The sequence below is a fragment of the Hordeum vulgare genome, chromosome 1H (genome assembly GCF_904849725.1).
Source record: "Hordeum vulgare subsp. vulgare chromosome 1H, MorexV3_pseudomolecules_assembly, whole genome shotgun sequence".
NCBI classification, from domain to species: Eukaryota; Viridiplantae; Streptophyta; class Magnoliopsida; order Poales; family Poaceae; genus Hordeum; species Hordeum vulgare.
Window position 1 is genome coordinate 25,377,646 of NC_058518.1, and position 72,089 is coordinate 25,449,734.

The following is a 72,089-nucleotide window of genomic DNA, read 5'->3' on the forward strand; positions in this document are numbered from 1 at the left end:
TCTTCCTATTAGACCTTATGATCGTACCCCCGAGGAAAACGCAAGGATAGCAAAGGAACAACATGATGCGTAGATGAAAAAGAAGGAACCCGAGCCCCGCCCGGAATACATCGAGAAGCAAATAGCATGGGCAAAAGACTTCATAACCCTTCCATCACAGTATGACTTACACTATAAGCGTGATGACTATACACGCACATTGCAGAAGGAAGTGAAAAAGATCAGCTCACGTGCAAGTGCAAGTGGGAGCAAATCAAGTTCAACTACAAGCAAGAAAAAATCAGACGTTCCTCAGCTTGGACAACAGGCCAAACAGTCGATCCCACCCCTTAAGGTGTTAACCGAGAATGTTCCCCCTCCGGTGCAGGGGGAAGCTTTTGAAAGAGCAAAGGAGTTGGCGGCTGGATGTGGTATCTTGGTTGAAGATTTATTGGCTTCCCAAGATAACAGGATACCCAAGGTTGTGGTAGCCCCTAAGCCACAGTTTGTCATGGGAGAGCCTTTGGTCAGCAAAGATGATCTCCCAACAAATATGTGTTACTTGCATAAATGGTACTTAAGTGAATCAAAGAATGGGAGAACGATGATCGTGCTGAGTGTCCCACGGAAGTACTACGGCCGCTCCGAATAAATCCATATCGACTTTGATGAACTCTTCCCGATGTACAATGGCGACGCCCTCGACAAATCGCTTATGAGTTGCTATTGTCTGTAAGTTTTTCAATTCGTTGTCTACATATAACTTGTTTAGTTATTTCAATTCATTGTCTATATATAACTTGTACTCTATTATGCAGAATGAAGATTCTGGATTGTAAAAGTAAGAGCATCCTAAATATTGGGTTTATTGACCCAGATAAAATACATATCGCGACGCTAACTGATAAACCCAAGGAGACGGAGGAAAACCTTCTAAGGTTTCTAATAGATCAAAATTTCTGTGACCACATACTGTTTCCATACAACTTCAGGTGAGGGTCTTTACTCTGTTGCGTCCATTCACTTATAAGTGTAATTGATAAGTTACTGACACACACACACACATATATATATATACATGTGCAGCTTCCATTGGATTATGTTGGACATTAAAATTGATAAGGGAAGAGTTGATGCCTTCGACCCATTATCGAGACCCTTGGAACAGTTCCAAAGCCTGCAGGACATGCTCCAAGGGTAATTTTAATCATTCTTGCACTCTATCGGTCTCTTTCGATGATTTTCTGATATATCAATTAATGAAAAGCTTAGCAAATCATTATCCTTGTCGGGCAGGGTTTGGAAGCGGTTCAAGTGCGTGACTCCCGGTGATCGGGTTATAGTCCTAGGGTAGGGTCATAGGCCTGCCTTGTAGGTCCTACCCAAGGACTACCCCTCGCAAAGGACAAGACCCTTAGTCAACTCCGACTGAATTAAGGAATCCCTGTCATCCAGTCGGTAACATACCCTCGGTCCTCCAGTCGGTGACTAACATTCGGAAGATATCGAGCTAGCCGACTGTATATCACTCGGTACATCGTAACCCCCCTGGAGGGAAACGGTCGTACGTTTCCAGGTGCATTTATTAGCATTTAGGGCGTGCGTTACCTGTAACGTACACATTCAATTGCCACTACTCCACCCCTGTACCAGAACCGTTGTGGAGGGCAGCGCACTCTATATAAGCCACCCTCCCCCATTGGTAAAGGGGTTAGCATTTTCATTGTATTCTAATTTCCACTCGACAACAAAGCTCCTTGAGCACTGAGACGTAGGGCTATTACCTCTACCACAGAGGGGCCTGAACTCATACATCCTCGCCGTAGCTACGACTCTGCCCATCCTTTTCGTACCCTACACATCTACTCTCAGGCTTATACCCACGACAGTTGGCGCCCACCATGGGGCAGGTGTTGGGGAACGTCGCATGGGAAACAAAAAATTTCCTACGCGCACGAAGACCTATCATGGTGATGTCCATCTACGAGAGGGGATGAGTGATCTACTTACCCTCGTAGACCGTACAGCAGAAGCGTTAGAGAACGCGGTTGATGTAGTGGAACGTCCTCACGTCCCTCGATCTGCCCCGCGAACAATCCCGCGATCAGTCCCACGATCTAGTACCGAACGGACGGCACCTCCGCGTTCAGCACACGTACAGCTCGACGATGATCTCGGCCTTCTTGATCCAGCAAGAGAGACAGAGAGGTAGAAGAGTTCTCCGGCAGCGTGACGGCGCTCCGGAGGTTGGTGACGATCTTGTCTCAGCAGGGCTCCGCCCAAGCTCCGCAGAAACGCGATCTAGAGGAAAAACTATGGAGGTATGTGGTCGGGCAGCCGTGAGAAAGTCGTCTCAAATCTGCCCTAAAAGCCCCATATATATAGGAGGAGGGAGGGGGACCTTGCCTTGGGGTCCAAGGGACTCCCAAGGGGTCGGCCGAGCCAAGGGGGGGAGGACTCCCCCCCCCAAACCGAGTTGGACTTGGTTTGGTGGGAGGAGTCCCCCTCCCTTCCCACTTCCTCCCTCTTTTTTTTTCTTTTCCTTTGATTTCCTTCTCTTGGCGCATAGGCCTCTTTGGGGTTGTCCCACCAGCCCACTAAGAGCTGGTGTGTCTCCCCAAAGCCTATGGGCTTCCCCGGGGTGGGTTGTGTTGGAATTATGCCCTAGAGGCAATAATAAATGTATAGTTATTATTATAATTCCTGTATCAAGATAATAGTTTATTATCCATGCTATAATTGTATTGAATGAAGACTCATTTACATGTGTGGATACATAGACAAAACACCGTCCCTAGCATGCCTCTAGTTGGCTAGCCAGTTGATCGATGATAGTCAGTGTCTTCTGATTATGAACAAGGTGTTGTTGCTTGATAACTGGATCACGTCATTAGGAGAATCACGTGATGGACTAGACCCAAACTAATAGACGTAGCATGTTGATCGTGTCATTTTGTTGCTACTGTTTTCTGCGTGTCAAGTATTTATTCCTATGACCATGAGATCATATAACTCACTGACACCGGAGGAATGCTTTGTGTGTATCAAACGTCGCAACGTAACTGGGTGACTATAAAGATGCTCTACAGGTATCTCCGAAGGTGTTAGTTGAGTTAGTATGGATCAAGACTGGGATTTGTCACTCCGTGTGACGGAGAGGTATCTCGGGGCCCACTCGGTAATACAACATCACACACAAGCCTTGCAAGCAATGTAACTTAATGTAAGTTGCGGGATCTTGTATTACGGAACGAGTAAAGAGACTTGCCGGTAAACGAGATTGAAATAGGTATGCGGATACTGACGATCGAATCTCGGGCAAGCAACATACCGAAGGACAAAGGGAATGACATACGGGATTATACGAATCCTTGGCACTGAGGTTCAAACGATAAGATCTTCGTAGAATATGTAGGATCCAATATGGGCATCCAGGTCCCGCTATTGGATATTGACCGAGGAGTCTCTCGGGTCATGTCTACATAGTTCTTGAACCCGCAGGGTCTGCACACTTAAGGTTCGACGTTGTTTTATGCGTATTTGAGTTATATGGTTGGTTACCGAATGTTGTTCGGAGTCCCGGATGAGATAACGGACGTCACGAGGGTTTCCGGAATGGTCCGGAAATGAAGATTGATATATAGGATGACCTCATTTGATTACCGGAAGGTTTTCGGAGTTACCGGGAATGTACCGGGAATGACGAATGGGTTCCGGGAGTTCACCGGAGGGGGGCAACCCACTCCGGGGAAGCCCATAGGCATTTGGGGGGTCACACCAGCCCTTAGTGGGCTGGTGGGACAGCCCACCAACCCCCTATGCGCCAAGAGAGAAAAATCAAAGGAAAGGAAAAAAAAAGGAGGAAGAGGTGGGAAAGGGGAAGGACTCCCTCCCACCAAACCAAGTAGGACTCGGTTTGGGGGGGGGAGAGTCCTCCCCCCTGGCTCGGCCGACCCCTTGGGGATCCCTTGGACCCCAAGGCAAGGTCCCCCTCCCTCCTCCTATATATATGGGGCTTTTAGGGCAGATTTGAGACGACTTTCTCACGGCTGCCCGACCACATACCTCCATAGTTTTTCCTCTAGATCGTGTTTCTGCGGAGCTCGGGCGGAGCCGTGCTGATACAAGATCATCACCAACCTCCGGAGCGCCGTCACGCTGCCGGAGAACTCTTCTACCTCTCCGTCTCTCTTGCTGGATCAAGAAGGCCGAGATCATCGTCGAGCTGTACGTGTGCTGAACGCGGAGGTGCCGTCCGTTCGGTACTAGATCGTGGGACTGATCGCGGGATTGTTCGCGGGGCGGATCGAGGGACGTGAGGACGTTCCACTACATCAACCGCGTTCTCTAACGCTTCTGCTGTACGATCTACAAGGGTACGTAGATCACTCATCCCCTCTCGTAGATGGACATCACCATGATAGGTCTTCGTGCGCGTAGGAAAATTTTTGTTTCCCATGCGACGTTACCCAACAGTGGCATCATGAGCTAGGTTCATGCGTAGATGTCTTCTCGAGTAGAACACAAAAGGTTTTGTGGGCGGTGATGTGAGTTTTGCTGCCCTCCTTAGTCTTTTCTTGATTCCGCGGTATTGTTGGATTGAAGCAGCTTGGACCGACATTACTCGTACGCTTACGAGAGACTGGTTTCATCGTTACGAGTAACCCCCTTTGCTCAAAGATGACTGGCAAGTGACGGTTTCTCCAACTTTAGTTGAATCGGATTTGACCAAGGAGGTCCTTGGATGAGGTTAAATAGCAACTCATATATCTCCGTTGTGGTGTTTGCGTAAGTAAGATGCGATCCTACTAGATACCCTTGGTCACCACGTAAAACACGCAACAACAAAATTAGAGGACGTCTAACTTGTTTTTGCAGGGTATGATTGTGATGTGATATGGCCAATGATGTGATGTGATATATTGGATGTATGAGATGATCATGTTGTAATAGAAATATCGACTTGCACGTCGATGGTACGGCAACCGGCAGGAGCCATAGGGTTGTCTTTATACTAACATATTTGTGCTTGCAGATGCGTTTACTATTTTGCTAGGATGTAGCTTTAGTAGTAATAGCATAAGTAGCACAACAACCCCGATGGCAACACGTTGATGGATGATCATGGTGTGGCGCCGGTGACAAGAAGATCGTGCCGGTGCTTTGGTGATGGAGATCAAGAAGCACGTGATGATGGCCATATCATGTCACTTATGAATTGCATGTGATGTTAATCCTTTTATGCACCTTATTTTGCTTAGAACGACGGTAGCATTATGAGGTGATCTCTCACTAAAATTTCAAGACGAAATTGTGTTCTCCCCGACTGTGCACCGTTGCTACAGTTCGTCGTTTCGAGACACCACGTGATGATCGGGTGTGATAGACTCAACGTTCACATACAACGGGTGCAAAACAGTTGCGCACGCGGAACACTCGGGTTAAGCTTGACGAGCCTAGCATGTGCAGACATGGCCTCGGAACACATGAGACCGAAAGGTCGATCATGAATCATATAGTTGATATGATTAGCATAGGGATGCTTACCACTGAAACTACTCTCGACTCACGTGATGATCGGACTTGGGATAGTGTAAGTGGATCATGAACCACTCAAATGACTAGAGAGATGTACTTTTTGAGTGGGAGTTTAGCATATAATTTGATTAAGTTGAACTCTAATTATCTTGAACATAGTCTAAGTCCACTTTGAATATATTTGTGTTGTAGATCATGGCTCACGCAAGTGTCATCCTGAATTTTAATACGTTCCTAGAGAAAGCTAAGTTGAAAGATGATGGAAGCAACTTTGTAGACTGGGCTCGTAATCTTAAGCTAATCTTACAAGCTGGGAAGAAGGATTATGTCCTTAATGCTGCGCTAGGAGATGAACCACCCGCTACGGCTGATCAGGATGTTAAGAACGCTTGGTTAGCGCGTAAGGAGGACTACTCAATAGTTCAATGTGCAGTCTTGTATGGCTTAGAACCGGGACTTCAACGTCGCTTTGAGCGTCATGGAGCATTTGAGATGTTCCAGGAGTTGAAGTTTATCTTTCAGAAGAACGCCCGGATCGAGAGGTATGAGACCTCCGATAAATTCTATGCTTGCAAGATGGAGGAAAACTCGTCTGTCAGTGAACATGTGCTCAAAATGTCTGGGTACTCAAACCGTCTAGCTGAACTGGGGATTGAACTCCCGCAAGAAGCTATCACTGACAGAATCCTTCAATCACTGCCGCCAAGCTATAAAGTCTTTGTGTTGAACTACAACATGCAAGGGATGAACAAGTCTCCCGGCGAGTTGTTTGCGATGCTGAAAGTCGCAGAGTCTGAACTCCGTAAAGAGCATCAAGTGTTGATGGTAAGCAAGACCACTAGTTTCAAGAGAAACGGCAAAGGCAAGAAGGGCAATTCGAAGAAGAGCGGCAAGCCTGTTGCCAATCCGCCGAAGAAACCCAAGGCTGGACCTAAGCCTGAAACAGAGTGCTTCTATTGCAAGGGTATGGGTCATTGGAAGCGCAATTGCCCCAAGTATCTGGCAGATAAGAAGGCGGGCAAAGAAAAATCAGGTATATTTGATATACATGTTATTGATGTGTACTTAACCAGCTCTCGTAGTAGTGCCTGGGTATTTGATACCGGTTCTGTTGCTCACATTTGCAACTCGAAGCAGGAACTGCGGAATAGACGAAGGCTGGCGAAAGACGAAGTGACGATGCGCGTAGGAAATGGTTCCAAGGTTGATGCAATCGCCGTCGGCACAGTGTCACTTCAGCTACCATCGGGATTAGTGATGAACTTAAATCATTGTTATTTAGTGCCTGCGTTGAGCATGAACATTATATCTGGATCTTGTTTATTGCAAGACGGTTACTCTTTTAAGTCTGAGAATAATGGTTGTTCTATTTCTATGAGTAACATATTTTATGGTCATGCACCGAAAGTGAGAGGATTGTTCATATTGAATCTTGATAGCGATACACATATACATAACATTGAGACCAAAAGAGTTAGAGTAAACAATGATAGCACCATATTTTTATGGCACTGCCGTTTGGGTCATATTGGTGTAAAGCGCATGAAGAAACTCCATGCTGATGGACTTTTGGAGTCACTTGACTTTGATTCACTTGACACGTGCGAACCATGCCTCATGGGCAAGATGACTAAGACTCCGTTCTCCGGAACAATGGAGCGTGCAAGTGACTTGTTGGAAATCATACATACCGATGTGTGTGGTCCAATGAGCGTGGAGGCACGCGGCGGATATCGTTATTTCCTCACCTTCACTGACGATTTAAGTAGATATGGTTATGTCTACTTAATGAAGCACAAGTCTGCAACATTTGAAAAGTTCAAGCAATTTCAGAGTGAAGTAGAAAATCATCGTAACAAGAAGATCAAGTTCCTACGGTCTGATCGTGGGGGCGAATATCTGAGTTTCGAGTTTGGTACTCACTTAAGACAATGTGGAATTGTTTCGCAGTTAACACCGCCTGGAACACCACAGCGTAATGGTGTGTCCGAACGTCGTAATCGTACTTTGTTAGAGATGGTGCGATCTATGATGTCTCTTACTGATTTGCCGTTATCATTTTGGGGTTATGCATTAGAAACAGCTGCATTCACTTTAAATAGGGCACCATCAAAATCCGTTGAGACGACACCATACGAACTGTGGTATGGCAAAAGACCAAAGTTGTCGTTTCTTAAAGTTTGGGGATGTGATGCTTATGTCAAAAAGCTTCAGCCTGAAAAGCTGGAACCCAAAGCGGAAAAGTGCGTTTTCATAGGTTACCCAAAGGAGACAGTTGGGTACACCTTCTATCTCAAATCCGAGGGCAAAGTGTTTGTTGCTAAAAACGGAACTTTTCTCGAGAAGGAGTTTCTCTCGAGAGAATTGAGTGGGAGGAAGATAGAACTTGACGAGGTTGTCGAACCTCTCATCCCTCTGGATGGTGGCACAGGGCAAGGGGAAACCTCTGTCGTTGCAACACCGGTTGAGGAGGAAGTTAATGATGATGATCATGAAACTCCAGTTCAAGTTTCTGTTGAACCACGCAGGTCGACGAGATCACGCACTGCTCCAGAGTGGTACGGTAATCCCGTCTTGTCAATCATGTTGTTAGACAACAATGAACCTGCGAATTATGAAGAAGCAATGGTGGGCCCAGATTCCAACAAATGGCTAGAAGCCATGAAATCCGAGATAGGATCCATGTATGAGAACAAAGTGTGGACTTTGGAGATACTACCTGAAGGCCGCAAGGCTATTCAGAACAAATGGATCTTTAAGAAGAAGACAGATGCTGACGGTAATGTGACCGTTTATAAAGCTCGACTTGTGGCAAAGGGTTTTTCACAAGTTCCAGGAGTTGACTACGATGAGACCTTCTCTCCCGTAGCGATGCTTAAGTCCGTCAGAATCATGTTAGCAATAGCTGCATTTTTCGATTATGAAATCTGGCAGATGGATGTCAAAACGGCGTTCCTTAACGGTTTCCTTAAGGAAGAGTTGTATATGATGCAACCCGAAGGTTTTGTCGATCCTAAAAATGCTGACAAAGTGTGCAAGCTCCAGCGATCCATTTATGGACTGGTGCAAGCATCTCGGAGTTGGAACAAACGCTTTGATGAGGTGATCAAAGCATTTGGGTTTATACAAGTGGTTGGAGAATCTTGTATTTACAAGAAAGTGAGTGGGAGCTCTGTGGCGTTTCTAATATTATATGTGGATGACATATTACTGATTGGAAACAACGTAGAGCTTTTGGAGAGCATAAAAGGTTACTTAAATAAAAGTTTCTCTATGAAGGACCTAGGAGAAGCTGCTTACATTCTAGGCATTAAGATCTATAGGGATAGATCAAAACGCCTGATAGGACTTTCACAAAGCACATACCTTGATAAAGTTTTGAAGAGGTTGAAAATGGAACAGTCCAAGAAAGGGTTCTTGCGAGTGTTACAAGGTGCGAGATTGAGTAAGACTCAGTGCCCAACAACTGATGAAGATAGAGAGCATATGCGCTCCGTCCCCTATGCTTCAGCCATAGGTTCTATCATGTATGCAATGCTGTGCACTAGACCGGATGTTAGCCTGGCCATAAGTATGGCAGGCAGGTTCCAGAGTAATCCAGGAGTGGATCACTGGACAGCGGTCAAGAATATCCTGAAGTACCTGAAAAGGACTAAGGAGATGTTTCTCGTGTATGGAGGTGACGAAGAGCTCGCCGTAAAAGGTTGCGTTGATGCAAGCTTTGACACAGATCCGGACGACTCTAAGTCGCAAACCGGATACGTATTTATTCTTAATGGGGGTGCAGTAAGCTGGTGCAGTTCCAAGCAAAGCGTCGTAGCAGATTCTACATGTGAAGCGGAGTACATGGCTGCCTCGGAGGCGGCTAAGGAGGGTGTCTGGATGAAGCAGTTCATGACAGATCTTGGAGTAGTGCCAAGTGCACTCGATCCAATAACCTTGTTCTGTGACAACACTGGTGCCATTGCCTTAGCAAAGGAACCAAGGTTTCACAAGAAGACCAGACACATCAAACGACGCTTCAACCTCATCCGCGACTACGTCGAGGAGGAGGACGTAAATATATGCAAAGTGCACACGGATCTGAATGTAGCAGACCCGCTGACTAAACCTCTTCCACGGCCAAAACATGATCGACACCAGAACTGTATGGGTGTTAGATTTATTACAATATAATTCACATGGTGATGTGAGGGCTAGATTATTGACTCTAGTGCAAGTGGGAGACTGTTGGAATTATGCCCTAGAGGCAATAATAAATGTATAGTTATTATTATAATTCCTGTATCAAGATAATAGTTTATTATCCATGCTATAATTGTATTGAATGAAGACTCATTTACATGTGTGGATACATAGACAAAACACCGTCCCTAGCATGCCTCTAGTTGGCTAGCCAGTTGATCGATGATAGTCAGTGTCTTCTGATTATGAACAAGGTGTTGTTGCTTGATAACTGGATCACGTCATTAGGAGAATCATGTGATGGACTAGACCCAAAATAATAGACGTAGCATGTTGATCGTGTCATTTTGTTGCTACTGTTTTCTGCGTGTCAAGTATTTATTCCTATGACCATGAGATCATATAACTCACTGACACCGGAGGAATGCTTTGTGTGTATCAAACGTCGCAACGTAACTGGGTGACTATAAAGATGCTCTACAGGTATCTCTGAAGGTGTTAGTTGAGTTAGTATGGATCAAGACTGGGATTTGTCACTCCGTGTGACGGAGAGGTATCTCGGGGCCCACTCGGTAATACAACATCACACACAAGCCTTGCAAGCAATGTAACTTAATGTAAGTTGCGGGATCTTGTATTACGGAACGAGTAAAGAGACTTGCCGGTAAACGAGATTGAAATAGGTATGCGGATACTGACGATCGAATCTCGGGCAAGCAACATACCGAAGGACAAAGGGAATGACATACGGGATTATACGAATCCTTGGCACTGAGGTTCAAACGATAAGATCTTCGTAGAATATGTAGGATCCAATATGGGCATCCAGGTCCCGCTATTGGATATTGACCGAGGAATCTCTCGGGTCATGTCTACATAGTTCTCGAACCCGCAGGGTCTGCACACTTAAGGTTCGACGTTGTTTTATGCGTATTTGAGTTATATGGTTGGTTACCGAATGTTGTTCGGAGTCCCGGATGAGATCACGGACGTCACGAGGGTTTCCGGAATGGTCCGGAAACGAAGATTGATATATAGGATGACCTCATTTGATTACCGGAAGGTTTTCGGAGTTACCGGGAATGTACCGGGAATGACGAATGGGTTCCGGGAGTTCACCGGAGGGGGGCAACCCACTCCGGGGAAGCCTATAGGCATTTGGGGGGTCACACCAGCCCTTAGTGGGCTGGTGGGACAGCCCACCAATCCCCTATGCGCCAAGAGAGAAAAATCAAAGGAAAGGAAAAAAAAGGAGGAAGAGGTGGGAAAGGGGAAGGACTCCCTCCCACCAAACCAAGTAGGACTCGGTTTGGGGGGGGGAGAGTCCTCCCCCCTGGCTCGGCCGACCCCTTGGGGATCCCTTGGACCCCAAGGCAAGGTCCCCCTCCCTCCTCCTATATATATGGGGCTTTTAGGGCAGATTTGAGACGACTTTCTCACGGCTGCCCGACCACATACCTCCATAGTTTTTCCTCTAGATCGTGTTTCTGCGGAGCTCGGGCGGAGCCCTGCTGAGACAAGATCATCACCAACCTCCGGAGCGCCGTCACGCTGCCGGAGAACTCTTTTATCTCTCCGTCTCTCTTGCTGGATCAAGAAGGCCGAGATCATCGTCGAGCTGTACGTGTGCTGAACGCGGAGGTGCCGTCCGTTCGGTACTAGATCGTGGGACTGATCGCGGGATTGTTCGCGGGGCGGATCGAGGGACGTGAGGACGTTCCACTACATCAACCGCGTTCTCTAACGCTTCTGCTGTACGATCTACAAGGGTACGTAGATCACTCATCCCCTCTCGTAGATGGACATCACCATGATAGGTCTTCGTGCGCGTAGGAAATTTTTTGTTTCCCATGCGACGTTACCCAACAGGTTGCCCCTCCCCGGTGAACTCCCGGAACCCATTCGTCATTCCCGGTACATTCCCGGTAACTCCGAAAACCTTCCGGTAATCAAATGAGGTCATCCTATATATCAATCTTCGTTTCCGGACCATTCCGGAAACCCTCGTGACGTTCGTGATCTCATCCGGGACTCCGAACAACATTCGGTAACCAACCATATAACTCAAATACGCATAAAACAACGTCGAACCTTAAGTGTGCAGACCCTGCGGGTTCGAGAACTATGTAGACATGACCCGAGAGACTCCTCGGTCAATATCCAATACCGGGACCTGGATGCCCATATTGGATCCTACATATTCTACGAAGATCTTATCGTTTGAACCTCAGTTCGAAGGATTCGTATAATCCCGTATGTCATTCCCTTTGTCCTTCGGTATGTTACTTGCCCGAGATTCGATCGTCAGTATCCGCATACCTATTTCAGTCTCGTTTACCGGCAAGTCTCTTTACTCGTTCCGTAATACAAGATCCCGCAACTTACACTAAGTCACATTGCTTGCAAGGCTTATGTGTGATGCTGTATTACCGAGTGGGCCCCGAGATACCTCTCCGTCACACGGAGCGACAAATCCCAGTTTTGATCCACACTAACTCAACTAACACCTTCGGAGATACCTGTAGAGCATCTTTATAGTCACCCAGTTACGTTGCGATGTTTGATACACACAAAGCATTCCTCCGGTGTCAGTGAGTTATATGATCTCATGGTCATAGGAACAAACACTTGACACGCAGAAAACAGTAGCAACAAAATGACACGATCAACATGCTACGTCTATTAGTTTGGGTCTAGTCCATCACATGATTCTCCTAATGATGTGATCCCGTTATCAAGTGAAAACACTTGCCTATGGTCAGGAAACCTTGACCATCTTTGATCAACGAGCTAGTCAACTAGAGGCTCACTAGGGACAGTGTTTTGTCTATGTATCCACACATGCACTGTGTTTCCAATCAATACAATTATAGCATGGATAATAAACGATTATCATGAACAAAGAAATATAATAATAACTAATTTATTATTGCCTCTAGGGCATATTTCCAACAGTCTCCCACTTGCACTAGAGTCAATAATCTAGTTCACATCACCATGTGATTCCAACGAATCCAACACCCATATAGTTATGGGGTCTGATCACGTCTTGCTCGTGAGAGAGGTTTTAGTCAACGGTTCTGAAACATTCAGATTCGTGCGTTCTTTACAAATCTTTATGTCATCTTATAGACGCTGCTACTACGTGCTATTCGGAAATGCTCCAAATATCTACTCTACTATACGAATCCGTTTCACTACTGATAGTTATTCGGATTAGTGTCAAAGCTTGCATCGACGTAACCCTTTACGTCGAACTCTTTAACCACCTCCATAATCGAGAAAAAATTCCTTAGTCCATTAGTTACTAAGGATAAATTTTGACCGCTGCTAGTGATTCAATCATGGATCACTCTCTGTACCTCTCAACATTCTTTGAGTCAAGGCACACATCAGGTGTGGTACACAGCATGGCATACTTCAGATTCTACGGCCAAGGCATAGAAGATGACCTTCGTCTATTCTCTTTATTCTGCCGGGCTCGGGTTTTGAGTCTTACTCAAATTCACACCTCACAACGCAACCAAGAACTCCTTCTTTGCTGATCTATTTTGAACTCCTTCAAAAACTTGTCAAGGCATGCATCTTGTTGAAACTTCCATTAAGCGCTTTCGATCTATCTCCATAGTTCTTTGATGCTCAATGTTCAAGTAGCTCAATCCAGGTATTCCTTTGAAAACTCCTTTCAAACAACCTTGTATGCTTTACAGAAATTCTACATTACTTCTGATCCACAATATGTCAACCACATATACTTATCAGAAATTCTATAGTGCTCCCACTCACTTCTTTGGAAATACAAGTTTCTCATAAACCTTGTACAAACCCAAAATCTTTGATCATCTCATCAAAGTGTATATTCCAACTCCGAGATGCTTGCACCAGTCCATTGAAGGATCACTGGAGCTTGCATATTTTCTAGTCTCTTTAGGATCGACAAAACCTTCTGGTTGTATCACATACAATGTTTGCTCAAGGAAACCGTCGAGAAAACAATGTTTTGACATCCTACGTGCAATATTTCATAAATAATGCATCAACAACTAACATAATTCTAACAGACCTTTAGCATCACTACGAGTGAGAAAGTCTCATCATAGTCAACTTTTGATCTTGTCGAAAACATCTTTGCGACAGGTCGAGCTTTTCTTAATAGTGACTTATCACCATCATCGTCTGTCTTCTTTTAAAGATCCATTTTACTCAATAGTCCTATGACCATCAAGTAGTTCTACCAAAGTCTACACTTTGTTTTTACACATGGATCCTCTCTCGGATTTCATGGCTTCCAGCCACTTGTCGGAATCTGGGCCCACCATCGCTTTCTCCATAACTCGTAGGTTCACTGTTGCTCAACAACATGACCTCCAAGACAGGGTTACCGTACTACTCTGCAGCAGTACGCGACCTTGTTGACCTACGAGGTTTGTAGTAACTTGATTCGAAGCTCAATGATCATCATCATCAGCTTCCACTTCAATTGGTGTAGGCGCCACATGAACAACTTCCTGCGCCCTGCTACACACTGGTTGAAGTGATGGTTCAGTAACCTCACCAAGTTCTACTACCCTCCCACTCAATTCTTTCGAGAGAAACCTTTCCTCGAGAAAGGATCCGTTTCTAGAAACAAACACTTTGCTTTCGGATCTGAGATAGGAGATGTACCCAACTGTTTTGGATATCCTATGAAGATGCATTTATCCGCTTTGGGTTCGAGCTTATCAGACTGAAACTTTTTCACATAAGTGTCGAAGCCCCAAACTTTCAAGAAACGACAGTTTAGATTTCTCTAAACCTCAGTCTATACTGTGTCATCTCAACGGAAATACGCGGTGCCCTGTTTAAAGTGAATGCGGTTGTCTTTAATGCATAACCCATAAACGATAGTGGTAATTCGATAAGAGACATCATAGCATGCACCATACCAAATAGTGCGTGGCTATGACGTTCAGACACATCATCACACTATGATGTTCCAGGTGGCATGAACTGCGAAACAATTTCCACATTGTCTTAACTGCGTACCAAAACTCGTAACTCAGATATTCATTTCAATGATCATATCGTAGACAGTTTATCCTCTTGTTACGACGAACTTCACTCCGAAACATAATTGAACTTTTCAATATTTCAGACTTGTGATTCATTAAGTAAATACTCTAGTACCTACTCAAATCGTCAGTGAAGTAAGAACATAATGATATCCACTGCGTGCCTCAGCACCCATTGGACTGCATACATCAAAATGTATCACTTCCAACAAGTTACTATCTTATTTCATCTTAATGAAAACAAGGCCTTGCTCATGTGGTATGATTTGCATGTCACTAGTGATTCGAAATCAGGTGAGTACAAAGATCCATCAGCATGGAGCCTCTTCATGCAATTTATACTAACATGACTCAAGCGGCAGTGCCACAAGTAAGTGGTACTATCATCATCAACTCGTATCTTTTGGCACCAATATCATGAACATGTGTAACACTATGATCGAGATTCAATAAACCATTGAAGGTGATTATTCAAGAAAATAGAGTAACCATTATTCTCTTTAAATGAATAATCGTATTGCAGTAAACACGATCCAATCATGTTCATGCTTAACGCAAGCACCAAATAACAATTATTTAGGTTTAACACCAATCCCGATGGTAGAGGGAGTGTGCGACGTTTGATCATATCAACCTTGGAAACACTTCCAACACGTATCGTCACCTCGCTTTTAGCTAGTCTCCATTTATGCCGTAGCTTACATTTCGTGTTACCAATCACTTAGCAACCGAACCGGTATCCAATACCCACATGCTACTAGGAGTACTAGTAAAGTACACATCAACATCATGTATATCAAATACACTTCTTTCGACTTTTGCCAGCCTTCTTATCTACCAAGTATCTAGAGTTGCTCCGCCTCAGTGACTGTTCCCCTTATTACAGAAGCACTTAGTCTCGGGTTTGGGTTTAATCTTGGGTTTCTTCATCAGTGCAGCAACTGTTTTGCCGTTTCACGAAGTATCCCTTCTAGCCCTTGCCCTTCTTGAAACTTAGTGGTTTTACTAACCATCAACTATTGATGCTCCTTCTTGATTTCTACTTTCGCAGTGTCAAACATCGCGAATCGCTCAAGGATCATTGTATGTATCCTTGATATGTTATAGTTCATCACGAAGCTCTCACAGCTTGGTGGCAGTGACTTTGGAGAACTATCACTATCTCATCTGGAAGATTAACTCCCACTTGATTCAAGTGATTGTCGTACTCAGACAATCCGAGCACATGCTCAACGATTGAGCCTTTCTCCTTTACTTTGTGGACAAAGAATCTTGTCGGAGGTCTCGTACCTCTCAACAAGGGCACAAGCATGAAATCACAATTTCATCTCTTTAGAAAATCACTTATGTTCCTTGACGTTTTACAACGTTTTCGGCGCCTTGCTTCTAAGCCATTAAGTATTTTTGTACTGAACTATCGTGTAGTCATCAGAAACGTGTATGTCGGATGTTCACAGCATCCACAGACGACGCTCGAGGTGCAGCACACCGAGTGGTGCATTAAGGACATAAGCCTTCTGTGCAGCAACGAGGACAATCCTCGGTTTTACAGACTCAGTCTGCAAAGTTTGCTACTATCAATTTTCAACTAAATTTTCTCTAGGAACATATAAAAACAGTAGAGCTATAGCACAAGCTACATCGTAATTCGCAAAGACCATTAGACTATGTTCATGACAATTAGTTCAATTAATCATATTACTTAAGAACTCCCACTCAAAAAGTACATCTCTCTAGTCATTTGAGTGGTACATGATCCAAATCCACTATCTCAAGTCCGATCATCACGTGAGTCGAGAATAGTTTCAGTGGTAAGCATCTCTATGCTAATCATATCAACTATACGATTCATGCTCGACCTTTCGGTCTCATGTGTTCCGAGGCCATGTCTGCACATGCTAGGCTCGTCAAGCTTAACCCGAGTGTTCCGCGTGCGCAACTGTTTTGCACCCGTTGTATGTGAACGTTGAGTCTATCACACCTGATCATCACGTGGTGTCTCAAAACGACGAACTGTAGCAACGGTGCACAGTCGGGGAGAACACAATTTCGTCTTGAAATTTTAGTGAGAGATCACCTCATAATGCTACCGTCGTTCTAAGCAAAATAAGGTGCATAAAAGGATTAACATCACATGCAATTCATAAGTGACATGATATGGCCATCATCACGTGCTTCTTGATCTCCATCACCAAAGCACCGGCACGATCTTCTTGTCACCGGCGCCACACCATGATCATCCTTCAACGTGTTGCCATCGGGGTTGTCGTGCTACTCATGCTATTACTACTAAAGCTACATCCTAGCAAAATAGTAAACGCATCTGCAAGCACAAACGTTAGTATAAAGACAACCCTATGGCTCCTGCCGGTTGCCGTACCATCGACGTGCAAGTCGATATTTCTATTACAACATGATCATCTCATACGTCCAATATATCACATCACATCGTTGGCCATATCACATCACAAGCATACCCTGCAAAAACAAGTTAGACGTCTTCTAATTTTGTTGTTGCATGTTTTACGTGGTGACCAAGGGTATCTAGTAGGATCGCATCTTACTTACGCAAACACCACAACGGAGATATATGAGTTGCTATTTAACCTCATCCAAGGACCTCCTCGGTCAAATCCGATTCAACTAAAGTTGGAGAAACCGTCACTTGCCAGTCATCTTTGAGCAAAGGGGGTTACTCGTAACGATGAAACCAGTCTCTCGTAAGCGTACGAGTAATGTCGGTCCAAGCCGCTTCAATCCAACAATACCGTGGAATCAAGAAAAGACTAAGGAGGGCAGCAAAACGCACATCACCGCCCACAAAAACTTTTGTGTTCTACTCGAGAAGACATCTACGCATGAACCTAGCTCTGATACCACTGTTGGGGAACGTCGCATGGGAAACAAAAATTTTCCTACGCGCACGAAGACCTATCATGGTGATGTCCATCTACGAGAGGGGATGAGTGATCTACTTACCCTCGTAGACCGTACAGCAGAAGCGTTAGAGAACGCGGTTGATGTAGTGGAACATCCTCACGTCCCTCGATCTACCCCGCGAACAATCCCGTGATCAGTCCCACGATCTAGTACCGAACGGACGGCACCTCCGCGTTCAGCACACGTACAGCTCGACGATGATCTCGGCCTTCTTGATCCAGCAAGAGAGACGGAGAGGTAGAAGAGTTCTCCGGCAGCGTGATGGCGCTCCGGAGGTTGGTGATGATCTTGTCTCAGCAGGGCTCCGCCCGAGCTCCGCAGAAACGCGATCTAGAGGAAAAACTATGGAGGTATGTGGTCGGGCAGCCGTGAGAAAGTCGTCTCAAATCTGCCCTAAAAGCCCCATATATATAGGAGGAGGGAGGGGGACCTTGCCTTGGGGTCCAAGGGACTCCCAAGGGGTCGGCCGAGCCAAGGGGGGGAGGACTCCCCCCCCCCCCCAAACCGAGTTGGACTTGGTTTGGTGGGAGGAGTCCCCCTCCCTTCCCACTTCCTCCCTCTTTTTTTTCTTTTCCTTTGATTTCCTTCTCTTGGCGCATAGGCCTCTTTGGGGCTGTCCCACCAGCCCACTAAGAGCTGGTGTGTCTCCCCAAAGCCTATGGGCTTCCCCGGGGTGGGTTGCCCCTCCCCGGTGAACTCCCGGAACCCATTCGTCATTCCCGGTACATTCCCGGTAACTCCGAAAACCTTCCGGTAATCAAATGAGGTCATCCTATATATCAATCTTCGTTTCCGGACCATTCCGGAAACCCTCGTGACGTCCGTGATCTCATCCGGGACTCCGAAAAACATTCGGTAACCAACCATATAACTCAAATACGCATAAAACAACGTCGAACCTTAAGTGTGCAGACCCTGCGGGTTCGAGAACTATGTAGACATGACCCGAGAGACTCCTCGGTCAATATCCAATAGCGGGACCTGGATGCCCATATTGGATCCTACATATTCTACGAAGATCTTATCGTTTGAACCTCAGTGCCAAGGATTCGTATAATCCCGTATGTCATTCCCTTTGTCCTTCGGTATGTTACTTGCCCGAGATTCGATCGTCAGTATCCGCATACCTATTTCAATCTCGTTTACCGGCAAGTCTGTTTACTCGTTCCGTAATACAAGATCCCGCAACTTACACTAAGTCACATTGCTTGCAAGGCTTATGTGTGATGTTGTATTACTAAGTGGGCCCCGAGATACCTCTCCGTCACACGGAGCGACAAATCCCAGTTTTGATCCACACTAACTCAACTAACACCTTCGGAGATACCTGTAGAGCATCTTTATAGTCACCCAGTTACGTTGCGACGTTTGATACACACAAAGCATTCCTCCGGTGTCAGTGAGTTATATGATCTCATGGTCATAGGAACAAACACTTGACACGCAGAAAACAGTAGCAACAAAATGACACGATCAACATGCTACGTCTATTAGTTTGGGTCTAGTCCATCACATGATTCTCCTAATGATGTGATCCCGTTATCAAGTGACAACACTTGCCTATGGTCAGGAAACCTTGACCATCTTTGATCAACGAGCTAGTCAACTAGAGGCTCACTAGGGACAGTGTTTTGTCTATGTATCCACACATGCACTGTGTTTCCAATCAATACAATTATAGCATGGATAATAAACGATTATCATGAACAAAGAAATATAATAATAACTAATTTATTATTGCCTCTAGGGCATATTTCCAACAGCAGGCGTCTAAGCGACTTCCGGCGAGTTTGCGACTACTTCCTTTCGTCATGTCGTCCGGTGGACGTTCGAGCATGGGTCGCCAGATCTTCTTCGGCGCTCTCTCCTTCATCGTCGACGATTCGGCGTGGCTTCGGGATGCTCCTCTCAACGTCGAGGTGCTTCCCCGTCGCGGGGCTACGCACTTCCCTGCCGGCGCTCGCGGCATCCTTCTTCTCCAACAGTCGGCTCCGGTGTCGACCTGCACCGTCGTCACGCGCCGCAGCAAGCGGTCCCGCTGTCCGCGTCTCCAGCGTTGGGTGCAGCATGCCCAGGCACGCCAGAACGCGTCTTCACAAGTGGCGGTTCTTGAGTCCGTTGTGGTTTCCCTACTGTCCCAGCACTCGGACTCGGTTCCGACTGAGTTTCCTTCCGAGTATGCGGGTCGCGGGCCCGCAGCAGAAGTACACATGGCCAACTCCCATGAAGATCCCCGTCAAGCTGGCCGAAGCGAGCGCGCGGTTGGTGAAGCATCCGGTGCGCGCCGTCCTCCTCGCCGTTCCGCCAGTCGACACACTCGACGGAGCAACGTGGAGTTATTCCGCACGCCCCTCCTCAACTTGGCCGCAGCTGCCAAGATAGCCGATTCCCTCCAGCCGACTGATTCAGAGGCAGGGAGAGGGATCGAGCAGATCCGAGCCCTGTTGCACACGGCGCAGCAGCAGAATTCGGCGGTCTTCCAGGTACACAACCGGATCTACAATAGTTCCGTTCATGCGAATACACATCGGTCGGTTCACAGCCCTGGTTCCCATCAGCACCACAGGGGAGGCAGTCGTTCCGTGATTCATGCAGATCGCCGCAGCTCACGCACCCCTCCACGGGGTGGGCCCTATGGGTCCCGACATCATGATGATCGGCGTTCAGTCGGCGATACTTACGACCCAAGACCCGACGCAAGAGGGCGTATCGCCCAGCGAAGAGTTGACAGAGGTCGAGCCCACCGGGATGGTCACGATATGGACCGTCCAAGTGGAAGCAGGACCATCGTGTCCGGTCCCGAGTGTTTTAGTCAAGCCATCCGCTCGGCTGACATCCCGCCCAACTTCCGATTGGCAGCGGGAATCAGTAAGTTTACAGGAGAGTCCAAGCCAGAAACATGGCTAGACGATTACCGAGTAGCAGTCCAGATCGGAGGAGGGGACGACCACGTCACCATGAAACACCTCCCTCTTATGCTTGACGGCTTGGCGCGAGCGTGGCTGAATCAGTTAGCCCCCTCGAGCATCTACAGTTGGGCGGATCTGGCCCGAGTGTTCATCCGGACCTTTGAAGGGACGTGCAAGCGCCCTGCGGGCCTCGTGGAGCTCCAGCACTGCGTCCAGAAGCCGAATGAGCCCCTGCGCGACTTCATCCGGCGTTGGACGACTCTCTACCACACGGTAGAGAACGTCACCGAGCATCAAGCAGTCTGCGCCTTCAAGGCAGGCGTGCGGTACAGGGAGCTGTACCTGAAGTTTGGCCGAACAGGCGACATCTCCATGAGCAAGATGATGGAGATAGTAGCTCGCTATGCAAATGGCGAAGAAGAGGACCGCATCCGAAGCGGCAAGCACAAGACAGTCGACGACGGGGAAGGAAGCAACACTCGGAAGTAGAAGCAAAAAGCTCCATCCACTCCGCAAGCAGAAGCTGCAGTCGTGACCAATGCCAAGTTCAAAGGCAAAGGAAAGGCACAGTATACCCCCAAGAAGAAGCCGTTCAATAATCCCATCCTGGACCAACCATGCCCGGTTCATACGAAGATGAACGAAGAGGGCAACCCCATATATCCCAAGCATACCACTCGGCAGTGCCGACTCCTGATCCAGGGATTCGGCGAAGGACAACTGAGTGAGAAGGTCAGTGAACAGGATGAGGAGGATAAGGAGGATCCGTTCCCCCAAGTCCATGTGACACTCATGATTTTTGCTGACGTCGAAAGCAAGAGTCGACTGAAGCTGGTGAACAGGGAGGTCAACATGGCCGTTCCGACCAGCCCCAAGTTCCTTAAGTGGTCTCAGACTGCGATCACCTTTGACCAGTCGGATCATCCAGCGCATGTTCCCACCCCAGGAAGACAGGCTCTGGTCGTCGACCCGGTGGTGGAAGGAGTCCGACTGCGCAAAGTCCTCATGGACGGCGGCAGCGGTTTGAACATCATGTACGCCGACACTCTCAAGGGAATGGGCATTCCGATGTCCAAACTCAGCGAGAGCAGCATGCAGTTCCACGGAGTCGTCCCTGGACGGAAGACCAAGTCACTCGGCCAGATCTCGTTGGACGTCGTTTTCGGCTCCGACAAAAAACTTTTGCAAGGCAAAGCTCACATTTGAGGTGGTGGATTTCCAGAGCACTTACCACGCAATCCTGGGCCGCCCAGCGTATGTGAGCTTCATGGCCCGTCCATGCTATGTATACTTGAAGCTGAAGATGCCAGGTCCAAAGGGCGTGATCACCATCACGGGCAATCGGCAGCGAGCCGAAGAGTGCTTGCAGCAAGGATCAAGAATCGCCGACCAGCAGATGGCCGTCCTCGAGCTTGACGAATACAAGAAAACAGTCGACCCCGCCGACCTGATGCGCTCAAAGAAACCAGCTTCAGAATCCGCATTCCAGTCGGCGGGAGAGACGAAGAAGGTCAACATCCACCCGACGGACGACACTGCTGCCCCGACGAACATCTCCACCACCCTCGATCCTAAATAGGAAGCCGAGCTCACCCAATTCCTCCGTGAGAACTGGGACATCTTCGCATGGAAACCTTCCGACATGCCAGGTGTACCCAGGGAGTTGGCTGAGCACCGACTACATGTAGATCCCGTCGCTCGGCCTGTCCGAGAACGCCTGCACCGGTCCACCGCGCACAAGAGGAAAGCAATCGGGGAAGAGGTGGCCAAGCTGTTGGCAGCCAACTTCATTCGCGAGGTTCACCACTCCGAGTGGCTTGCCAATGTTGTCATGGTGCCCAAGAAGGACAAGTCACTCCGGATGTGCATCGACTTCAAGCACCTCAATAAGGTCTGCCCGAAAGACCATTTTCCGCTCCCCCGCATAGATCAAATTGTCGATTCGACTGCGGGGTGCGAGCGTTTGTCATTTCTTGATGCTTACTCGGGCTATCATCAGATCCGTCTGTATGGTCCCGATGAATTACAGACAACCTTTATCACCCCATTCGGGTGCTTCTGCTACATCACTATGCCATTTGGTTTGAAGAACGCATGAGCTACCTTTATGCGCATGATCCAAAAATGCCTTCTCGACTAGATCGGTCGGAATGTGGAGGCATATATGGATGATATCGTAGTTAAGTCACACAAAGGTTCCGACCTGCTGACTGACTTGGCAGAAACGTTCGCCAACCTTCGTAGGTACCATATCAAGCTCAATCCCGCCAAATGTTCATTCGGCGTTCCCAGCGGGAAGTTACTCGGTTTCTTCGTTTCCGAACGAGGGATCGACGTCAACCCCGAAAAGATCGGGACCATCGTTCGAATGGAGAGACCGGTCAGAATACATGACGTTCAACGGCTCACAGGTTGCCTAGCGGCTTTGAGCAGGTTCATCAGTCGACTCGGCGAGAAAGCACTTCCTTTGTACCGACTCATGAAGAAAGCAGATACTTTCGAGTGGACAGACGAAGCACAAGTCGCATTCGACGACCTCAAAGTCCTACTTTCCACCCATCCGGTTCTAACTGCTCCGCTCAGTAAAGAGCCCCTTCTTCTGTACATCGCGGCTACAAATCAAGTCGTCAGTACTGTTCTTACAGTCGAACGAGAAGAAGAAGGCAAAGCATACAAAGTTCAGCGGCCAGTGTACTACGTCTCCGAGGTCCCGACTCCTTCCAAGCAGAGGTATCCCCACTATCAAAAACTTATCTACGGGATTTACATGACTGCAAAGAAGGTGGCACATTATTTCCAAGATCACTCGGTTTCTGTCGTTTCCGATGCTCCGTTGTCGGAAATTCTCCACAATCGAGATGCGTCAGGCCGAGTGGCGAAGTGGGCGATGGAGATGCTGTACTGCGATATCAAATTTGAGGCCAAGAAAGCTATTAAGTCTCAAGCCCTGGCTGACTTCATAGCAGAATGTGTAGAACAACAACAACCGACCCACATCTACTCGGCCCATTGGACAATGTTCTTTGATGGGTCCAAGATGTTGAATGGCTCCGGCGCTGGCGTTGTAATCATATCACCAAAGGGCGATAAACTCAAGTATGTTTTGCAGATACACTTCGATTCCTCCAACAACGAGGCAGAGTATGAAGCTCTGCTCTACGGGTTGCGTTTGTCCATCTCACTCGGCGTTCGTCGCCTGATGGTCTACGGTGACTCGGATTTGGTGGTCAATCAAGTGATGAAAGAGTGGGACGTCAGGAACCCCACCATGACCACATACTGCAATGCAGTAAGGAAGCTCGAGAAGAAGTTTGAAGGTCTAGAACTTCACCATGTTCCAAGACTGAAGAACCAAGCAGCTGATGAGTTGGCAAAACTCGGATCCACTCGGAGACCAGTCCCGAGTGATGTCTGCCTCGAGCACCTTCACCTCCCTTCAGTCAAAGAAGATCCTTTTACAGAAGAGCCAGTACAACCAAAGAGTTCCACAGATCTGACTGAAGTCGATGTACCAGCTGTGGTTGATCTCGTCATGGAGATTTTTGCCGTCATCCCCGATTGGACTGTGCCGATCATTGCATATATCCTGAGACAGGAACTGCCAGAAGACGAAGCCGAGGCCAGACAAATAGTCCGCAGGTCGAAGGCATTCACTATCATTGATGGCCAATTGTACAAGGAGAGTGTTTCAGGCGTTCTCCAACGTTGCATCTCCCCAGAGGAGGGGCAGTTGATCCTGGAAGAGATCCACTCGGGAACCTGCGGTCATCATGCCTCTTCAAGAGCAACCATCGCCAAGGCATTCAGGGCTGGTTTTTTCTGGCTGCAGGCGAATGAGATGGCGAAAGATATGGTCGACCGATGCGAGGGTTGTCAGTTCTACTCCAATAAGTCCCACAAGGCAACTTCTGCACTGAAGACAATCCCGCTTGTATGGGCATTTGCAGTTTGGGGATTAGATACAGTCGGACCATTCAAGACAGGTCAAGGAGGCTACACTCATCTGTTGGTGGCAGTCGACAAGTTCACAAAATGGATAGAAGCCAAGCCCATCAAGAAACTCGACGCCTCAACAGCCGTCAAGTTTGTCAGAGACATCATCTCCAGATTCGGTGTACCTCACAGCATAATCACGGACAATGGGACAAACTTCAACTCAGACAGATTCAAGGGTTTCTGTATAAGCCAAGGTATCCGAGTGGATTTTGCTTCCGTAGCACATCCTCAATCCAATGGAAAAGCGGAGCGGGCGAATGGGCTTATTCTTCAAGGTTTGAAGCCCCGACTTCTGCGAGAGGTGGGACACGCCGCTGGCGCATGGGTCACCGAGTTACCTTCTGTACTTTGGGGTCTTCGCACAACTCCGAACAGATCAACGGGGCGATCACCGTTCTTCCTCGTCTATGGAGCAGAAGCGGTCCTTCCGAGTGACTTGCTCCACAATGCTCCACGAGTCGAACTCTTCTCCGAAGCTGAAGCAGAACAAGCAAGGCAAGATGGAGTGGACCTTCTAGAGGAAGAGCGCGAGATGGCGCTAACTCATTCAACCATTTATCAGCAAGATCTGCGACGTTTTCATGCACGTCATGTCAGGAGTCGCACATTCCAAGCAGGCGACTTAGTGCTCCGAGTGGATCAGCAAAGACCTCACAAGTTGGCTGCGGCCTGGGAAGGTCCGTTTATCATCTCCAAGGTGCTGAACAACGGAGCATACAGACTCTACAACATCCAGAGGGAGACAGATGAGCCGCGTGCGTGGAAGGGAGACCTCCTGAAGCGTTTCTACACGTGATCATCAATTGAAGGAGCGTAAAGAACAAGTATTTATGAAATAATATAAAGCAGATTCAGTTTTTGCAGATTTAGAATTCTTCCGCAGTTCCTGACTCCGGTCACACACACACACACAAAAAAAACTTAGCTGTGATCAAGAATCACCTAAGTTCTAACTTTCTCCGAGTGTGCACTAAACGTCGCACTCGGGGACTTAGCTGTGATCAAGAATCACCTAAGTTCTAACTTTCTCCGAGTGTGCACTAAACGTCGCACTCGGGGACTTAGCTGTGATCAAGAATCACCTAAGTTTTAACTTTCTCCGAGTGTGCACTAAACGTCGCACTCGGGGACTTAGCTGTGATCAAGAATCACCTAAGTTCCAACTTTCTCCGAGTGTGCACTAAACGTCGCACTCGGGGACTTAGCTGTGATCAAACCTAAGTTCTACCTTTCTCCGAGTGTGCACTAAACGTCGCACTCGGGAACTTAGCTGTGATCAAGAATCACCTAAGTCCTAACTTCCTCCGAGTGTGCACTAAAGGTCGCACTCGGAGACTTAGCTGTGATCAAGAATCACCTAAGTTCTAACTTCCTCCAAGTGTGCACTAAAGGTCGCACTCGGAGACTTAGCTGTGATCAAGAATCACCTAAGTTCTAACTTCCTCCGAGTGTGCACTAAAGGTTGCACTCGGAGACTTAGCTGTGATCAAGAATCACCTAAGTTCTAACTTCCTCCGAGTGTGCACTAAAGGTCGCACTCGGGGACTTAGCTGTGATCAAGAATCACCTAAGTTCTAACTTTCTCCGAGTATACACTAAGCGTCTCACTCGGGGACTTAGCTGTGACCAAGAATCACCTAAGTCATAACTCCCTCCGAATGTGCACTAAACGTCACACTCGGGGATTTTGCTGTGATCCAGCGTCACCTAAGTAATCACTTTGTCCGAGTGTGCACTAAACGTCGCACTCGAAACAACATTCAAACACAAGAGTAAACGCTTTGATTCGGATTCCAAAGTTCTCGCAAAGATAGTTAACTCGGTGCGGATCAAGCTTACCCGCACCGATTTAAGAATGTGACGGCCAAGAGAAGTGGCCAAAGTACCTTACAGATAAACACTCGGCATACCGAGGATAAAGTTTTCTTACGCGTCAGCTGGGTCGGCGCTAGGACTGGAGGGCTCCACGAAGGTGGCCAAGTTGATTCCGTCGGCGATGCGGGTAGCACTCTCAAGGAACGTCTCCATGAAGTCTTCGAATCGAAGCTTCTTTGTGTTGGCGACCTTCAGTGTCTTCAGCTTCTCCTCACGCACCTCCTTGCAATGGACTCGGACCAAGGACAGAGCAACATCTGCACCGCAACGCGCTGCCGATTTCTTCCACGATTGCACTCGGTTCGGAATCTCCTCCAGTCACGCCATCAGGCTCTCCATCTCCTGCCGCGACTCATCTTCTGGCCAAAGTTCCTTGTCAATTCGGCCGACGACCTCTCTTAGTCGACCGATGAAAGGACCCACTTTGCCAACACGGATATGCGCCCGGAGCAGATCCCGATTGGCGTCCTCGCCGAGTGGCACGTTGTCGCGAATGGACCGCTCCACGTCCGCTGCTTCAGCTTCAGCATCAACGCAAAAATCTGCAACCAAAGGGCATGCGTACAATAAACGCCGAGTGTCACGCACACAGTACAAGCACTCGGCAAAACATAAGACTTACCAGCCAGACGCGTCATCATCTGCCTAGCCCAGTCGCTGACATACTTCTCCTGATCTATGCATCGTCTATTCAGGACGGCCATCTGATTCGTGAGAGCCGTCCTCTGTTTCTTCATTTTCTCCACTTCTTCAGTCAACACCTTGTTCGCTTCGCGAGCCTCCTCCAAGGGCTTCTCTCGTCCCTCCAGAGCATCCTTCATGCCAGCCATTGCAAGCATGGCTGCATCAAGCTCACCAGCGAACTGGTTCCTCTCCGCCCTGAGAGCCTCATAGGCCGTCCCCATTTCACGGGTTTTCTGCCAACAAACACCAGGGGACAATCAGAAAGTTCAACAACTAAAAGTCTAAGTTCTTCAGACTACTGCCGACGCAAGCAGTCGACAGTGGTCTCGGGGACTACACCCAGTGGGTTCACTGAGAGTGACCCCACTGGCATGTAACTCAAGCAGGCCTGCCCTATTGAGATGCATGTTATCACCTACGCCTACGAGGCCAATACTACCTGACCTGAGTACAACTTACTCTCGGGGACTCTTACAGTAAGCGCACTCCAAGTGCAACAACTGCTAGCAGTCGGTCCTATTGTTTACCGACACGACCAAAGTAAAGAAGATCTGTGTAAAGACAACTGTCGGTGCAAGCACTCGACAGAAGTCTCGGGGACTACACCCACTGGGTTCACTCAGAGTGAACCCATTGCAAACAACAGCTGCTATCCAAGAACACCCAGTGGGTTACAAGAGAACAGTAAATACTTACTAGACCACTTACTCGGATATCATCCCGCAGCTCCAAGCTCCGCTGGTACAAGGACACAACGGAGTCGTAGGCCCTCTTGGCTTCTCCAGCCATCAGCTCCGCCTGCACCATAGCTCCCTTGGCCGCTCCCACCTGCTCCTCCGGGAGACGCTGGATGTTGAATTCAGCATTCGACGAGCCTGGAATCGTCGGAAGTTCCTGAGGCATCCCAAGGGCTTCCCCAGTCGGCTCCTCATCCACCAGCACCGTTTCAATCTGTGGCAGCGCTTTAGTCGGCGGCACGTCAGCGGTGAGGGCAGCAGCAGGAGGAGCGGCCTCAAGAACAGGCTCCGCAACTGGTTTGGCTCCCCCTTGGTCGCCCTTGTCCAGGCAGATCGCCCCTGACAGGCCAAATGACACGAGGTCTCAGAAAAAGAAAGAAGCAGGACCTATGATAGAATTTGAGACGCGATAGTATAAAACACTCGACGTCCCTACAACGCACCTGGCTGGGACGAGATGACGTTGTCCGTGTCCATGGGATCATCTTCCTGGCGCGCCGGAGAGGTGGTAGAAGTAGCGACCCTGTCGAGTGAAATCCATTCGGCCAGTGAATAGAAGTTCACTCGGATATCAGAAAAGAATTGAAAGCTGAGTACAACAACCCTCATTCGAAGCAGGGCCTTCCGAGGCTTAGGCCCGCTCGGTTTGGCCGCCTTAGAAGACTGACCCGCAGGCTCAGCGGCGGCATCCCGGGTCCTCTTAGTGCTTCGAACACTCGGGACAACCGGAGCACTCGAAGACGCGGGAGGAGCCGAGGGGACGGCGGGCTCGTGTCGGCGCTTGGTCCGATGCTCTAGTTGCGGAGGTGGCGAGTCCTTCTCTTCGTCTTCTTCCTCCTCCTCGCTGGTCTCCTCCTCTGATTCCCCGCTGTCGGAGACGTACTCGGCGCTCTCCACGCTGCCCTCTTGGTTGCCTTCCTCCTATTCCTCGGTCGGATTCCCATTCGAGATGGGGGAGAACCAGTTGGTCCACGCCTGCATAAATTTCAGTCGGCAACATCAGACATCACACAGAGATACAAACAAACGACAGGAATTAAGACAATTCAATACACTCGACAAGTGTCACTCACCTGATTCGGTGGAGGATGATCCGCGCTGTAAGGCTTCACTCGCCGAGACCATTTGGGATTCTCGCAGGGGCCCGTGATTTGGAGCACCCACGAGGTCACCCTCTCCTCAGTCACGCCCGCCACATTAGTCCGAGTGGAGTCTTCGGGCCCCGTGTAATGCCGCATGGCATGGTCGCGAGCTTGCAGGGGCTGGATCCGCCGACCAAGGAAGACCTCCAGCAAGTCTATGCCGGTGACCCCCCTCCTGACGACATCCACGAGTGCCTCAACCAAAGGCTGGATGTCGTTCTTCTCTGCCTTCGAGAGCGCGAGCTGCTTAGGTGGGGCAGGCCGATCTAAACTAAAGGGAGGCAGCCCAGTCGACGCATTCGGACAGGCGATATCCTGGCAGTAGAACCACGTCAACTGCCAGTTCCTGACCGACTCACTTAACTGGAGAGCAGGATAACTACTCCGACTCTTTTTCTGGAAACGTAAGCCCCCGCAGAGCTGGAGGAGATGCGTCTTATCATCCGACTGGCTAAGTCGTTTTATGGTTTGGGATCGGGCGGAAAATATGTGTTTGGACAAACCCCAATGGGGAGGGCAGCCGATGAAACACTCGCACAAAACTATAAAGGCAGAAAGATGGGCGGTGGCATTCAGAGGAAAATGGTGAAGTTGGGCCCAGAAGTGATTCATGATGCCCTTGAAGAAAGGATGCGGGGGCAAAGAAAAACCTCGGTGGACGTGGCTGAGCAGCAGGACGCGCTCCCCCTCCCGTGGCGCTGGCTCGACCTCGTTCTCCGCCGACAGCCTCCAGGACTTGTGCACGATCATCCCGTGCTCCACCAGCTGCAGCAGATCCCCCTCCGTCACCGTGGAGGGGAGGAAGTCGCCCTGGATCCGTCCCGCCGGCAGCGGCCGCTGCCGCCGCTGAGCAGGCGTCGCCGTCTTCCCCTTCTTCTTCCTCGCATCCATCTTGCTGGTCTGGCCCTTGGTCATGGCGGCAGCTGCGAGCCCTCGGGAGGAAGGAGAAGGGAGGAGTATAGGAGCGCTCGAGGTTGCGAGAAGGGCGGAGCAGGCGAGAGCAAGGGATTCGGCGAACGTAACAGAGAAGCCTCACCACCGAGATTTAAATAGGGTACCGACTGGGTCGCTGGCAGGTGGCCCCGAAACCTTATCCCCCCGACCCACCGCGGCGATATTAGTGGAGAGGTTGAAGGCGCAAGAATCGAGGAGTCAGGCGCTACTCGAGCGCGCTGGCGTCATCCCCGCTGAGCGCGCGGAAACCGAAATTTGAGGATCCCGGAAAATCCGCCGCTGTTAGTTGACCGGTCGCGTCAGAAGATGCCGCCGAAGCACTCGGCTCCCGACAGTCTATTTCACGAGTACTTCCACTCGGATCGTCGATCAGAAAAGTCGAAATGGACCGAGGCAAGCAACGCCCAAGCCAAGTCCGTTCCAGTCGGATCCAACTTCAAACATCGCTTCGTCGTTCCAACCCCAATCCATTCGGGGACTAATGATGGGGTTATAGTCCTAGGGTAGGGTCATAGGCCTGCCCTGTAGGTCCTACCCAAGTACTACCCCTCGCAAAGGACAAGACCCTTAGTCAACTCCGACTGAATTAAGGAATCCCTGTCATCCAGTCGGTAACATACCCTCGGTCCTCCAGTCGGTGACTAACATTCGGAAGATATCGAGCTAGCCGACTGTATATCACTCGGTACATCCACTAGTGGAGAAAGGGGTATTAGAACCGGTTGGTAAGGGCCTTTGGACCCGGATACACATCCGGTGCTACGTATCCGGGACTAAAGGCCCCCCACTTTAGCACCGGTCTCTTACAAACCGGTGCTAAAGGCCTCCACGTGGGCGCCGAAAAGTGCGCGCAGGCGGAGGACCTTTAGGACCGGTTGGTAACACCAACCGGTCCTAATGCCATTTTTTTTTCTTTTTTTTTCCTTTTCTTTTCAGGGTTTCCGATTCCGTATTTCGGTGTTTCCGTGTTCTGTATTTTCAGGGTTTTCGTTTACGTGTTTCCGGTTCCGTATTTCCGTTTACGTCTTTCCGATTCCGTGTTTCCGATTCCGTGTGTCCGTGTTCCGTTTTTTACGAACACGTAATCGGAAACACGTATCCGAAAACACCGATTCCGTGTTTGCGGTTAAGTGTTTCTCCGATTCCGTGTTTGCGGTTAAATGTTGATGCACCAAATAAAAGTACATATATACATGTAACACGAAGTACTGGACCGATTATCATTACATAATTTGAAGTTCGTTTCCTATATATAGCTCTATACTTGCATAGAGAAGGGAGCTGGCTATTGGTTCATAGGATGGAAAAATTCTCCGCCTTCATCTATGACTTGCGTGAGGAGAAATCCTGCCAATTCCTCTGCAACTGCCTTGCAACGTTGGATTGGTCTTAGCATCGCCCGCTTTCGTTGCAGCTTTAAAAGAAGTAGATGAAAACAATTAAGTTATGAACAAAACTAACATAATTGATGGCAACATAAATAAAGTTATGAAGATTCGGTTACGTACCTCTAGATTTCTGGAAGTACGGGATTTCTCATTGATAATCCTGTGAATGTACTCGCAAACGCAGTATCCACAATAATCAGTGCCATGTGGTTGTTGCGGGACGCCCTATATACGAGAACATAATTCAGTCAAATTAATAATAATCAAGAGAATGGTAATGGTATTGAAACCAGGGTACGTAGTACTACTTACTTTGTTAATCTTAAAGTGGAGCTTGTCTGCCCATGTACCGGGTTCTTCCTTGATGAACATTTGTCAAACCCTGGCCGACAAAGAAAAATGAATACAAGAGTTAATTATTACTTACTTGATATCAGGAAATGAACGAAAAAGAGGCCGATGAACGAAAGAGGCCGATATATATATACCTTTGAAGCATCTGACGCGCGCTCTTCCATTTGTCAGCGTCCCAGGTTAACGGGTCCCAGACTTCAACCACTCCTTGATCGATTCTAATGATGAACAATATGAAGTGGGACCTGCGCACGTGTACACACGCAGTCATGCATACTCATCAATTACACTTAACATCAGGTAAGCAAAATGGAATGTGTACAAGACAGTAACACTCACTTGAATGCGTAGGGCCAAAGTATTTCTTTTTTGGTACTTTGTCGCTTCAAAAACCTTAGCAAATCATCCGGTGTATCCTTGTTGAACTTTTCTATTGTCTCTTGATGAAACGAATACGGGTCAATGAACCCAAAGTCCCAGATTCCTGCCAGCCTGCATTCACGAATCTTCATTCTGCATAGTACCGTACAAAAAGAATGTCTCGTGAGTGATAATTATACGGGCAATGAACGCGAGCTTAACTGAATAATTAAATTACACAAATAAATCACTTACAAACAGTAGCAGCTGACGATAGCTTTGTCGAGGGCACGTTGATTGTACATCTGGAAAAAATCATCGAACCCAATCTCCACACCGTACTCTCTGAAGTAGTGTTGATCCTGAACTGCCGCCATGATACAGTCTCTCTTTTGCCTTGCGGCCTCCAAGTACCAACCATGTAAATTCCATAGTTGGGTTGTTAGAGCACTAGGATTTTCGACCAGAGGCTGCTCGGGCTTATATTTATATACCACCTCAGCAATAGCGTAACCTACGTCGCCCATGCGTGGACCGGACACTGAAGCCTGGTCAGATAACACCTTGAGCGGGGCAATTGACTGTGCTTCTTGTTGTCCGAGCTGGGGAACTTGTTTCCCGCATTTCATCTGCTCCGCCTGCTTCATCTGCTCCGCCTGCTTCATCTGTGCGGTGTGCATCTTTTCAATGAACCGTTCATAGTCTGAAAGGGGCGGCGGTGGCGGCGGTTCAGGATAATATAAGTTGTCGATGGTGCGCTCAATTTTCCACTTTGGTACGTTCTTCAGAGTTTCCTTCCAGATGTCTGGAGGGGGCTTCAGGGGAAACCGTGCGAACCATGCTTTGTTTTTGGCTTTCACGGCCTCGTCTAGTTCCTCCGGAGTCATCAGGCCAGGTAAATTCGGGGGAGTCTTGACTTTATTGGGTTTCCTTTCTCTCTTCTTGGGAGGACTCCCGTTTCTTCTGAACTGCAGCTTCTGCTTTGCCGTACCCGTAGTGCGCGCATCCGTCGGCTCACTGGAGTGCACGGGCGATGGACACTCGGCCTCGGGCTCCCTATCTTCGTTGTGGGGTGGAATTGGAGGTGCGTTGGGGGGTGGACTTGGAGGTGCGTTGGGGGGTGGACTTGGAGGTCGTGCATTCTCTGTACGAAAGTGAAAAAACTATTAAAAATAGGCTTACATGTGGTGCAACATTCAGTAATTGTTGGAGGTGGTGCATAATTGTACCTGGAGGAGTCGGTGGCCTTGGCGCCGCGTTAGGAAACACGATGTGTTTCTTCTTCCACAAGATGATACCAAGCTCCATTTCTCCCAGTGTCTTCTCACCTTCACCTCCAGGAATATCAAGCTCAATTGACTGGCATCCCGGCGTAATTGTTGACAACCCGACACGAGCATGGGATGCTGGAATCTGACCACCATGGTAGGTTGCTCCAGGTTGATTCGGTAAAGCATAGCCTGACGCCACCATGAAGGATATGTTCCCCATTGGCATATGTATCTCACAGTTTGTCTTCTCCGTGACATCATCCACGGGGTAGTGAGGCGCCGACGGTTCGACTGCAGGACCGTCTTCCAGCTGCAGCTGCGTGGAACCCACGCTGCTTCTATGCTGAGATGGGACGGCATCTGCTATAGGATCGTCTTCTAATTGCTGCCTATCAGCGTCGGTGCAGGATCTTCTTCCTCCTCTTCAGTGTCAGGTACAGGGTGTCCCCCTTTCTTCAAGAGAAACGACACCTTTTCTTCTAATGTCGCTATCCGTTCCAGCGCCTTCCTCTTGCTTCTACCACGGCTTCTGTAAGTGCCAAGGTCCGCCGGAAACCCTTGGTTCCACGGGGTAGTGGCTCCAAAGCCTCGTGTTCGTCCCCACTTTTCGGGGTTCCCGAGTGCCTTCGTCAACTCGTCATTCTCTCTATCGGGAACAAAAGTTCCTTTTCGAACAGCTTCTATTGCCTTCTCTAGATCTGATATGACTTGTCTTATTTTTTCCGACCATGGTCCCTCCGCAACAATCATCCCAGTCTCAGCGTCCAACGTTGCCCCATGCGCGAACAACCAGAACTTGGACCTATCGGGCCAGTCATGTGTCTGTGGAATGATATTTCTTTTCAGAAGCGCATCTTTATAGCGTCGCCACCTAGGCAGGGCAGTCATGTAGCCACCTGACCCCAAAATATGGTGATATTTCTTCTTCTTCGCATTCTCCGTATTTGTCGCTGATCGGGATGTAAAGACACCCGATTTCTTGTACGCCTTAAAATCAGGCCAAGCGTCTCTTATCTTCACTAGGTGCCCAGTGAAAACTGGATCTTCGTCCTTATATTTCTTCCACAAGTCTTTCTTCCACCTCTGGAATTGTGTGGCCATCTTCTTCAAAGCCCACTCCTCGACTTTCTTCTTCTTATCTTCCGCTACGCTGAAATTTAGCCAGACCGTGTTGCAAAGCACTCTTTTCAATCTGTCATCGACATAAGTAGCTCCAACGTTGGCGCCGGTCTTCGGCTTATTCCATTCTATTAAGTTGATCGGGACCAGGTCTCTTACAACAACTCCGCACTGATTTACAAATTTGCGATAAGTTTCTGGGGGTTCCAGTGGTTTGCCATCAGCAGCAACTTTATCGATCGAGTACCTTGCAGTATCTTTCAACCTTGCGGCCGGGCCTCGTTTCGACTTTGTCTCAGTACTTGCGCTAGGTGTTCCGGAGGGCACCTAAACGGGAAAATAATGATTCGTTAGTAAGTGCAATACAAATTAATTGTTGCGTCAACAGTGACTTGAGATATACATTGGCAGAGTTTGTTCCGGAGGGCACTTCTTCATCTACTACATCTTCTATATTCTCAGCTCCGTCACCGGAGTCGTTCAAAAATTGATTGCTAAACGCATGCCCACCGTCGTCATCATGATATATGGCCGTTGCATCTTCAAAAATCATCTGGCACATGTATCTTTCCTTCTCCGCCTCACCCATTTCCGCGAGCTGATCGGCGTGCTGATCATGTGGTTCTTGGGGATCCATAGCTCAACACCTGCTAGTAACAAGAATTTAACTTAGCAAAATTATTTACGGAAAAGTTTTACGGAACCGGAAAGTTTACGGAAAAGTTTTACGGAATCGTCGGAGTCGTAATCATCGCAAAGTTTTACGGAATCGTCGGAAACTTTCCCCGCAGTTATGGAATTAATCAGCGGAATCGTAGGAAAGTTTTACAGAATTGTAATCGTCGGAAAGTTTTACGGAATCGTCGGAAACTTTCCCCGCAGTTATGGAATCGTCGGAATCGTAGGAAAATTTTACGGAATTGTAATCGTCGGAAAGTTTTACGAAATCGTCGGAATCGTCGGTTTAGGGTTTTACGGAATCGTCGGTTCAGGGTAAACTATGAATCATCGGAATCGTCGGTTTAGGGTTTTACGGAATCGTCGGAATCGTCGGTTTAGGGTAAACTATGAATCGTCGGAATCGTCGGAATCGTCGGTTTAGGGTTTTACGGAATCATCGGAATCGTCGGTTTAGGGTAAACTATGAATCGTCGGAATCGTCGGAATCGTTGGTTTAGGGTTTTACGGAATCGTCGGAATCGTCGGTTTAGGGTAAACTATGAATCGTCAGAATCGTCGGAATCGTCGGAATCGTCGGTTTAGGGTTTTACGGAATCATCGGAATATGATGAAGGCGGCTTCACGTAACTTTTTTTATAGGATGTCCTTACGTGAATATACGAAAATATGGATATACGAAAATATGGACGATATACCTTTGACGACGGCGCGGCGAAGAGGCGGCGAGGAGGCGACGTTGCGGCGAGGAGGCGGCGCGAGGATCGGTGAGGAGGTGGCGCGAGGAGGCCGCGCGCGAGGAGGCCGCGAGGATCGGCGAGGAGGCGGCGGCCGGCGCGGCGAGGAGGCGACGGCGCGGCGAGGAGGCGGCCGGCGAGGATCGTCGGCCGGCGAGGCGGCGCGAGGAGGCGGCCGGCGCGGCGAGGAGGCGGCGGCGCGGGCGAGGAGGCGGCGCCGCGCGCGAGGAGAGGCGGCGGCGGCACGAGGAGGCGGCGCCGCGCGAGGAGGCGGCGGCGGCGGCGCGGCGAGGCGGCGAGGAGGCGAGAGAAGGAGAGAAGGCACGCGCGGGAAGGCGAGAAGTTGGCGACCCCGGAGAGGTATAGGGCCTTTAGCACCGGTCTTTGTTAGCAACCGGTGCTAAAGATCCTTTAGCACCGGTTGCTAACAAAGACCGGTTCTAAAGGGTCCAAATTCGGGCGCGAACAGAACCCACCTTTAGGACCGGTTGTTGTTACAGACCGGTCCTAAAGGTCACCTTTAGGACCGGTTGTTGTTACAGACCGGTCCTAAAGGTTTTTTTCCTTTTTCTTTTTTCCTTTTTTCTGTTTCCTGTTTTCTTTTTTTTTGTTTCCTTTTTCTTTTTCCTGTTTCTTCTTTTATTTTTCTTTTTTCTGTTTCCTGTTTTCTTTTCATTTTTGTTTCCTTTTTCTTTTTCCTGTTTCTTTTTTTATTTTTCTTTTTTCCTTTTTCTGTTTTCTGTTTTCTTTTTCTTTTTGTTTCCTTTTTCTTTTTTCTGTTTCTTCTTTTATTTTATTTTTTTGTTTTCCTTTTCTGTTTTTTTACATTTATTTACAAATTGTCAAAATGTCATTTTTACACTTAAAAAATAAAAAATGATATTTATCAAAATGATCAAATTTAGTGGAAACTGGTCAAATTTAGTGGAAACTGGTTTAATACATTATTACACATCACCAACAACACCCCCTATCTATTTTTCTTCTTGCCTTTGTTCTGATTGCGCCGTAACCATGGACTATCTTCATCATTTAACGGGATGCTTGGATCATCTTTGACTTTGAAGGGAGGAATTTCATCAAATTTATTGTAATCTTCTGACATGTCTGTCTTGTCCTCGACTCCCACGATGTTTCTTTTCCCTGAAAGAACTATGTGGCGCCTTGGCTCATCGTCTGATGTATTCGTTTCCTTATCTTTTCTTTTTCTCGGTCTGCTAGACATGTCCTTCACATAGAAAACCTGAGCCACATCATTGGCTAGGTCGAATTGATCATTGCCGTACCCAAGATTCTTCTGATCCACTGTTGTCATTCCGTACTTCGGGTCTACCTTCACGCCTGACAGGTTGAACCATTTGCACCAGAACAAAGGGACCTTAAAGGAAGGTCCGTAGTCAAGTTCCCATATCTGCTCTATGTAACCATAGTATGTGACTCTTTGCCCGTTGTCGTCTTTTGCATCAAACCGGACGCCACTGTTTTGGTTGGTGCTCTTTTTATCTTGGTCTGCTGTGTAAAATGTGTTACCATTTATCTCGTACCCTTTAAAGGTCAATACAGTCGAAGATGGTTGCTTGGCCAACAAGTATAGCTCATCTTCAACAATGTTGTCATTAATGAGACGTCTTTGCAACCAACCGCCGAAAGTCTTCGCGTGTTCTTTAGCAATGAAATCTTCAGGTTGCTCCGGGTATTCCGAGCGTAAAATATCCTTGTGTTCCTGGATATATGGAGCCGCCAAGCTGGAATTAACTAGAACTGTGTAGTGTGCTTGAGTGAAAGATTGCTCGTCCATACATGTTGTTGATTTCTTTCCTAGCGTGCCTTTTCCACGCAGTCTCCCCTCATGGCGCGACTGAGGAACACCGATCGGGTTCAGGTCAGGAATAAAGTCAACACAAAACTCAATGACCTCCTCTGTTCCATAGCCCTTGACCATGCTTCCTTCTGGCCTAGCACGGTTTTTAACATAATTCTTCAAGACTCCCATGAACCTCTCAAAGGGGAACATATTGTGTAAGAATACAGGACCGAGAACGGAAATCTCTTGGACTAGGTGAACTATGAGGTGCGTCATAATATTGAAGAAGGTTGGTGGGAACACCAACTCGAAGCTGACAAGACATTGGACCACGTCCTTCTGTAAACTTGGTAGAGTTGCTGGATCGATTGACTTCTGAGAAATTGCGTTGAGGAATGCACATAGCTTCACAATGGGTACTCGCACGTTTTCTGGCAGAAGCCCCCTCAATGCAATCGGAAGTAACTGGGTCATGATCACGTGGCAGTCATGAGACTTTAGGTTTTGGAACTTTTTCTCTTCCAGGTTTAGTATTCCTTTTATGTTCGACGAGTAGCCAGACGGGACCTTGATACTGCTCAGGACTTGGAAAAAGATCTCCTTCTCTTCCTTGGTAAGAGCGTAGCTGGCAGGACCTTTGAAATTCTCTCGATTCATCAGGTCGTCTCGTTCGTGCATACGTTTGTGGTGCAGCCGTGCTTTTGGTGTATCTCTCGACTTCTTCCCATGCACGCCCAATAAGTTTAGCAGGTTCACGCAAATATTTTTCGTCACGTGCATCACGTCGATTGCAGAGCGAACCTCTAGGAATTTCCAATAGGGTAGTTCCCAGAATATAGATTTCTTCTTCCACATGGCTACGTGGTTGTCGGCGTCATTCGGAATAGATTGTGCGCCAGGACCCTTACCAAAGATTACTTTTATATCTTTGACCATGTCATATATATCAGTACCTTTAGGGAGGGTTGGCTTCCTCCGTGTATCTGCCTCGCCTTTGAAATGCTTTCCTTTCTTTCTTACGGGATGCCTGTCTGGAAGAAATCGACGATGCCCCGGGTACACATTCTTGCCTATATGTATACTTTCAGTCTCGCCTAAACAGTGTGTGCATGCGTTGTATCCCTTGTTTGACTGTCCTGAGATGTTACTAAGAGCGGGCCAATCATTGATGGTTACAAACAGCAACCCTCGTAGGTCAAATTCCTCCTGTTTGTACTCGTCCCACACACGTACACCTTCGTCAGCCCATAACTCTAAAAGTTCATCAACCAGTGGCCTCAGGTACACATCAATGTTGTTACCGGGTTGCGACGGGCCTGGGATAAGCACTGGCATCATAATGAACTTACGCTTCATGCATAACCAAGGAGGAAGGTTATAGATACATAGAGTCACGGGCCAGGTGCTATGACTGCTACTCTGCTCCCCAAACGGATTCAGGCCATCTGTACTTAGACCAAACCTTAAGTTTCTTGGGTCACGTGCAAAGTCCTCGTACTTATCGTCGATGTTTCTCCACTGCGACCCATCAGCGGGTTGTCTCAGCATATCGTCTTCCTTACGGTCTTCTTTGTGCCATCGCAGCAACTTGGCATGCTCTTTGTTTCGGAACAAACGTTTCAACCGTGGTATTATAGGAGCATGCCACATCACCTTGGCAGGAACCCTCTTCCTGGGGCGGTCGTCGTCCTCAACATCACCAGGGTCATCTCGCCTGATCTTATACCGAAATGCACCGCATACCGGGCAGGCATTTAAATTCTCGTGCTGACTGCGGTAGAGGATGCAGTCATTGATGCATGCATGTATCTTATGCACTTCCAATCCTAGAGGGCAGACAACCTTCTTTGCTTCGTACGTACTGCAGGGCAGCACGTTATCTCTTGGAAGCATCTTCTTCATTATTTTCAGCAGCTTTTCAAATCCCTTGTCAGATATTCCATTCTCTGCCTTCCATTGCAGCAATTCCAGGGTGGTGCCCAGCTTTTTCTGGCCATCTTCGCAATTTGGGTACAACAATTTTTTGTGATCTTCTAACATGCGCTCCAACTTCAACCTCTCGTTTTCACTTCCGCAGTTTATCTGTTCTTCACGAATGACCTGACGAAGATCATCATCAGACTCATCAACAATGTCCTCAAGTTCAGGCTCGTCTTCCCCCATTTCAGTATCACCGTGTTCACCGAACATAGGATAGTTATCATTATCCTCTTCTTCTTCATTGTCTTCCATTACAACCCCTCTTTCTCCGTGCTTGGTCCAACAAAAATAACTGGGCATGAAGCCTTCTTGCAACAGGTGGGTGTGTATGGTTCTTGAGTTAGGGAAATTCCTTTTATTCTGGCATTTTTTACATGGACAAAAAATAAATCCATTCTGCCTGTTTTTCTCAGCCACATTGAGAAAACTATGCATGCCATTAAGGAATTCGGGACGACGTCGATCACTGTACATCCATTGCCGGTTCATCTGCATTATATAAATTTATCAAAAACCATTATGCTAAATCATCATGACTAAATTAATTAATTAATACAAAAAGTTGATCACACGTTAAAACCAAAGTAGCGTAGTGACCATACATATATAGTTCTCACAAAAACACACACTGAAACGAACCATAAAAACTCTCTCTAATTAATGCATTTAAAAACAACAACAAATGCGATCAAAATCGCAACAAAGGTAACAATTGACCCGACGGCATAATGATACCAAGCCTCTTTACTAATTGCATATTTTCTAATCTTTCTAATCTTCAGACGCATTGCGTCCATCTCGCTCTTGTGACCTTCGACGACACCGGCAAGAACCTTTTCCAAGGTCATCTTCTCTCTTTCAGTTTTTTCCAACCTTTCTTCAGTTTTTTTCAATCTTTCTTTCAGGGCAACATTTTCTTGTTCAACTAAGTGTAACTTCTCACCAATAGGGTCGATTGGCATTTCCGGTTCCACTACCTCCTAGATAAAAATATCTATGTCAAGTTGGTCGGCGTAATTAATTGTCATATAATCAGGAAATGAAAATATGTAGTTATAAAAGATAATATACCACATCCGAATCATAGACTGGACGAGGGCCAACGGGGACGGATATCAAAACCATGACGCTATACATATAAAAAAAATCTTACACAATAAGAAAATTATATACAAGTAAATATGTAAATCATACAAATCAAAATTTGTTTTGGTAAATAAAAACAATAGGCTTACCAAGGTTGTGTCGGTGACGGGGCGATCGACGGCGGTGAGGAAGGGGACAAGGCGCGCGACACTAAAAAAACCACAAATCATAATTTAATTTGAGCTCAAATTGCATATGTATACATAACAAATGATGAACTCTCTCTAGCTTAGGCATTTCATCAAACACCTAGCTAGCACAACAAAAATGAAATGAGCAAGAAAACGAGCAAAACTTGCAATGCCGGAAGAGGGAATGTTGATGCTAACCGTAGGACCGATGGGTGCCAACAATCTTGACAAATGATGGAGAAAAATGGGGATGGATTAGAGCTCCCAAGAGGAAGGAGAGAGCAAAAATGGAGTTGAGCTCGAGCTAGAAAAAATGGGTGGAATATAGGGTGCTCAGGGAGGAAGGAGAGGAGGGCTTTAGGACCGGTTTGTGTCAAAAACCGGTTCTAAAGGGTCTGACAGCGGGGCCCTGCAGTTGCTGCAAAAATGAGAAAACCTTTAGAACCGGTTTGTGATACAAACCGGTTCTAAAGGGTCTGTCCACTGGGCCCCCCTCCCTGCAGCAAACGGTCCAAAAACCTTTAGGACCGGTTTGTGTTAGAAACCGGTCCTAAAGGCCTTCCGGCCATTTGCTGCAGGGAGGGGGCCCAGCGGACAGACCCTTTAGAACCGGTTTATATCCAATCCGGGTCAAATGTTGTTGGCTCAATGCCCTGTTTTCTACTAGTGATCGTAACCCCCTGGAGGGAAACGGTCGTACGTTTCCAGGTGCATTTATTAGCATTTAGGGCATGCGTTACCTGTAACGTACACATTCAATCGCCACTACTCCACCCGTGTACCAGAACCGTTGTGGAGGGCAGCACACTCTATATAAGCCACCCTCCTCCACTGGTAAAGGGGTTAGCATTTTCACTGTATTCTAATTTCCACTCGACAACAAAGCTCCTTGAGCACTGAGACGTAGGGCTATTACCTCTACCACAGAGGGGCCTGAACTCATACATCCTCACCGTAGCTAGGACTCTGCCCATCCTTTTCGTACCCTACACATCTAGTGTCAGGCTTATACCCACGACACCCAGTAACTTTCCTGAGAAGCTGACCTTTAGAGCGGCTCAGGTAAGTAGTAGTATGATATACTTCTATTAATTTTCAATACATTTATGATGCTAGATTATTATTTTGATTATATATATTCTATTCTCGTAAAGTGCGACCAGCAGCCACGTGGAACGCATCTTTGCGGATACTATGTTTGCGAGACCATTCGCACGTTTACCTCTGAGCTCAAGGATCACAGATTCGACGTAAGCAATGAACATTCACACCTCTATTTTTACCCGCCATTCTTTGTTATCATGATTGATATTCATATTCATCTCCTCTTCTTATATAGCACACGGCCATGAGGACGAAGGTCCTACCAGAGCAACGCGCGATTGCTGTTGCAGAGGAGCTTGCGGGATTTCTGAGGACGGAAGCTATAGAAGACAAAGGACGAATTAGTGTAGCTAAGGGCCATTACTAATGTTCGTCCATGTAATCGAATAGACGGGCTCTAGTCCCGATAATTCAGATCTCCATATAATTGTATATATATGATCGCTTGTAAGATAAGTTAATCTTATATATATATGCATAATTATTTCTATTTAAATTATATGAAAACTAATTTCCGAACACCAAACGAGGCATCACGTTAATCTCCCGAACACCTAAACCCTAAAACCCTAAAACCCAAAAATAATTTCATTCAAAAAAAAAAACCCAAAAACCAGCAAAATCTGAAAATCTTTAGTCCCGGTCCGTGTAACGAACCGGGACTAAAGGGCCTGCCCCTGGGACGCTACGAGGCGCCCACGTGGAGCACCTTTAGCCCCGGCTTGTAAGAGGACCGGGACGAAAGGTTAGGCTTTTAGTCCCGCCCCTTTAGTCCCGGTTGGTGAACCGGGACTAAAGCCCCTTACGGGCCGGGGCTAAAGGCCCCGTCCCCACTAGTGAATCATAGCATTTTGCCTCGCTAGGAATCACAATGCCATGTATTACTCCAGGAAGCATAATATAGAATACTTCAGATTTGTAATATACAAAAGTAAGCGCAAGAAATCACGCCTCAATCGATCTTACTATTAAAATAAACAGGCACTAAAGCAACATTATATCTGGTTTTGTAATATTATAATTTATACAATATCTTAGATTTGTCGATTGATGTCATATTATATCTGGTTCGTAAAGTGGCTCACCCTGAAACATGAGCTTGAATCCACAAAGCATCCATTTTGCAAACATAATCCATCACTGACAAATCTTAAATTCACAAGCAGAAAACAACAACAAAATAGATAAATATTTGTTGGTGAAACGTGATTGCCATGTCGAGCCTCTGTGACTCACTTTTGGAGCGGCATTCCTTGATGAAAGAAAAGTCATAACAGCATTGCAGTCAGGAACAACAAAAAGTATATAGGAAATTTATGGTTGCCAAAGAGCGGCATGAGAATCATGATTGTTGTAATTCAATCTTTTATAATATTTAAAGGTGACCAAGGATAAGAAGCTAAGCTAGCAAGTAACAGCACACCGAATTATTTTCGTTCCCCCCTCCCCACCTCGCAAAAATGTTTGATGTTTCTCTCTGTATTAAACATTTCCAGTGGACAATTTTATCCTTGTGAGACTTCTACGGAAGTAGACCTCAGCACACATATGCAGTATTCTATATTGTCCAGCCATTTCACTCACGGTTTCAATTTGGGCAAGCATACATGCTGTTGAGTTGTGTATATGATCGATAATATTCCCTTGCAGTGGTAACAAATTTATCTACAAAACAAACAGGTCCATCGGATTGAAGAGCGGGACGAACACGTACCAACAGAAGGGGCATAGGGACCGGTCAAGGTCAAAGGCGACGTGGCGAGGGAGCACTTTGAATAGGTCCAGGATCTACAGCGATGAGGCGAGGGAACACTTTGAATAGGTCCAGGATCTGCATCGACTTGTCCTTCATCCGTTGTCGGCAGCCCTGTTGTCCTCCTTGGCCACATGGATCCGCTAAAGTGGGAGCTCTGGATGATAGCGTCAAGAGGAGGCACGGGTACCATACCCGCCGTCATTGTGGTCATCCGAGCCGACGTAACGGCCTTCCGCGTCAAGCGCTACAGCTAGATCCATCGACGCCATGGCCGTACACGCCGACACCGGGGCCTGCCGCGGCAAACAAGAGAACAGGGGCTCTGCCGAGGGCACGGTGACCAGCTCGCCGGTGAAGGATGGTGTGGGACTGTGAGAAGGAGCGTGGAGAGGATTGATCTTGTGAGTGGGAAGGGAGAGCTAGAGGATGGCGGCGGAACAAGTAAAGAGGGATGAACGGTATCTGGGGTTAGGGTTAGGTTAGTTTGGCTAGGGATTTTATATGCTATTGGCCGTGTTGGGACGGCTCAAGTCCTGATAGATATTGGGTTTAGAAGAATTCAACCCATATGGTTGTTTGTAGTTGCCTACTACATTTATTAGACTAAACATCCCTCAAAAAATAGACTAAATTGTTTTTGCATATTCATTGTCTAAAAAAACATTTTGATTCACGTTCGGGCCTTCTCCTTTTGAGACTGCGAAATAGAGATGGTTATGCCCATTGGGGAAACATGCATTTCGTGTGGTACTCCTGTTGTCACTAGTGTTGTCCGTATAAACACTTTTTTTTATTTAATTAGCCGTATCAGCAAACTATTACAAGTAGAGTTCATTCCCTTGAAGTACATTAGTGGTGTAGTGATTGCATCGTGCTTGTTCGCCCATTGTTACAGGTTCAAATCCAAGCATGCGACATTTCTGTTATTTATTTCTTACACCCATACATGGCAATGGGTTGCACCCCTGGGCCCACATTTATGTGTTGTGCACATGGCAGTCCTGCTAGTAGGTTTATTTGACACATGGGTCCCATCTATATGTACATTTGATACCTACACAAAATTTACATGTAGACATGACACACTTAAAATTGACACGTATAAACGACACGTAGGCATAACTGTTGAGGTGTCGCCCAGTCACCTCCACTCATATGATTATGACCTTATTATTGGTCATGGTGGATCTGAAATGAGATAATGAACAATGCTACACATCTTAATGACCATTTTAAGCAATGGGATTTTGACCTTATGAACATAATTGTCATAATTTAATAGGGTTTGGACCCTCCTAGACTCTCCATGACCAATTTCTTAATTTTTGTCATAAATCAGTGACCAATTAGACCACCATCAATTTTTTTGGTCATAACTGAGTGTTTTTCTTGTAGTGTATTCCTACAGGGCTCCGCCCGAGCTCCGGAGAAAACCGATCTAGAGGAAGAACTACGAGGTATAGGTTTGAGTTGCACGCGGCAAAGTGGTGTCTCAAAAACCCTATAACCTCTAGTATATATAGGAGGAGGGGAGGGGCTAGCCTTGGGGCTCAAGGGAGCCCCTAGGGCGCCGGCCGAAGTGGAGAGGAGGACTCCAACTCCAATTCGGTTTGGGGAAGGAGGAGTCCTCCTCTTCCTTCCCACCTCCCTCTCTTTTTTTCTTTTCTTTTGGTTTTCTTTCGTAGCGCCATAGCCCACTTGAGCTGGCCTCACCAGCCCACAAAGGGTTGTTGCGCCACCCTAGGACTATTGGGCTCACTCCCAGGTGGGTGGGGCCCTCCCGGTGAAAACCCGGAACCCATTCGTCACTCCCGGTACACTGCTGGTAATGTCCAAAATCTTTCCAGTGACCAAATGAAACATCCTATATATCAATCTTCGTTTTCGGACCATTCCGGAAACCCTTGTGACGTCCGTGATCTCATCCGGGACTCAGAACAACCTTCGGTCACCAACACCTATAGCTCAACTATATCGAAACATCACCGAACCTTAAGTGTGCAGACTCTGCGGGGTCGAGAACTATGCAGACATGACCTGAGACACTCTCTGGTCAATAACCAACAGTAGGACCTGGATGTCCATATTGGCTCCTACATATTTCTAGTTCAATCTCGTTACCGGCAAGTCTATTTATTCGTTCTGTAATACAAGATCCCGCAAATAACTCCTTAGTCACATAGCTTGCAAGGCTTGTTGTGATGTTGTATTACCGAGTGGGCCCCGAGATACCTATCTGTCACACGGACTGACAAATCCCAGTCTTGATCCATGCCAACCCAACAGACACCTTTGGAGATACCTGTGGAGCACCTTTATAGTCACTCAGTTACGTTGTGACGTTTGATAACCCACAAGGTATTCCTCCGGTATCCAGGAGTTGCATGATCTCATGGTCATAGGAACAGATACATTGACATGCAGAAAACAGTAACAATAAACTCACACGATCATATGCTACGTTTATAGTTTGGGTCTTGTCCATCACATCATTCTCCTAATGATGTGATCCCGTTATCAAGTGACAACACTTGTCTATGGTTAGAAAACCTTAACCATCTTTGATCAACGAACTAGTCAATTAGAGGCTTACTAGGAACAGTGTTTTGTCTATGTATCCACACATGTATTTGTGTTTCCAATCAATACAATTATAGCATGGATAATAAACGATTAGCATGAACAAAGAAATATAATAATAACTAATTTATTATTGCCTCTAGGGCATATTTCCAACAGTTCTCTCTATGTTTACCTCATGACGTTGACATCGATGGATTAGCTTGGGAACCCGGATATTGGTCTCGCTCCTGTGGTAGAGTCGTTGTAGCTTTTCAGGCTCTTCCAGCCGCTTTTAATATATGTCTGTATTCAGACATGTAACTTCCGCTTGTTGTTTGTATGCTCTGAATGTTCGGTCATGTGACCCCTTGTTTGTAACATTATACTATGTAGGCTCTTCGGAGCCTTTTAAATAAATGATGTGTTGTAGAGTTATGTTGTGATGCCATGTTATATCTACACATATCGTGCAAATTTTGTGTATGTTTGAAATGCATTGGTATGTGTGGTATTCGACACCTAGTTGTTTGCCTATGGTAGCCTGTTCTAGAGGAAAATGCATGTTTGTGCTTTCACTAAGCCTTGGTAGCTTGCTATTGCTCAGGACACATTGATTGGTCGGCATGTATCTTTATTTGCTGATGTGTCTGTCCCTATGGGGAAATGTCACGTGGTGTAATGGAGTTCATGTAGCTTGCTACGACTCATCTACACGCCCTGATGACCGACACTTGCATTGTTGGGTTATGGATGCTAGTTTATGTATGATTGTGCCACTTGGGTTTATAAATAGTCATGTCGATCCGGGTTCTCTGTCGTTCGAAGGCTGGCGATATAGTCATATACATGAGCGAAAAGGCGCAAACGGTCTCCGTCAAGGTAAGGTGGCAGCCATGGTGATTACCGTGCGTGAGGCCACAAAGTGATAGGATGTGTTACAAGCTGGAATTGTATGGCTTAGGATCGGATCCCAACAGACTACTTAAAAGGAAACAATTTATTACATACTTCCCTTCAGTATTATTTGCATGCGATCACATTTTAAATACTAACTATAAAGGGTTTTCCCTGCTTTATATTATAAAACAAACCATCCGATACAATCAGCTCGTTGGAGCTGCAAGACAAACAAGCCCGAAAGGAAGAAACAACATGAAAAAAAGAGAAACAAATGCCGACAGATCGACGAATAGAAGAAGACCGGCAATCGCTGCACCCACCGAAGAATTATCACCTCGTCTCCAGCATTCCGAAGCATCGCGCAACAATCAACACCTTCAAGAAGGATTGCGCTGTCACCGTCGTTGTTGCCCGAACAAGTCCTACGGTTTCCCCCGGTACGTGGAGGGCGGTGGAGGAGGGATATACCCGATGCCCTTCAGGAAGGTTCGGCGTCGCCCGCAGGCGTCATCGCGTTGGTGTCGAGTAAGCCGTCAAGGATTTTTCCCGATCCACAACCACCACCACTACCCCAAAAACTTCATAGTGCACCACCCACTCATCCGTCCTCAAGTCGGTGCCACCACGGTTACCTGTCCATCCTCGCCATCTCTGTGGAGCTGCCAACACGAGGCCTGGAGGGGGAAAGGAGACAACGGCCATGGGAGCGACCACAACTCGACCGCGGGGAGGGGACAACCTCCATTGTTTGTGCGGAGTCGATCGGACGCAGCGACAAAGACTTGCCAGGCCATGATGGACCGACCGGGCCCAATTGGGCCTGCACAGTCCCTGTCACCGCACTGCAACTTGTTGACCGACGAGGTGGTCACCGTCCGCAGACCGCCGCCGCCTCGCGCCACCACCAGGGAGCGACACCGCCGAGCACCGAGCTACCGGCCCGCCCCAACCAGGGATGAGGGGGGGGGGGGGGGGGGGCTACCTGTACTCACATTTTAAATACTTACCATTAACTTGTTTCTTCAATGCCAGGTTGTACTTGAAGATGTCGTTTGTCTCCTCTATAATCCTACCATGTATGCTTCTTAAATGCCATATTATCCTGCCAGATTATCCTACCATATATGCTTCTTAAATGCCATATTATCCTACCATATATGCTTCTTAAATGCCATATTATTATTGACGGGGATTCCTCCCTACTGTCCAACCGAATGATCAAGTTTTAAATGCTCCACATTATTTGTTTCTTAAGCTGAAGATTGTCATTGAGGATTTTTAGTTAACTAATTAATATGTTGCCTGTATAATCTTTTTGCATGATCAACGTTTTTAATGCCCTTCCAATACTCAAGGAGGTTCTCCGCACTATACAAGGAGGCGAGTCCATTACAGAATTGCAGAAGGCAGACCACCAGATCCGGCCCCCTTCACCTCGAAATGAAGAAAAGCACGAGTATTCAGCAAGTTGTGTCGTTTGCCGTTCTTCTCGCCAATGCGATCGTTGGACGATGTTCCCTAGAAGTATGGCCGCCCTTTGAAGGTCACCTAGAATATCTCCAGCCAGGCGTCGCGCTCGCATCAAGCCGAAATTCTCTAAGCTCTTACGTGAGTAATACATATGTCATGTACTTAGTTCGTTTACTTAATACTAGCAAAATAGCCCGTGCGTTGCAACGGGAGAAAAAATACCACACTTTTTTAATCTTTTTATAATTATTTTGATTTATTAAAATAATAAGCTAACTAACTAATGTAGTTAGTCCAACGGGAGACAAAAATACCACACGTTTTTAATCTTTTTATAATTATTTTGATTTATTAAAATAATAAGCTAACTAACTAATGTAGTTAGTCCTATCCTATTTTGTTAAAAAATCAACCAGTCCATAGTTAATTCCACCATAATGAGAAATTGAAGCGCGGGTTGAATAACAAAAAGGGCCTGTGCGTTGCAACGGAAGAAAAAAATACCACACGCTTGGCACACGGTTGGAGGCATGGGGAGGGGATCTCATCAGATGATGAGTTCCTGCCGGAGGAGGGGATACGGTGAGGGGAGCAAGGGTTAGGTGCCTCTATCGGGCCATAAGGACTCGCCGTTGCCGCGCCATAACCTCGGAGTTCCCCGTGTGAGCCATGGAGGCCCGCCTCCACCTGCAAGTACTTCGTTCCGCCGCGCCTTATCCGCCGCCGCCGCCGTTCTGCATCGAGCAGACGCATCATCCCCAGTCATTGTAGCTGTCGCGTTGATTTGATCAGAAGCTGTGCTCGAGCGCCGAAACGGGGGTTGCAAGCGGGCAGAGGTACTGTCGCGGAGGCGGGTGGATTGAGATCGACAGCAGTGGTGGTTGAGATCAGCCGCAACGGCGAGTGGTGTGGCAGCGGCCTGGGCACAGGCCAGAGTGGACCAGGGTCGACGTGATGCGCTCGAGCGCCACAACGGGGGCAGTGAGCGGGGAGAGGTACGACCGTGGAGGCGGGTGGGTTGAGATCGGCAGCGGTGGCGGTTGAGGTCGGCCGCGGCGGCGATTGGTGGGGCGGCGGGCAGAGGCCAGGGTGGCCCAGGGTCGACGGGAGGAGGCGATGCGTACGAGTATAATTTTTGCAGCGAATCGTTTTTCCTTTTGCGTTGCAGATAAATGATGAAGCGCGGGTTGAATAACAAAAAATACAGGGGCTTTTTTTATAAAAATGCTGCGATGGGTTTTCCGACGAAAGCAATAGCCGCTTTATTATTAAATTAGGTATATAGAATAGATTTGTACGTAAATCCTGGATGAATTTGCTTAGATTGACACTGTTTTTCCTTTGGTTAGGTGGCCCATAAGGCATGGATTCCAGGCGATGATAATAATTATTATTATGGTGTAGAGGCTACACTAGATGTTTATGGCTTTAATCTACAACCTGGCCAACTAACCGAGGGTGGCGTCTGGATTGCCAGCACAGGAGATGGCCACCCAATTCCGGACAATGGAATTCAAATTGGATGGCACGTAAGTTCCATTTAGTTATTGCTTGTAGCGCAAATATACAAATTTACTTCAAAATCTACCAGAGGTTTCTTTCACTATTAGAAAATAAGGCTTTTGGTCGGAGCCCCAAATCTTATTAGCCTCGGGTCCGAGTAAAACCGAGACCAATGACAGGCATTGGTCCCGGTTCGAGCTGTCAGGGCCTCGCGGGGTAGTAGCCCCTGTTCGGTTCGAATACACTGGCCTTATTAGTTTGTAGCACAAATACACTGGCCTTTCAAAGAAACTTCATCACGCTCTCTTCTTGATTCTACGATTTATTGTGCCCATGCTGATCATGTTCAATAACCCAATAGATTTCTGAGTTTTTATTGCAGGTTTGCTAGCAATTACTATTAAATAATAATTGTTTGGCATCAAGTTAACACCGTATGATTTTGTACAGATTTACCCAGGCATGCACAAGGATTCACGCACTCATTTCTACGTAGGGTGGGGTGTAAGTTCCGTTTTTACAAACTCAAAACGCTACAACGTTCTTATTGTGTGCTGAAATATATAAAACTAGACAGGATTATCTTAAAAGTTTTTAGGCTTGTACAAACTGTTCCACAACATGCATAAAGTACCTTATATGGTGCAATGTACGTAGTGTACTCTTGGATTCCAAAATCAACATCTATACCATTAAACAGCAACTTTATTTTGGTAAAACTGTTGATGGTTGAAATATGAGTGCTAACTTGTCAGTGAGCTTTTAACTATTGTTACAATGTCAGGCTAAAGGATCACCTGACAAGGGTTGCTTCAACATGGTTTGCCCTGGCTTTCGGAAGACATCATCAAGCATAGCTCCTGGTGATGTCATCGATCCAGTTTCAAGTATCAATGGCACGAAACAGTACATTACAGTAAGGGTATTCAAGGTATATTGTTAACTACCAAATGCTGCATTGGTTTTTTGCAAGCTCCTTATGTTTATTGGGGGTAGTATAGGGGTGATCACACTGCTTTTAGATTTGGTTTGCTTTCCCACTGGAAACCCTGATACAACCAGTACATATTTTCGACCTGGATTATGTGCATATTAATGATAATCAACTAGTATTCAAAAAATGTTTTAGGAAATGCTTCATATAAGTAAAGTTAAATGATATTTTCAGGCATATCTATGGTAAAACTACACCTATAACTGAATAAGTGACAATATCACTTATGTGCCAAACTATTATATGTACCTGCATGAGTCTTGCTGTTTAACATATGTTGGAGGAAGCCAACTTGGGTAGATAATATATTTTTTTGATGGTTTGGTATATACATATTTGCCGTTGTACAGTTTAGTAACTACTTTATATCACATGATGGATCATAGTATGTGGGCACAAGGCTTACTACATTAAAACATCCATAAATTATTACTCATGAATAATAGCTGTGTTGTCATTATTTACATCAGTTGATGCATACATTTGTTGGTAACTCAAAATGCCATATGCTTTTACTCAAAACATCCATGGTTGCAGGATAAATCATCTGGCGATTGGCATGTACATTATGGATTAAATGGTCCCCCAAAACCAGTTGGTTATTTTCCTAAATCCTTGCTTCCTGCAATGATAGATAGGCCAGTTCTGCTTAGATTTGGTGGCTATGCAGCTCGCAAGAAACCAGCACCAAATCCTCCAATGGGCAATGGGTATGTTCCATTGAGCTCCACAGCTGCGTTGGTCAGTAACCTCAAGCTTATTGATGCCGATGGTAATGACCACATTGTCAACACCGATCTGCCATACTTTGTAACTAGTAAACAATGTTATCCTCTTTCTGTTGTTGATTCTGGCCAGTTCTTCTATGGTGGACCTGGTTGTGTTGATAACTAGGGATATGCCAGTTATGTTTGCCCAACTGTTATGAAGTAAGAAATAAAGTTTCATATCCTGTAATTAAGGTTTCGTCCTAAGTTACAGTTAGTTGTTCTTTCATATTGCTGTTAGAAAGACAGTTAGTCTTCTATATCTGCTTCAAATCTTATATAGGGTCCTGAAAATGTCTTGTAGCCAATGGCTTTTGTACTACCAGCGTTTGCAATTTTACCCTTTACCTTAATTAGAATCTGAAAATGCTAAAAAAGCGTGGGGACCATTTGAAAAAAAGAAAAAAATATCATTCATATATAAAAAGCATGGGTTTATTTGTTCGAGATGGTTTCTCCCATACACTGCAACTATGAAGACCTGAACCGAGGCGAGTGATTGTGATGAAGGCTGCAGTGTGGCGGATACTGAAGTATATTTTTCTAATGCAAAACTAAGGTAGCCATTACAAACAACTGTAGTCAGGAAGTTTCATCGCACAGTAAAAGGTATAGTCAGTTATTTTACAATGTTAAACCCTAACACAAGAAAGGCATGAAGACAATATTAATAAAGTCAGGAAGTTGCATGGACAGAGATCAATTCTATGGTCAAACAAAAAATGGACAGTTTGCAAACGTAAGGGCATGAGAAATCGTTCAAACACTGATCGCTTCAAGCTCCGCCAAGGAAGCGCTCCTGATGGCCGGCGACCTTGCACGCCGCAGCTGGCGGTCGCCCCCGCGCCACCAGACTGGAGCGTGGACGAACAAACGAAGAAACTGGCCCTTAATCGAACGTTTGTTGGACTGGAAGGTAGTGCTCAGGGCCGTTGATCTGGCTCATACTGCTTACATCCGTAAAATAAATTCTTCTAAGAAAAATCATATGTAAACAAATCGCTGGAATTAAGGTAGGGCGAGCGCCCTACCTTGCCCTACGGGGAGCTCTGCCTGTGCTGCAGGCCCGCAGTGACAGTGCAGAAAGGGTAGTTGTGGCAGCCCTTTTGATGTTCAAACTTGCCTCCAAAAGAAGTGTTTCTGTAAATATGCTATCATGTGGATGGATGTTCACAAGTGATGGCAAATTTTACTCCAAAATTAGTTCAACTATTGAACAAATAGTTACTAAAGCATGCTGGAAAACAATTTTTACTCACAAATTAGTTGAACTGTTGAGAAAATAGTTACATGTTCTAATACTATTGGCACTTTGGTTTGTGTTGTTTTAGGTCCTACTAACCTTGTTTACTGTCAAATTACTATCGAAGGACTTCGAACATTCATTTTCCGTCATCAAAGTTTTTGCATGAACATGAATAACTTGGGAACATTGGTTTTTCCATCATCAAAGTATGTAAAAGTAAGATGTGCTATATGGAATAAAGAAGTCCTTACTAAGAAAGACTTTCGTTCCGCTTTATATATAAACCAAACCACCAAGGCACAAGGATCCAAAAAGTTCAACACTACACACCCACACAGAGTAGCATATGAAAATAAAGCACAAGGATTTTGCTGAGGACACAACACACAACAAGCCGTAATAACGAAAACAAGACACAGTGGCCTAGGGGCCAAGGAGCCAACGACGGGCTAATCCGGCTCCGGTGGTGGAGGAGGGAGCGGTGGAGCCAAGCTGAGTGCCAATGCGCAAAGATCTGCGATGATGATGTTGATGGCGTCTCGATCTTGAGGGCAGCTAAACGACCGTCAGAGCTACAAGTAGCCGCACAATTTGAGAACTGCGTCAATAGCACGTCGGAGGGGCATACGTTGAATCACAAGTTTATTCTGGACCGTACATAGCGTCCAGGCAAGCACCCCAACACCCAACCACCTAATTCGTTGTGTGTTTGGAGGCGAGGCTTGGAGCTCTGCGAGCAGGTCGGAGAAGTTGTTGTGGCACCAGCTTCCGCCAACCACCTATCGAAAGCAGCTCCACTGGAATTGCGTAGACACACACGAGAAGAAGATGCGGTTGGAGTCTTCGGGGGTACCACATAGGGGGCACATCCCATCATCAGTATGTTGCATTTGAGGACTTCTATGTCGTACACTACTAGCAAATAGCCTAGTAGCAGCGCAGAGTAAAAGACTAGTAGTAGAGCGGGTGTCTACGCTACTACTAGGGCGCTACATCTACTGGTAGTAGTAGCGCGCGTGCCGCCTCGCGCTACTACTATTGATTTTGACATTTTTTAAAAAATACCTAAACAAATGATACACGGGTTCACAAAGGGCGAGACATGGCCGGCGACATTGCTTGGGTGAGGTAGGGACGGCGGGGCGATGCAGGGTCTACGAGGCATGCGACGAGGCGATGTAGTGCTGGCGGTGTCGGAAATATGCCCTAGAGGCAATAATAAAATGGTTATTATTATATTTCCTTGTTCATGATAATTGTCTATTGTTCATGCTATAATTGTATTAACCGGAAACCGTAATACATGTGTGAATACATAGACCACACCATATCGCTAGTGAGCCTCTAGTTGACTAGCTCATTGATCAATAGATGGTCATGGTTTCCTTACCATGGACATTGATGTCGTTGATAACGGGATCACATCATTAGGAGAATGATGTGATGGACAAGACCCAATCCTAAGCACAACACAAGATCGTGTACTTCGTATGCTAGAGCTTTTCTAATGTCAAGTATCATTTCCTTACGCAATGAGATTGTGCAACTCCCGGATACCGTAGGAATGCTTTGGGTGTATCAAATGTCACAGCGTAACTGGGTGGCTATAAAGGTGCACTACAGGTATCTCCGAAAGTGTCTCTTGGATTGGTACGAATCGAGACTAGGATTTGTCACTCCGTGTGACGAAGAGGCGTCTCTGGGCCCACTCGGTAATACATCATCATAATGAGCTCAGTGTGACTAAGGAGTTAGTCACGGGATCATGTGTTATGGAATGAGTATAGAGACTTGCCGGTAACGAGATTGAACAAGGTATAGGGATGCCGACGATCGAATCTCGGGCAAGTAACATACCGATGGACAAAGGGAATTGTATACGGGATTAATTGAATCCTCGACATCATGGTTCATCCGATGAGATCATCGTGGAACTTGTGGGAGGCAATATGGGTATCCAGATCCCGCTATTGGTTATTTGTCGGAGAGGTGTCTTGGTCATGTCTGCATGGTTCACAAACCCGTAGGGTCTACACACTTAACGTTCGGTGATGCTAGATTTGTAATGAGAATTGTATGTGGTTACCGAAAGTTGTTTGGAGTCCAAGATGACATCCCGGACGTCACGGGGAGTTCCGGAATAGTCCGGAGGTGAAGATTTATATATGGGAAGTCCAGTTTCGGTCACCGGAAAGGTTTCGTGGTTTATCGGTATTGTACAGGGACCATCGAAAGGGTTTCGGGTGTCCATCGGGAGGAGCCACCTGTCCCGGAGGGCCACGTGGGATGAAGGAGGGAGGGCACCATCTCCCTGGTGGGCTGGTGCGCACCATCCAAGGGCCCAAGGCGACTAGGGCTCGGAACCCTAGGGCGTGGGGGCGCCTCCCACCAACTTAGGAGGCAAGCCACCCCCCTTGACCGTCGCTACCCCCTCCTAGGCGATCTAGGGTGGCCGGCCCCCTATCCCCTCCCCCCTATAAATAGATGGTGGTGAGAGGGCTGCGCACCACCTGAACCCTCTCTCCGTGGCGCAACCCTACCCCATACACCTCTTCCTTCATAGCGCTTGGCGAAGCCCTGCTCGAGAACCACAAGCTCCACCGCCACCACGTCGTCGTGTTGCCGGAGCTCTCCCTCAACTTGTCCTTCCCCTTGCTGGATCAAGAAGTAGGAGACATCCCCGGGTTGTACGTGTGTTGAACGCGGAGGTGCCATTCATTCGGTGCTTGGATTGGATCTTCCGCGCACTACTAGAAAAAAGGCTATTAGTGGCGCACCTACTTTGTCTATTAATGACGCACTATAGGTGCGCCATTATTATCACGCCACTACTAATAAATAGTAATGGCGCACCCCTCGTGCGCCACTATTAATATACATAACAGTGGCGCACCACCTGGTGCGCCATTTCTATCCCAGACACTAATGGCGCACCACCTGGTGCGCCACTAAAGTGCAATTTGGTGCGCCACTACTATGAATATTAGGATTTTTTTTATTTTCTGATATTTGTACAGGTTACAAAATACATTATAGCACAGAATATAAACATCACAACATATAAATATCAGATTTATCGAATACAATAGAAGATTAGTCTCCGAATACAATTCATCATATTAGTCTCCGAATTCAAAATAATGAACAAAGTTAGAACATTACAAGTCTCGAGACTGCGAGTAGCGATTTTGTCTTCACATTACAAGTCGATATATAAACTACCGTCACATAGAAGAGGGTTGCGGTCACGATGAGCATCATCGCGATGAAACTGATCTTCATCCGGTTCCTCCTCCGCTCCCTCCTCTCTCCCGCTAGATAGCGCGCGTATCTAGCTTCCGCCTCCGTCCTAGTGGTGTACCCTTTGTAACTGTTACCGCTGAAACGGTGAACCTGTCTCCGACACTCCTCCCAGTCGTCGTAGACTCTGGGAACCTCACCCTTGTACACGACATACAACGACATCTCTATGCACTAGACAAATAAAACGTTACTAGGAATTCACAGATAATATATAAGCAATATACAAGTATGCAACAAAAGGATCGAAAGAGAAAAGCAACACATTAATAGCACGATTCATGGTCCTACTAATAAATAGCATCGACTACACATATAAGTTGAATGACTGTCCAAACTAAAGAGACATACAAGTTCATTAAAGTTTAATTACAACATAGCATTAGTACTTTCGACGCGACTCAAGGACCGGAGCATGGATGAAGCCGCCGTATTTTGTGATGGTCATGAATGTGCGGTCGTTGTCAGCTTGCATTTATAGCATTGTGTCAATTTCACTGTTGGAAGGTTGACAGTTTAGGTAGAACTGCCCCGATCTAGCAAGGACATCTTGATAGATGATTTCCGCCAACTCCGACTGGATGCGAAAGAATTCTTTTCTGATGTCCTCGTCCTGGATTGCCGACAAGCATGCGGCCCATTCTTCGAGATCATTTGGTAGCATACGGTGATGCTGGTCCCGTACGATCGCCCGCATGTGATGGAGGGCGTAGTAGGCATCCTTCTGACTACCAGGCGGCTGCTTGACGCAGGGGAACGTCGTTACGTGGGTGAACACGTGCTTGCCATACCTAAGAATTGGCCTCCTGAAGGTGCCTCCAGATTTGCCGTAGCCGGGGAGGACATTATCAAGAACTTTCTTGATATTTGTGTAGTCTTTCTTAGACTGACGGTCCGAGTCGAAATACGTGGCCATGGAATATTTCGGGCTTAAGAGGATGAGTGTGCAATCTGTGTCACTGCACAAAATAGGAATGTTAGAAAAAAAGAACGATCGAAATCTAAGAAATCATATGTTACGGGGCGATGAGGGGATGACTTACTCGGAAAAGTAAGGCACGAGGAAGTTATCCTTATCTGCGTTCGCCAGAATGACGCCTTCGAGGTATGAACTCGCGACTTGCCGGTCCCCAGCGCCGTCCAAGAGCTTGGCATGCATGTAGAAGGGGTCGACTATCACGATGTCTTGGGTGTTGTCTCCAATGATCCGCATCTCCATACTGAGCAAAAATAGCTGAATGAAGGTGTAGTGCAGCGGATAAAGGTTAAGCATAGCGAAGATGTCATCAAACCGCAGGACGATCATACGCCCGATGGTGCTATCGACAAAGCCCTTGCCCTCTGGCACCTTGGCCACGAAAACCGGGTATGTCACATCATTCTCGGAGAGACGCCGCTTCTCCATATAAAGAACAACGTCATGCAGACTCCGCATAGCACCGGTTGCAACATTGAGCAGATTAGTCGGTAGCATCGGCCTACCCACCACATGCACCCTCCTCTCAATATCCTTAGATATTGGTGGCCCGTCCTGAGCACGGATCATACTCGGTGCCGGCTGGCTCGTGTTGGGTAACGTCGCATGGGAAACAAAAATTTTCCTACGCGCACGAAGACCTATCATGGTGATGTCCATCTACGAGAGGGGATGAGTGATCTACGTACCCTTGTAGATCGTAGAAGCGTTAGAGAACGCGGTTGATGTAGTGGAACGTCCTCACGTCCCTCGATCCGCCCCGCGAACAATCCCGCGATCGGTCCCACGATCTAGTACCGAACGGACGGCACCTCCGCGTTCAGCACACGTACAGCTCGACGATGATCTCGGCCTTCTTGATCCAGCAAGAGAGACGGAGAGGTAGAAGAGTTCTCCGGCAGCGTGACGGCGCTCCGGAGGTTGGTGATGATCTTGTCTCAGCAGGGCTCCGCCCGAGCTCCGCAGAAACACGATCTAGAGGAAAAACTATGGAGGTATGTGGTCGGGCAGCCGTGAGAAAGTCGTCTCAAATCTGCCCTAAAAGCCCCATATGTATAGGAGGAGGGAGGGGGACCTTGCCTTGGGGTCCAAGGGATCCCCAAGGGGTCGGCCGAGCCAGGGGGGAGGACTCTCCCCCCCCAAACCGAGTCCTACTTGGTTTGGTGGGAGGGAGTCCTTCCCCTTTCCCACCTCTTCCTCCTTTTTTTTTTCTTTCCTTTGATTTTTCTCTCTTGGCGCATAGGGGATTGGTGGGCTGTCCCACCAGACCACTAAGGGCTGGTGTGACCCCCCAAATGCCTATGGGCTTCCCCGGAGTGGGTTGCCCCCCTCCGGTGAACTCCCGGAACCCATTCGTCATTCCCGGTACATTCCCGGTAACTCCGAAAACCTTCCGGTAATCAAATGAGGTCATCCTATATATCAATCTTTGTTTCCGGACCATTCCGGAGACCCTCGTGACGTCCGTGATCTCATCCGGGACTCCGAACAACATTCGGTAACCAACCATATAACTCAAATACGCATAAAACAACGTCGAACCTTAAGTGTGCAGACCCTGCGGGTTCGAGAACTATGTAGACATGACCCGAGAGACTCCTCGGTCAATATCCAATAGCGGGACCTGGATGCCCATATTGGATCCTACATATTCTACGAAGATCTGATCGTTTGAACCTCAGTGCCAAGGATTCGTATAATCCCGTATGTCATTCCCTTTGTCCTTCGGTATGTTACTTGCCAGAGATTCGATCGTCAGTATCCGCATACCTATTTCAATCTCGTTTACCGGCAAGTCTCTTTACTCGTTCCGTAATACAAGATCCCGCAACTTACACTAAGTTACATTGCTTGCAAGGCTTGTGTGTGATGTTGTATTACCGAGTGGGCCCCGAGATACCTCTCCGTCACACGGAGTGACAGATCCCAGTCTTGATCCATACTAACTCAACTAACACCTTCGGAGATACCTGTAGAGCATCTTTATAGTCACCCAGTTACGTTGCGACGTTTGATACACACAAAGCATTCCTCCGGTGTAAATGAGTTATATGATCTCATGGTCATAGGAATAAATACTTGACACGCAGAAAACAGTAGCAACAAAATGACACGATCAACATGCTACGTCTATTAGTTTGGGTCTAGTCCATCACGTGATTCTCCTAATGACGTGATCCAGTTATCAAGCAACAACACCTTGTTCATAATCAGAAGACACTGACTATCATTGATCAACTGGCTAGCCAACTAGAGGCATGCTAGGGACGGTGTTTTGTCTATGTATCCACACATGTAAATGAGTCTTCATTCAATACAATTATAGCATGGATAATAAACTATTATCTTGATACAGGAATTATAATAATAACTATACATTTATTATTGCCTCTAGGGCATAATTCCAACAGTCTCCCACTTGCACTAGAGTCAATAATCTAGCCCTCACATCACCATGTGAATTACATTGTAATAAATCTAACACCCATACAGTTCTGGTGTCGATCATGTTTTGGCCGTGGAAGAGGTTTAGTCAGCGGGTCTGCTACATTCAGATCCGTGTGCACTTTGCATATATTTACGTCCTCCTCCTCGACGTAGTCGCGGATGAGGTTGAAGCGTCGTTTGATGTGTCTGGTCTTCTTGTGAAACCTTGGTTCCTTTGCTAAGGCAATAGCACCAGTGTTGTCACAGAACAAGGTTATTGGATCCAGTGCACTTGGCACTACTCCAAGATCCGTCATGAACTGCTTCATCCAGACACCCTCCTTAGCCGCCTCCGAGGCAGCCATGTACTCCGCTTCACATGTAGAATCTGCTACGACGCTTTGCTTGGAATTGCACTAGCTTACTACACCCCCATTAAGAATAAATACGTATCCGGTTTGTGACTTAGAGTCGTCCGGATCTGTGTCAAAGCTTGCATCAACGTAACCTTTTACGGCGAGCTCTTCGTCACCTCCATACATGAGAAACATCTCCTTAGTCCTTTTCAGGTACTTCAGGATATTCTTGACCGCTGTCCAGTGATCCACTCCTGGATTACTCTGGAACCTGCCTGCCATACTTATGGCCAGGCTAACATCCGGTCTAGTGCACAGCATTGCATACATGATAGAACCTATGGCTGAAGCATAGGGGACGGAGCGCATATGCTCTCTATCTTCATCAGTTGCTGGGCACTGAGTCTTACTCAATCTCGTACCTTGTAACACTGGCAAGAACCCTTTCTTGGACTGTTCCATTTTGAACCTCTTCAAAACTTTATCAAGGTATATGCTTTGTGAAAGTCCTATCAGGCGTTTTGATCTATCCCTATAGATCTTAATGCCTAGAATGTAAGCAGCTTCTCCTAGGTCCTTCATAGAGAAACTTTTATTTAAGTAACCTTTTATGCTCTCCAAAAGCTCTACGTTGTTTCCAATCAGTAATATGTCATCCACATATAATATTAGAAACGCCACAGAGCTCCCACTCACTTTCTTGTAAATACAAGATTCTCCAACCACTTGTATAAACCCAAATGCTTTGATCACCTCATCAAAGCGTTTGTTCCAACTCCGAGATGCTTGCACCAGTCCATAAATGGATCGCTGGAGCTTGCACACTTTGTCAGCATTTTTAGGATCGACAAAACCTTCGGGTTGCATCATATACAACTCTTCCTTAAGGAAACCGTTAAGGAACGCCGTTTTGACATCCATCTGCCAGATTTCATAATCGAAAAATGCAGCTATTGCTAACATGATTCTGACGGACTTAAGCATCGCTACGGGAGAGAAGGTCTCATCGTAGTCAACTCCTGGACTTGTGAAAAACCCTTTGCCACAAGTCGAGCTTTATAAACGGTCACATTACCGTCAGCGTCTGTCTTCTTCTTAAAGATCCATTTGTTCTGAATAGCCTTGCGGCCTTCAGGTAGTATCTCCAAAGTCCACACTTTGTTCTCATACATGGATCCTATCTCGGATTTCATGGCTTCTAGCCATTTGTTGGAATCTGGGCCCACCATTGCTTCTTCATAATTCGCAGGTTCATTGTTGTCTAACAACATGATTGACAAGACGGGATTACCGTACCACTCTGGAGCAGTGCGTGATCTCGTCGACCTGCGTGGTTCAACAGAAACTTGAACTGGAGTTTCATGATCATCATCATTAACTTCCTCCTCAACCGGTGTTGCAACGACAGAGGTTTCCCCTTGCCCTGCGCCACCATCCAGAGGGATGAGAGGTTCGACAACCTCGTCAAGTTCTATCTTCCTCCCACTCAATTCTCTCGAGAGAAACTCCTTCTCGAGAAAAGTTCCGTTTTTAGCAACAAACACTTTGCCCTCGGATTTGAGATAGAAGGTGTAACCAACTGTCTCCTTTGGGTAACCTATGAAGACGCACTTTTCCGCTTTGGGTTCCAGCTTTTCAGGCTGAAGCTTTTTGACATAAGCATCACATCCCCAAACTTTAAGAAACGACAACTTTGGTCTTTTGCCATACCACAGTTCGTATGGTGTCGTCTCAACGGATTTTGATGGTGCCCTATTTAAAGTGAATGCAGCTGTTTCTAATGCATAACCCCAAAATGATAACGGCAAATCAGTAAGAGACATCATAGATCGCACCATCTCTAACAAAGTACGATTACGACGTTCGGACACACCATTACGCTGTGGTGTTCCAGGCGGTGTTAACTGCGAAACAATTCCACATTGTCTTAAGTGAGTACCAAACTCGAAACTCAGATATTCGCCCCCACGATCAGACCGTAGGAACTTGATCTTCTTGTTACGATGATTTTCTACTTCACTCTGAAATTGCTTGAACTTTTCAAATGTTTCAGACTTGTGCTTCATTAAGTAGACATAACCATATCTACTTAAATCGTCAGTGAAGGTGAGGAAATAACGATATCCGCCGCGTGCCTCCACGCTCATTGGACCACACACATCGGTATGTATGATTTCCAACAAGTCACTTGCACGCTCCATTGTTCCGGAGAACGGAGTCTTAGTCATCTTGCCCATGAGGCATGGTTCGCACGTGTCAAGTGAATCTAAGTGACTCCAAAAGTCCATCAGCATGGAGTTTCTTCATGCGCTTTACACCAATATGACCCAAACGGCAGTGCCATAAAAATATGGTGCTATCATTGTTTACTCTAACTCTTTTGGTCTCAATGTTATGTATATGTGTATCGCTATCAAGATTCAATATGAACAATCCTCTCACATTCGGTGCATGACCATAAAAGATGTTACTCATAGAAATAGAACAACCATTATTCTCAGACTTAAAAGAGTAACCGTCTTGCAATAAACAAGATCCAGATATAATGTTCATGCTCAACGCAGGCACTAAATAACAATGATTTAAGTTCATCACTAATCCCGATGGTAGCTGAAGTGACACTGTGCCGACGGCGATTGCATCAACCTTGGAACCGTTTCCTACGCGCATCGTCACTTCGTCTTTCGCCAGCCTTCGTCTATTCCGCAGTTCCTGCTTCGAGTTGCAAATGTGAGCAACAGAACCGGTATCAAATACCCAGGCACTACTACGAGAGCTGGTTAAGTACACATCAATAACATGTATATCAAATATACCTGATTTTTCTTTGCCCGCCTTCTTATCTGCCAGATACTTGGGGCAATTGCGCTTCCAGTGACCCATACCCTTGCAATAGAAGCACTCTGTTTCAGGCTTAGGTCCAGCCTTGGGTTTCTTCGGCGGATTGGCAACAGGCTTGCCGCTCTTCTTCGAATTGCCCTTCTTGCCTTTGCCGTTTCTCTTGAAACTAGTGGTCTTGCTTACCATCAACACTTGTTGCTCTTTACGGAGTTCAGACTCTGCGACTTTCAGCATCGCAAACAACTCGCCGGGAGACTTGTTCATCCCTTGCATGTTGTAGTTCAACACAAAGCCTTTATAGCTTGGCGGCAGTGATTGAAGGATTCTGTCAGTGATAGCTTCTTGCGGGAGTTCAATCCCCAGTTCAGCTAGACGGTTTGAGTACCCAGACATTTTGAGCACATGTTCACTGACAGACGAGTTTTCCTCCATCTTGCAAGCATAGAATTTATCGGAGGTCTCATACCTCTCGATCCGGGCGTTCTTCTGAAAGATAAACTTCAACTCCTGGAACATCTCAAATGCTCCATGACGCTCAAAGCGACGTTGAAGTCCCGGTTCTAAGACATACAAGACTGCACATTGAACTATTGAGTAGTCCTCCTTACGCGCTAACCAAGCGTTCTTAACATCCTGATCAGCCGTAGCGGGTGGTTCATCTCCTAGCGCAGCATTAAGGACATAATCCTTCTTCCCAGCTTGTAAGATTAGCTTAAGATTACGAGCCCAGTCTACAAAGTTGCTTCCATCATCTTTCAACTTAGCTTTCTCTAGGAACGTATTAAAATTCAGGATGACACTTGCGTGAGCCATGATCTACAACACAAATATATTCAAAGTGGACTTAGACTATGTTCAAGATAATTAGAGTTCAACTTAATCAAATTATATGCTAAACTCCCACTCAAAAAGTACATCTCTCTAGTCATTTGAGTGGTTCATGATCCACTTACACTATCCCAAGTCCGATCATCACGTGAGTCGAGAGTAGTTTCAGTGGTAAGCATCCCTATGCTAATCATATCAACTATATGATTCATGATCGACCTTTCGGTCTCATGTGTTCCGAGGCCATGTCTACACATGCTAGGCTCGTCAAGCTTAACCCGAGTGTTCCGCGTGCGCAACTGTTTTGCACCCGTTGTATGTGAACGTTGAGTCTATCACACCCGATCATCACGTGGTGTCTCGAAACGACGAACTGTAGCAACGGTGCACAGTCGGGGAGAACACAATTTCGTCTTGAAATTTTAGTGAGAGATCACCTCATAATGCTACCGTCGTTCTAAGCAAAATAAGGTGCATAAAAGGATTAACATCACATGCAATTCATAAGTGACATGATATGGCCATCATCACGTGCTTCTTGATCTCCATCACCAAAGCACCGGCACGATCTTCTTGTCACCGGCGCCACACCATGATCATCCATCAACGTGTTGCCATCGGGGTTGTCGTGCTACTTATGCTATTACTACTAAAGCTACATCCTAGCAAAATAGTAAACGCATCTGAAAGCACAAATATGTTAGTATAAAGACAACCCTATGGCTCCTGCCGGTTGCCGTACCATAGACGTGCAAGTCGATATTTCTATTACAACATGATCATCTCATACATCCAATATATCACATCACATCATTGGCCATATCACATCACAATCATACCCTGCAAAAACAAGTTAGACGTCCTCTAATTTTGTTGTTGCATGTTTTACGTGGTGACCAAGGGTATCTAGTAGGATCGCATCTTACTTACGCAAACACCACAACGGAGATATATGAGTTGCTATTTAACCTCATCCAAGGACCTCCTCGGTCAAATCCGATTCAACTAAAGTTGGAGAAACCGTCACTTGCCAGTCATCTTTGAGCAAAGGGGGTTACTCGTAACGATGAAACCAGTCTCTCGTAAGCGTACGAGTAATGTCGGTCCAAGCCGCTTCAATCCAACAATACCGCGGAATCAAGAAAAGACTAAGGAGGGCAGCAAAACGCACATCACCGCCCACAAAACCTTTTGTGTTCTACTCGAGAAGACATCTACGCATGAACCTAGCTCATGATGCCACTGTTGGGTAACGTCGCATGGGAAACAAAAATTTTCCTACGCGCACGAAGACCTATCATGGTGATGTCCATCTACGAGAGGGGATGAGTGATCTATGTACCCTTGTAGATCGTACAGCAGAAGCATTAGAGAACGCGGTTGATGTAGTGGAACGTCCTCACGTCCCTCGATCCGCCCCGCGAACAATCCCGCGATCAGTCCCACGATCTAGTACCGAACGGACGGCACCTCCGCGTTCAGCACACGTACAGCTCGACGATGATCTCGGCCTTCTTGATCCAGCAAGAGAGACGGAGAGGTAGAAGAGTTCTCCGGCAGCGTGACGGCGCTCCGGAGGTTGGTGATGATCTTGTCTCAGCAGGGCTCCGCCCGAGCTCCGCAGAAACACGATCTAGAGGAAAAACTATGGAGGTATGTGGTCGGGCAGCCGTGAGAAAGTCGTCTCAAATCTGCCCTAAAAGCCCCATATATATAGGAGGAGGGAGGGGGACCTTGCCTTGGGGTCCAAGGGATCCCCAAGGGATCGGCCGAGCCAGGGGGGAGGACTCTCCCCCCCCCCAAACCGAGTCCTACTTGGTTTGGTGGGAGGGAGTCCTTCCCCTTTCCCACCTCTTCCTCCTTTTTTTTTCTTTCCTTTGATTTTTCTCTCTTGGCGCATAGGGGATTGGTGGGCTGTCCCACCAGCCCACTAAGGGCTGGTGTGACCCCCCAAATGCCTATGGGCTTCCCCGGAGTGGGTTGCCCCCCTCCGGTGAACTTTCGGAACCCATTCGTCATTCCCGGTACATTCCCGGTAACTCCGAAAACCTTCCGGTAATCAAATGAGGTCATCCTATATATCAATCTTTGTTTCCGGACCATTCCGGAAACCCTCGTGACGTCCGTGATCTCATCCGGGACTCCGAACAACATTCGGTAACCAACCATATAACTCAAATACGCATAAAACAACGTCGAACCTTAAGTGTGCAGACCCTGCGGGTTCGAGAACTATGTAGACATGACCCGAGAGACTCCTCGGTCAATATCCAATAGCGGGACCTGGATGCCCATATTGGATCCTACATATTCTACGAAGATCTTATCGTTTGAACCTCAGTGCCAAGTATTCGTATAATCCCGTATGTCATTCCCTTTGTCCTTCGGTATGTTACTTGCCCGAGATTCGATCGTCAGTATCCGCATACCTATTTCAATCTCGTTTACCGGCAAGTCTCTTTACTCGTTCCGTAATACAAGATCCCGCAACTTACACTAAGTTACATTGCTTGCAAGGCTTGTGTGTGATGTTGTATTACCGAGTGGGCCCCGAGATACCTCTCCGTCACACGGAGTGACAAATCCCAGTCTTGATCCATACTAACTCAACTAACACCTTCGGAGATACCTGTAGAGCATCTTTATAGTCACCCAGTTACGTTGCGACGTTTGATACACACAAAGCATTCCTCCGGTGTCAGTGAGTTATATGATCTCATGGTCATAGGAATAAATACTTGACACGCAGAAAACAGTAGCAACAAAATGACACGATCAACATGCTACGTCTATTAGTTTGGGTCTAGTCCATCACGTGATTCTCCTAATGACGTGATCCAGTTATCAAGCAACAACACCTTGTTCATAATCAGAAGACACTGACTATCATCGATCAACTGGCTAGCCAACTAGAGGCATGCTAGGGACGGTGTTTTGTCTATGTATCCACACATGTAAATGAGTCTTCATTCATTACAATTATAGCATGGATAATAAACTATTATCTTGATACAGGAATTATAATAATAACTATACATTTATTATTGCCTCTAGGGCATAATTCCAACAGCTCGCACCCTTGTTGTTTTTTCTTTTCCGTCCCTTCTGCTTCTTCTGCTGTAATGCGATCGAGTTCTGCTCAGAGACCACCTTCTTGAGTGTGTTGGGGCTGATAATATTTTGCATCTCGGCTATTTGAGTCTTGGTGAAGGCGGCAGCTTGAGGCGTCTCCTGAAAACTGAACAGACGACGCCTGTTGAAATTGGGTTTCTCCGCGGTACAAGCTAGATCGCCATCATCTTTTGAAGGGTTGGGTTCTTGAGAAGGAGGCCCGAACAATTCGTCACCGTACCCAGGTTCGTTGATGTACTTATCGACATTGGAAATTGTATCGTCGTCGTCGTCCGGATCCTGTGCCATATGCGTGTTCGGATCAGCTGACGGTGGTCGCGTTGCGGCGGTCTTGCCATGGCTTGGCGCCGGCACGACTGGCGGTATTGTCTGTGGGGTGGTGTCCCCCGCCCTCAAACGAATCTGCCTCTTCGGCCAAAGCATGGACCAGTTTAAGCAGGCGATGAGGGTCATCACATCATCTTTGTCGGCCCCAGCGGGTCGATACAGAGGTAACAAGTCGTCGCAGCCCCGCAGCACCCGAACCAGTTGAACCCTATACACGGTGGGTGGCATCGCATTACCGTGGAACACGCGGTTGCCCGGTTCAACAATTTTGGCCTTGGCGACATCGATCAACTCGCCGTCCACGAAGTGCAGGAGAGTGCATGGAACTTTGGCGTTGCCCTACGAAAACATGTAGGGCGTCAGGGATGCCTAGTCAAAAAGGCAAGGAGATGGACCATTTCGTGGACTAGCCTTCATCGGCCACACGACCAGCTGACGACGGCTTACTGAGCTTATCCTTGTGTTTCATTACTTTCAACGCCCTATTTAAAGTGATGTCCCAAGGGGCAGACACGGGGCCCGGAGATCCCGTGCTACTGCTTTCAGTTTCCTGCGGAAGGAACGTGAACCATTTAGAAATTTGGCTTCATTAATTGGAATGCAACCATATGGATCTAATTAAGCGGGGGTGTATTCCTTACCAGAAGACACTCAAGCTCCTTCACCTTTGGATCCGTGGTAAGCTCCTTTGTTACCGGGTCCACCTTGTACCGGGCCCTGACATAGTTCCTGGTCTGCTTTTCATGGTATTTATCGAAGAGGGGCGGTAGGCCTTGCTCCGTACGCTCCGCGTCCTCCTTGTCCCATTTAGGTTCTGCCACACTGTAACTATCGGGACCGAGTTTGTGGACCCCTAAGCTCAAGTCCCGCATATATTTCCCCCACTGACTTGATTCCCAGGATGCGTTGCTCTCGCACTTGATCTTGAACTCCAGGTAGTCAGCTTCGCTGATCGAAGGATTTGTCTCCTTGATCTTCTCATAACTATCACCTCTTAGAATCCTTCCCTTCACCGAGGCTCTCCAAGTAGCCAGGTCTGTGCTCATCTTCGTGAGGACGGCACTGTTCACTTTATTCCCTGCGAGGCGTGTGTTTGCGACGTCATCGGGGAACTTGTATCGTTCATGCAGCTTCATGAAGAGGAGGTTGCGCAAATTCGCTCGGCCTTGATGCCTTAGGTTCTCGGTGTTGACCGAGACGATGCTCCGGAGAATGCACCCGACTTGTCCCGCGTACCCACTGACTAATTCTTTGGGCGCCATTGGATGCCCATTGGAGGACACTTCAGTAAATTCCTCCCTGACAGTGCCGAGCATGTTCGGGCGCCAGTCCTTTCGTTGCTTCTTCGGTTGGCTGTCATCTATGCGTTTGCTGCCATCATCAGTGGCGGCATGCCCGGCGGCACCATCAGTGGTGTCATCCCCGACGCCACTAGGGGTTGTGTAGTCGGGATCGGTGTCTTCCGCGGCGTCCTCATAGCGGTGAGGTTCTTCCTCCAGCTCCTGGGACAGCTCCCAGAATGGCTTGCCCGAACCGCCGGCCTCATCGTTGTTGGCCATGTTCGCTCTAAATAGGAAAAAGGCTACTAGAGTTATTGAATGAGATCAGGGTAGTATCTATTCTTCTCAGATTTAGAGTAGCTCCTTATTTCATCTATGGAGTATTAAGTAAGTACTTGCATCACATATATATAACCCTAATAAAATTAAACTATGTTCCCTACACACATGAGGTATGGCTGACAGGAAAAAATCAAGTAAAGGCATACGAATTTGTGTATGCATAACCGTGCATATCAACAAGGGATTATATAGGCTTGAGCAAATCTTACTTTATCCTTAAATCATATTGATTAATGGGCAGAAAAATCATATTGATTAATGGGAAGAAAAATCATATTGATTAATGGGCAGAAAAATCATATTGATTAATAATTATCTTGCCTCAAAATGCGGTTTTTCTTTCCTTGGAAGGTATTGTAGATGTGTAAAAATGTAATCCTGTGACTGCACTACTTGAACTACCTCATGCTCGTCACTGTTTCTGTAGATGCTTTAATTCGATGGTTAATTTGTATCGAAAGGTCACAATTACACTTTCATGGCCTTGTCCCTGGGCTCATTCTTGTATTTTAAATCAGCATTCTATTACTAGGAGTCTAGCAGTGCATGTAATTCAATCATGCCCAGCCAGGTCTCAATTTCAGATTAAAAACTCTATGTGTGCTACAATTGCTTATAGGTTCATTTAGTCGGGGGCCAAGGCACCAGCATTTTACTCTATCTATGCCAAAATGCTAGTTGTCCTCACTCACACCACCTTATGCTTTCACTACCTTAAAATTGCAATGACTCAAGTGAAACTATATTAGCATCGTTGTACACCATCTTCAAGTGAGATCAGCATTAATACGAAGGCATGGATTTATTTAGCCAAAGCAATCTTGTATTGTTGATTCCAATGAACACTCATTTTTGTATCCTTCTACTATATCTGAACTAAACCAACATTTCCTAGTAACAAGTAATAACGTTGCAATCTCTGAATTCTGAAGATGGCATATTCTTGCTAACATTGAAATTTGGAAATTTGTCATACTAATCCAGTAGTGTGGTAGTATTGATAATGTCATGTAATCTAACATTTGAATAGATCATTTTGGACCCATTTCACTCACATAAAAAATAAACATAAGAATTAAAAAGAAATAGGCTCTGTTTTCAAGAAAGGATAATGATTTTGTTTCGGTTGAAATCGGGCACCTTCTAGGTCACGAAAATTGGGCATGACCTTTGCTAATTTTCTTGACCTAGGAGTGCCCAATTCTCAACCAAAACGGAAATTAATCTACATTTCAGGAGAAAGGGGTAACAAGTATAAGTCAGCGGTTCCCCGACATGGAGAAAGTTGGATTTCAAAGACATGGGCTTCATTGTCATTATACACGACACTTCTTTAGAATCCGAACTGTTTTTTGAAGTGCTGTTTGATTCCATGCGTAGGATTGTCACATTTTTACCACACCTTTTTTTTGCCAAGCTTGCCTAAAATAGTTTACCAAAATATAAGCCACAAGTTGGCAAGACCAAGTGAATGTATTAATACACAAGCACATTAGGAAAATTAGTGACCCTTATTAAGTGATATATTAAAACTCTACAGATTATCAGTGGTGCGTGCCAATGATAAAAGCAGGACACATTCCTTCCCCTTGTAATAATTTCCTTTTAATCTATAAATACAGTCCATAAAAAAAGGTAAATTAGCATGGAAAAATTGTGCTGGGAAATCTCCAGGGGACACTTACTTCTAAATGATATAGCAGATAAACAGAAATGTTTTTAAAATCTTCTGTCACAAACTAAAGGAGTCCATATAAGTTATCTGCAACAGTACCAGTGCACATGATGGCGGGTTCTAAGCATGTATACAACAAGTAACAAAATTCCACATATATCTGCAGCTTTCTCGTAGGGATGGAAATCATCATCAGCAGCAGCAAAAGGCCTCACAATCGAACCTTGCGCCCAGAAGAACAAGTAGGAAAGAGGGAAGAGGGATAAATACCTCGAAGAGGAGGACATCGACAGCTGGCTGCGGAGGTAGAGGGGGAGGAGGGAGTCCCCGGCGGCGCAGTCCCCGTGGAGCAGGAGGAGGGAGTCCCCGGCGGCGCAGTCCCCGTGGAGGAGGAGGAGGGAGTCCCCGGCGGCGCAGTCCCCGTGGAGGAGGAGGAGGGAGTCCCCGGCGGCGCAGTCCCCGTGGAGGAGGAGGAGGGAGTCCCCGGCGGCGCAGTCCCCGTGGAGGAGGAGGGAGTTCAGGGAGATCGAGGAGAGCTGGGGAGAAACAACGGGTGATGTGGGAAGAGTGAGGGCAGGGGGGAATGAATTGGTATAGTGGGGGGAGGGTTAGCAATGGTGCACCATTTAGGGGTGCGCCATAAGTAAGGTGATAGCAATGGCACACCTTCTAGTGGTGCGCCATAAGTAAGGTGATAGCAATGGCACACCTTCTAGTGGTGCGCCATAAGTAAGATGATATCAATGGCGCACTAATTCCTGCTCGTCCTCGAGTAGGTAAATGATTATAAAAAAGATAATTTTTGATGTGGAATTCTACCTAGCATAATCTTGATCATATAATCTAATCTTGGCATGAATACTAAAACACGAGTGATTCGAAGCAATAGTCTATCATTTGACATAAAGACAATAATATTTCAAGCATACTAACAAAGCAATCATGTCTTCTCAAAATAACATGGCCAAAGAAAGTTATCCCTACAAAATCATATAGTCTGGCTATGCTCCATCTTCCCCACACAACGTATTTAATCATGCACAACCCCGGTTTTAGCCAAGCAATTGTTTCATACTTTAGTGTTCTCAAACTTTTTCAACTTTCACGCAATACATGAGCGTGAGCCATGGACATAGCACTATAGGTGGAATAGAATATGGTGGTTGTGGAGAAGACAAAAGGAGGAGATAGTCTCACATCAACTAGGCGTATCAACAGGCTATGGAGATGCCCATCAATAGATATCAATGTGAGTGAGTAGGGATTTCCATGCAACAGATGCCCAAGAGCTATAAGTGTATGAAAGCTCAAAAAGAAACTAGTGGGTGTGCATCCAACTCGCTTG

The 72,089-nt window shown here is 46.8% G+C and overlaps 1 protein-coding gene across 1 annotated transcript; it reads left to right on the forward strand.

Moving 5' to 3' along the window:
- The first annotated feature begins 48,720 nt into the window (after positions 1-48,720).
- LOC123405486 lies at positions 48,721-52,141 on the forward strand. The gene is made up of 5 exons (XM_045099158.1): positions 48,721-48,888; positions 50,100-50,279; positions 50,704-50,757; positions 51,038-51,184; positions 51,785-52,141. Exons 1-5 carry the CDS (start codon positions 48,721-48,723, stop codon positions 52,139-52,141), a joined length of 906 nt encoding a protein of 301 aa, XP_044955093.1.
- The last annotated feature ends 19,948 nt before the right edge of the window (positions 52,142-72,089 follow it).

What these genes read in the sequence shown, in the direction of transcription:
- LOC123405486 (XM_045099158.1), top strand. Translation starts at nt 48,721, where the DNA reads ATGAAGAAAAGCACGAGTATTCAGCAAGTTGTGTCGTTTGCCGTTCTT. An exon ending in GAAATTCTCTAAGCTCTTAC is followed by an intron (nt 48,889 to 50,099) that starts GTGAGTAATACA and finishes TCCTTTGGTTAG; the next exon opens with GTGGCCCATAAGGCATGGAT. An exon ending in ATTTCTACGTAGGGTGGGGT is followed by an intron (nt 50,758 to 51,037) that starts GTAAGTTCCGTT and finishes TTACAATGTCAG; the next exon opens with GCTAAAGGATCACCTGACAA.